Raw genomic sequence first — 72,089 nt, 5'->3', positions numbered from 1 at the left:
TACCCTTTGCGTCATCTCTGTGCGTAATTTCCAGACGTGTGAAGATAATTTTGGTGCTGATAGTTAAATTGAAAACTCTTAAATCCAAGAGGGAACTATAATCCTGTCCGGTTCTGTGACATCGAGACAGTCAATAATAATCAATCAGAAACAGGTAGAAACACATCGTCACCGAGAGTGCCAAAACGCGCGCGGACATCTGGCGCACAGGTTTGTGAGTCTTCAGTGCGAGGATTAGTGATAATCTGTCAGATGTGTGTGTTTGATGTAGTTCCCAGCATCAGTCCGCGGATCAGTCCTGTTCTCTCAGGGTGTCCTCGTGTCCCGGACTCTCCGCTGCTCTCTGCCCGCTGCTCGGCTGTGGAGCCGCTTATAGGGCCGCTGTGTGGTCTGCAGTACCTGATGACTGCCTTTTCAAAAGTCTGCAGGGGTTTAGACCATACCTTCCGGTCAATATTTTCAAAATAAACCCCAGAGAGAGTTGGTCAGGAAAAAGTAGAACTGATGACACAACATGTGAGGATCTGTTGAACGTACAGTGATGAGTTCAGTGAGCTACAGACCGTTTTGTTGTTCAGACCCGAATCTCCATCAGAACACGCGGACCGCAGTGATCCAGTTTAAAACAATATTTATTCCCTCCACAAAGTTCAGATTTAATGCTTTTATTTTGAAGACGACATAACCCAACATCCGGTATTTGTGAGTGTGTGAGTGTGTGAGAGTGTGTGAGAGTGTGTGTGCAGTTTGACGCGCCTCTGTGATGGGACCTGCTCCTGTGACGTGCCACTGGCTCTCAGCCCTCCTCTCATTGGACAGGCGGTTGTTGACGTAGATGAACTGTCAGAATAAATAAGTGTGATGAATAAATCCATAACCATGCCTCTCTTTATGCACACCACTGATACTTCTCTTAGTATCAACTAATAATGGTATGATGCCGTTTTATTGATCAGGTCAAAGGTCAGCGGGTGGAGCCAGTGCCTCATCAATTCAGTGAACAAAGTGTCTGTTCAGCATCACAGACTCTTCAGAAAACACAGTTTCACTTCACACAGAGTTTCGTAATATGATAAAACATGATGATCTGAGGGTCACTCTAGGCTCCTCCCACTGGAAACACAGGACCATACTGACAAAGAAATATAGTTCACAACACTGAAACATATGACTGTTTATATAAACCATTTAAACTGCACAGTCATAGCTGTGTTGTTGGTCGGACAGGTGTGGTGGTGCTTTTGGTCGATCCATCTCTAATAAATACTGCTGAGTTACATAGTCCATCTCTAATAAATACTGCTGAGTTACATAGTCCATCTCTAATAAATACTGCTGAGTTGCATATTCCATCTCTAATAAATACTGCTGAGTCATATAGTCCAGCTCTAATAAATACTGCTGAGTTACATAGTCCATCTCTAATAAATACTAGTGAGTCATATAGTCCATCTCTAATACACACTACTGAGTGATATAGTCCATCTCTAATAAATACTGCTGAGTTACATAGTCCATCTCTAATAAATACTGCTGAGTTACATAGTCTAGCTCTAATAAATACTGCTGAGTTACATAGTCCAGCTCTAATAAATACTGCTGAGTTACATAGCACATCTCTAATAAATACGACTGAGTTACATAGTCCATCTCGAATAAATAATGGTGAGTTACATAGTCCATCTCTAATAAATACTGCTGAGTCATATAGTCCATCTCTAAAAAACACTGCTGAGTCATATAGTCCATCTCTAATACACACTATTGAGTGATATAGTCCATCTCTAATAAATAATGCTGAGTTACATAGTCCATCTCTAATAAATAATGCTGAGTTACATAGTCCATCTCTAACAAATACTGCTGAGTTACGTAGTCCATCTCTAATAAATACTGCTGAGTTACATAGTCCATCTCTAATAAATACTGCCGAGTTACATAGTCCAGCTCTAATAAATACTGCTGAGTTACATAGTCCATCTCTAATGGTTTTGCCTGCGTGGTTTCGCCTGCGTGGTTTCGCCTGCGTGGTTTCACCTGCGTGGTTTCACCAGGATGGTTTCACCCGGATGGTTTCACCTGCGTGGTTTCAGCTGCGTGGTTTCAGCTGCGTGGTTTCACCTGCGTGGTTTCACCCGCAGTCCATGGATGGTTTCACCCGGATGGTTTCACCTGGATGATTTTCACCAGGATGGTTTTCACTTGCGTGGTTTCACCCGGATGGTTTCACCCGGATGGTTTCACCCGGATAGTTTCACCTGTATGGTTTTCACCTGCGTGGTTTCACCTGCGTGGTTTCACCTGCATGGTTTCACCCGGATAGTTTCACCAGGATGGTTTTCACTTGCGTGGTTTCACCCGGATGGTTTCACCCGGATGGTTTCACCCGGATAGTTTCACCCAGATAGTTTCACCTGGATGGTTTTCACTTGCGTGGTTTCACCTGGATGATTTTCACCTGGATAGTTTCACCTGCGTGGTTTCACCTGGATAGTTTCACCTAGATGGTTTTCACTTGTGTGGTTTCACCTGTGTGGTTTCACCTGCGTGGTTTCACCCGGATGGTTTCACCCGGATAGTTTCACCCGGATAGTTTCATCTGGATGGTTTCACCTGGATAGTTTTACCTGTATGGTTTTCACCTGCGTGGTTTCACCTGGATGGTTTCACCTGGATTGTTTTCACCTGGATGGTTTTCACCTGCATGGTGTCACCTGCGTGGTTTCACCTGCGTGGTTTCACCTGCATGGTTTCACCTGGATGGTTTCAGCCGGATGGTTTTACCTGGATGGTTTCACCCGGATAGTTTCACCCGGATAGTTTCACCTGGATGGTTTTCACTTGCGTGGTTTCACCTGGATGGTTTCACCTGGATTATTTCACCTGGATTGTTTTCACCTGCGTGGTTTCACCTGGATGGTTTCACCTGGATGATTTTCACCTGGATGGTTTTCACTTGTGTGGTTTCACCTGGATGGTTTCACCTGGATAGTTTCACCCGGATAGTTTCATCTGGATAGTTTCACCTGGATTGTTTCACCTGGATTGTTTTCACCTGCGTGGTTTCATCTGGATGGTTTCACCTGGATGATTTTCATCTGGATGGTTTTCACTTGCGTGGTTTCACCTGGATGGTTTCACCTGGATAGTTTCACCCGGATAATTTCATCTGGATAGTTTCACCTGGATGGTTTCACCTGGATAGTTTCACCTGTATGGTTTTCACCTGCGTGGTTTCACCTGGATGGTTCCACCTGGAATGTTTCACCTGGATGGTTTCACCTGGATGGTTTTACCTGGATGGTTTCACCCGGATGGTTTCACCTGCGTGGTTTCAGCTGCGTTGTTTCACCTGCGTGGTTTCACCGCAGTCCATGGATGGTTTCACCTGGATGATTTTCACCAGGATGGTTTTCACCTGCGTGGTTTACCCCGGAAGGTTTCACCCGGATAGTTTCACCCGGATAGTTTCACCAGGATGGTTTTCACTTGCGTGGTTTCACCAGGATGGTTTCACCAGGATGGTTTCACCTGGATGGTTTCACCCGGATAGTTTCACCCGTATAGTTTCATCTGGATAGTTTCACCTGGATGGTTTCACCTGGATAGTTTCACCTGTATGGTTTTCACCTGCGTGGTTTCACCTGGATGGTTTCACCTGGATTGTTTCACCTGGATGGTTTCACCTGGATGGTTTCACCTGGATGATTTTCACCTGGATAGTTTCACCTGTGTGGTTGCACCCGGATAGTTTCACCCGGATGGTTTCACCTGGATGGTTTCACCTTGGTTGTTTTCACTTGCGTGGTTTCACCTGGATGGTTTTCACCTGGATGGTTTCACCCGGATAGTTCCACCCGGATAGTTTCACCTGGATGGTTTCACCTGGATAGTTTCACCTGTATGGTTTTCACCTGCGTGGTTTCACCTGGATGGCTTCACTTGGATGGTTTCACCTGCGCGGTTTCACCTGGATAGTTTCACCTGGATGGTTTCACCTGGATAGTTTCACCCGGATGGTTTTACCTGGATGGTTTCACCCGGATGGTTTTACCTGCGTGGTTTCGCCTGCGTGGTTTCACCTGCATGGTTTCACCTGCGTGGTTTCATCTGCGTGGTTTCATCTGCGTGGTTTCACCTGTATGGTTTTCACCTGCGTGGTTTCACTGATGGCATTTGGTGTGTGTGTGCGTGTGTGTTGGTGTGTTTTTCAGTAGTATATGTGAATGAAATACTCCAAATAGATTTAATATTTAAACATCATATAATTGATCCAGATGTGTTTTCATCATTTTTCTAAGTTCTTCACTTGGATGAAGTTTGTTTTAAAGTGGAATATTTCCAGCGCATAATTTTTTTTTATCACAAACATTTGGCAGGGTTTCTTTTGATACGTCGTGTTTATGAATTATTAATATGAAATATATTTGAATTATAAATACACCAACTATAGGGAACCAGGCCAAACATGCAGCCTGCCTCGGGCTACATCTCTCCTCATCGCATATCATTTCCATGTAGGCTCTCTGTCTCCTCCTCCACCTCTCTCTCCCTCCTTTGTGTTTACCCCCCCCCCCCGACCAGCCGCTGTGATCTGAATGGAGGCTGATTCAGGGTGTCAGGCCTTGTCTTAAATGTAATAAATTACCACGGAGCCGGGGAACACTGGATCCCTCCCGACACATCACCAGAGAGGCAGCCTGTGCACCACCATCCTTGACCCCTCCCCCCCACCAAAACCACACACACACACACACACACACACACACACACACACACACACACACACACACACACACACACACACACACACACACACACACACACACACACACACACTCCTGGCCCTCCACTTCCCCACTTCCGCCCCCTTCCCTTACATTGTCAGCCAGCCCTGGTGTAGCTGCTCTGTCACCCGTCATCCTGAGTCCCAGTGAGAATCATTAACATTGTCAGAAGAGGCTGGAAAGGAGGCCAGAACCTGGGTGGGTCGAGTGTCTCTGTGTGTGTGTGTGTGTGTGTGTGTGTGTAGGGGGGGGGGGGCTATATGCAGATAGAAGGAGGCTTGGTGATCATGTATGTAGCAGTGCTGATGATGAAATGTGAATCCAGTTAGTGACCTGATCACATGACATCACTGATAAACCTGGTCTTTAAAACAACATCTTTTTATTGCATCTTATTTTACTGATTGTTTCATCATTTCCACCAGTGATGACGTCATTGCAGTCAGCACAGGAACTTGAAAACATCAGTACAGTACATCCTTCAGAACCAGAACCAAACTGTGAACCAAGTCAGCCCAGAGCCCAGTGACTCCATCTGCAGCTGGTTCCACTGTTCCACCATTCCACTGGTTCCACAGTCCACTATTCCATTGGTTGCACTGTTCCACTGGTTCCACTAGTTCCACTGGTTCCACTGGTTCCACCGGTTCCACTGTTTCCATCGTTCCACTGGTTGCACCACTCTGTGAAGGTCTGTTAGGGTCTGTGCTGGTCTGCGATGGTGCACATCACATGGTAAACATGCAGAAGAATCTTTCTCTGGGTGGATTATTGTAAAACTGTGTGTCCTGTGCTAATATTAAAGTAGATCAGTGAAGCTGCAGATGAGGCTGTGAGTAGTGTGCCAGTGAGCAGAACACAGCGAGTCATGTATTAAAACTAAAGAGAGAAATGAATCGTGACTGAGAAAACTACTGTGTCTGCAGAACGTGTAACGATGTGAACATGAAGGGATGTTCCATCAAGCAGCTCTCTATCATTTCATAGTGACCTGTAAAAAACCTGTATGGAAAAGTCAGACAGGTGCAAACCAACTGGTCCCTTCAGTTGGAGGTAAACTAAGTGACCACACCTCAACTGTCCCTGATAATAAAACTACTGCCAATAGAAATAATGGCACTACAGCAGGAGGAGAGCAAACTGGGATGGATGGTCACTTTAGATAGTTTAACTGTTCACCTCTCTTTCCTCTCAAATCCCTTGTTGTTTTTCAGCCTGTTTCCTCCACTGACCGCTTCCTCCGCTGACCGTTTCTGTTGTGTGATGGTGTTAAAACTGACTCAAACGCAGCACACAGAGCAGATGAATTAATGATAGATTTATTGCCAAAAACAGAACAGATGAACATTCCAGGATATAGTACGGGAACTCTGAGACAAGTCCGGGGTGGCTAAAAGCCAACAAATGTAAAAAAAAAAAAAAAAAGTCAGGGCAGGGACTCAGACAGAGTCCGGAGGGGGAGAGTGTCCCCATAATTCTCAATAGGCCAGAGGGGGACAGGCCGGTGATCGGAGCTGAGGCAGGCTGATCCAAACTGGGTGGTGTGAGTGTCCCCGTGCTCCACACCGAAGTAGCTTGGATGCGGGCAGGGCCGCACAGGTGGCAGGCAGGTGATCTCTGAGGATCGATCCAGGACAGCGGGTCGGGTCAGATGTGTGGTTTCCGAAGGAACAACGCAGGATGGCTTCCACTTTGCAGTTGATCTCTGTGGATCAACACTGGACGGCAGGTAAGTACCACGGTGTATCAGGCTGCCAGGCACACTGGTAGAACTGCAGCAGGCAGGGGGTCAAGACCGAGAATGCAGAGACAAGTAAACAGACTTACTAAGAACTGCAGCATGGTGCCAGGTGATCTAACAGAACTGCCTGACGCAGGTGGAATGTAGACCGGGGTTCATATACGGCCAGGTGGTGATTACTGGAATGAGAACCAGCTGTACCAGCTGAATGAGGTGTGGTAATGGGAGGTGACTGGAGGAGGGCAGTTGGTGAATCCACTCCCTCTAGACACAGACCAACACATAGAACACGTGACAGACAAAAACAAACAGAGGAAGAGACAGGAAACATGAAGGAAAAGGTGATCAGGTGGAACAGAGGGAAAAACACACAGATCCTGACTGTTTCCTCTGCTGATCGTTTCCTCCACTGACTATTTCCTATGCAAACTGTTTACTCTAGTGACTGTTTCCTCTAACTGTTTCCTTCGGTGACTGTTTCCTCCTCTGACTGTTTCCTCTGCACAGCAAATTTCTGGAGTAGAATATCTTGGAGTTAAAGAATGAGTTGGATTTTGGGAGTTTATGTTCTAAATTAGACTACAGCTTGTGTTCAGGGAGACTCTTTGGTGGGGTAACATTTTGGTGTTCATTCGCTGGGTGTTGAGGAGCATGATTCAACACTACTCCTGGTGTTTACTGTGCAGCTCTGTTGTCATATTAGCATTTCCCTGCATGCCTTCGTTATTTCTTCGTAACTTTTGAGAATAAAGCAACCAAATTAAATCTAAGTGATGGGCAGAAATTATAATTAATTTTGTTAAAACATGCTGTTTATTAATATTTCGATGAAGACATAATGATAATTAATTGTTACACACCGCATGTAATCAGACTGCATATAATTGTTAAATATAAATTTATGACAGATATGTTGTTATCTGTTGTTATCAGTCTTACCTGAAACCTTTTTAGTGTGATGAAATTTGAACTTCATGAATGTCAAATAATACACACTTTTAAGTGTTGACGGAAACACTGAAAAACTTCACATTCAAACAAATCAAGGTTAAAGTAAAAATGTACTCTTCATGGGAGCTGAGTTTTAACTCCCAAAGAGTTCAGGTTCAACTCCTGAAAAGTGTTACTTTCACTCTGCTTGAGAGTGTATTCGATGGTCTCACATGTACAAGCAAAAATAATTGATTTTAACTCAGAATTTATTCCAAATAAGTGAATTTGCTGTGTGCTGACTGTTTCCTCCTCTGACTGTTCCCTCCTCTGACTGTTTCCTCCTCTGACTGTTTCCTCTGCTGACTGTTTCCTCCTCTGACCGTTTCCTCCGCTGACCGTTTCCTCCTCTGACCGTTTCCTCCGCTGACCGTTTCCTCCTCTGATTGTTTCCTCTGCTGACTGTTTCCTCTGCTGACTGTTTCCTCTGCTGACTGTTTCCTCCGCTGACTGTTTCCTCCTCTGACCGTTTCCTCCGCTGACTGTTTCCTCCTCTGAATGTTTCCTCTGCTGACTGTTTCCTCTGCTGACTGTTTCCTCCTCTGACTGTTTCCTCTGCTGACTGTTTCCTCCGCTGACTGCTTCCTTATGATGTCTCAGAGAATGCGATCAGGACCTCGACCATGAAATGGTTGTCTGACCTGCAGGACGTAGACGAAGATTACAAGCTATCCAATCGGTGTTGTCCTCCATTTCGGCTATCAGTTACCAATCTGTTACCATTTCTAAAAGCCACTGAACAACAAGGAGCCTCCACACAAGTTTAGTCAAACATCTGGGTGGTACAGGAAGCTGCTTGGTCCTTTCAGTCCTGGTGGTCCTGTTAATACCAGCTGCCATGTGTGAAATGTTCCTCCTGGACATGTTTAATAAGTTCCACCCTGATGATTATGGTTCAAAGGAATATAAAGAAGCCAGAGTGTTTTTTTTTCTCTCTACATCAGAATGATATCTGTGTGCAGACGAACTGTTGTCTGAATGTTGAAGACATGAAGCTGTCTCTGTTTGAAAATAGTGTCCCTCTGCAGTGGGACACCATTTTCTCTGGTTTTCACACAGTTAGTCTGTTAAGATGTTCCATGAAGCACATGATCATCAGTCTCAGGGTTTCACACAGGAGTTGTTGAGCTTTCATCATTTCCATAACCCATAAATCAAAGCTTACTTATTATAAATTTCTCAGCTAATGCAGCCGGTCCATGCCATTACTCTCCTAATCAATCCTCTGCCTGCTGTAAGACCACGTAGTGTCTCCCTGAACACGCTTAGTAACGTCTGTTACATTTAGTTTCAACTAGCTTTAATTAAAAATACAGAATCTTTCATCAGAACAGCTGCAATCACGCCACGTGCATTTTAATAAATAAAGTGTGTGTGTGTGTGTGTGTGTGTGTGTGTGTGTGTGTGTGTGTGTGTGTGTGTGTGTGTGTGTGTGTGTGTGTGTGTGTGTGTGGAGTAGTTCCTACTGATGACGTTGTACACATATGCTCCGCCCACTTCCTCTTTTTGGAAATGACTCCAGTTGGAAAAGATGGTTGTCAGCTTTGATCGTTCCCTCAGCTTCAGTTTGGTTACGAGTCAAAAGGAGCCTCCATCATTATTATACATATATTATACATATTATTAATATATGTTATAAATATGACATATATATGCTCAGTAGATATTCTGACTTTTAGTCCCTTGTTTGAGTCACACTTAAAACCCACTCAGTTATATATTTCTCATAATGAAACTATAATATCTAGTCATGAAATCCTCCCTGTTAAAGGGCCCTATATACGGTAAAAAATATGAATAATAATGATAATAATAATGACAATGATATAGAGATGATAAATCACTTGTATTGTTTGGATATGAATCAGTGGATGGTTTGCACTCAGAGCTCTTCTTACTGTCGTCATTGTCCTCTTTGTGGAATCTGCTTGTGTCTCTTCATGTGCAGCACGGTGTGAGTTTGGATGCAATAAAGTGTGATTATCAAATAAAACGTGACAGAGAACAGAATAAAAATCATCTGTTTGTACATTGTGAACGATAAATCCTTCAGATTGTGTGATTAAGCCGATGAAGGAGTCGGAAGAGAAGAGAAGTCAAACGGTGTGATGAGGTCCGTGTTCAGTGATTACTGTGTTCTGGTCCTATGGGTCAGTGCTCACTGTGTGGGAGCTGAGACAGAGTCAAGACCCACAATGCACCCTGTCTGCATTCTCTTCTAATGATGTGCCTGTCACTGCTGAGTGGTGCACAGAGGTGGCAGACCATACCGGAGCGCCCTCCTTCTGTGTGCATCTGTGTGTGTGTGTGTGTGTGTGTGTGTGTGTGTGTGTGTGTGTATTCATGCGGCGTGTGTGGCAGCATGAGAATGAGACGCCACACACACACACACACACACACACACACACACACACACACACACACACACACACACACACACACACACACACAGTCTGGGCGTCAGTATTAATGAGCCCAGATTTCATTTCCGATGAGCGATTATTTGACTGTTCATTTGGCGAAGATTTATGATGAGGTCCTAAATCTGTAGCCTGCAGCGCTGCTCTGTCTTTAATAATGGAAATGAACACATTAATCACCCTGAAGCAGTCACACACAGACAGAACCAGAACACCATCCAATCTGGATCAGTGACAGAACCAGAACACCATCCAATCCGGATCAGTGAAAGAACTGGACTGACGGCGACAGGGTTGACGACCTCCACAACGGGAAATGGACCGATGTAGCGAGGTGACAGTTTCTTGGATTCCGTGCGGAGGGGAATGTCCCGGGCAGAGAGCCAAACCTGTTGGCCAGGGTGGTAGACAAGGGCGGAAGTGCGCCGACCATCCACCAGGCACTTGTTCAGGTCTGATGTATGACTCAGGGTGGCCTGACTATTCCTCCACATCCTTCTGCACGAACAAGCGGTTAGGAGGTCTACCTCTGGAGTCCAGCTGGGTGCGCAGGGCATCCCTTACAACGAATTCCACTTCTCAGGTGAGGGCCCCTAGCACACAGGAGGGCGGGATTGTGCTGTTGGGAACAGAGTCTTTGTCGTCTGGAGCAAACTGATGGGAGAGTGCGTCGAGTTTGATGTTCTTATGACCGGGACGGTAGGTGATGGTGTAGTTAAAATGGGCGAAAAACAACACAACAATGGGCTTGACGGGATTTGAGACGTTTGGCTGTTTGGATGTACTCCAGGTTCTTGTGGTCTGTCTAGACGACGGAAGGGTGCACCCACCCCTTGAGCCAGTGTCTCCACTCATCCAGGGCTAGTTTGACTGCCAGCAGCTCTCGGTTTCCCACATCATAGTTCCTCTCAGAAAGCACAGGGACTAGCACAAGCTTCGAGTCCAAACCAGAGCGTTGGGACAGACCATCTCGACCCCCGTGCCCGAGGCGTCCATCTCCTCAATGAACTGACGGCTGTCATCGGGTTGGATGAGGATGGGTGCTGAGGGGAACTGTTCCTTGAGGGAACGGAATGCCTGGTCAGCTTCTGGAGTTCATGTGAAAACTATCTTAGAATAGGTGAGTCTGGTGAGGAGGACAGCCGTCTTGCTGTAGTCTCGGAGCTGTTTACGGGTCGAGGGAACTGGCCACTCAGTCACTACCTTGACCTGATCCCTGTCGATGAGGAACCACAGGAACTGAACAGATGAGATGTGGAATTCACACTTCTCGGCTTTCACGAAGACTTGGTTCTCCAGGAAGCTTTGCAAGACTTTGTGGACGTGGTGGCGGTGTTCCTGGAGGCCCGATGAGTAGATCAGGATGTCGTCGAGGTAGATAAAGATAAAGCGATTGAGGAAGTCGCGGAAGACGTCATTGACTAGGGTCTGGAACACTGCAGGAGCATTGGTTAATCCAAAGAGCATTACTAGGTACTCAAAATGTCCCAGAGGAATCTGGACAAGATCGTTGGCATTATGGAGGTCCAACTCTGTGAATATGGTGGCTCCTGCCGGTGGTTTGAAGGCGGATCTGATGAGTGGCAGTGGATATTTGTTTTTGATGGTGATCTGGTTTAATCTTCTTTAGTCTATGGAGGGGCAGAGACTCTTATCCTTCTTTGCCACAAAGAAGAAGTTCGCTGCCAGAGGCGAAGACGAGGGATGAATTATTCCGGTGGCGAGCGAGTCAGAGATATTCCTCTCCATCGATTCACGTTCTGGCTGGGAGAGATTATAGAGCCAACTAGAGGGAAACGAGGCACCGGAGAGCAAATCGATAGGGGCGGTGAGGAGGGAGCGAGAGGGCACGTTCCTTGCTTAATGCCTCTCCTTAGGTCCTGATATTCTTGCGGTACATCAGACAGGCTCGGACCAGAGTCAGGTGTACTAGGAGGTGTTATGTGGTGGGTGTTTTTCCAGGACCCAAATGCAAGCTCACAGACTCGAGGTTTCAAGTTCCAAAAATACAGTCTTTATTGTCCAAAAACAAACAAAAAACAACAAGCCAAAAGGTGGCACTGAGCGTGTCCACTTACTTCCAGTCGGGAGGGCAACTCGACCGACAGCTCCAGGGGGACACAGGTAACAGGGCAGCCGGCAGACCAGCGGAAGGGACGGTGTCAACAATCTTCCGAGCCGGGAGGGCAACTCCACCGACTGGTGATTTTGACGGGGAATATCTGCAGGAGGCACAGAGGCCGGAGGAACGGGAACAGGAACAGGACTGACGGAGAGCTGACGGAGAGCAGACGGAGGACGGACGGAGAGCAGATGGAGGACGGACGGGTGGCTAACAAAAATGCACCGACCACCAGAGTTGTGCAGGGGCAGGGTACATATAGTCCGGGGAGGTGATCAGGGAGATGCAGCACACCTGCAGGTGGTGATCAGGGGTGAGTGGCTGCATCTGCTGGGACCGGTGAGGGGCGTGGCCACGGGAGGTGAGGAGCGTGGCCACAGACAAAGACAGGGGACACAGGGGACACAGGAGGAGAGGTGATCGGGGGCAAAACGGAGGAAAAAACTGGACTCCTGACAGGAGGAGAGTCTACTGGTGGGATAGCCGACCTGAGGCAACAGGAATGATAGGTGAGGCTTCAGCCCGTGATCCTTCCTCCAGCCCAATCGATCTGAGGATTATGTGAGGCGAGCCAGGGATGCTCGAGGACCAGAGGAGTCTGTGGTGTGGGGAAAATGTAGAACTCGAGACTCTGTCTGTGTTTTCCGGACATGAGCAGGGACAGAGAACGGGTGAGTAATCCTGGCCAGGGAGCTGCCATCCAGTGCATTCACCAACAGGGGATGTTCCAGTGCTTCGACAGGAATCCTGTGTTTGAGAAGGAAAGCAGAGTCCAAAAAAAGTTGCTCATCCCCAGAGTCTATGAGCGCTGATAGCAAAAGAGGATCCGATGACAAACATCATGTGGCTGGAAGGAGCAGGTGAGATTGGGGTTGGAGTAGTCTCTGTGAATCGCTTGCCATTAGATAGATAGATAGATAGATAGATAGATAGATAGATAGATAGATAGATAGATAGATAGATAGATAGATAGATAGATAGATAGATAGATAGATAGATAGATAGATAGATAGATAGATAGATAGATAGATAGATAGATAGACAGTTACTTTATTAATCCCACAAGGGCAATTTTTTTCCGCTACAGCAGCATTATAGGTACAGGAAAGCAATAAAACAACAGTAAAAAATATTAAATACAAAAATGCACAGTATATACAATAAAATAGAATAAAATAAAATAGAATAATTAAATTAAATTAAAACTAACTAAACAATAGTGCAAAGATTTAAACAAACAAGAAAACAGACAACCAGCGGTGTTATTGTTGTGTGATGGATTTTGCCAGAGGTGAGTTATTGTACAGTCTTATTGCAGTAGGCAGGAATGATCTCCTGTATCTGTCCTTGTGACAGCGGAGCTGGAGGAGTCTTTTGGAGAAAGTGCTCCTCTGTTCCTGCAGCAGGTGGAGAGGGTGGTCAGGATTATCCAATATGGATAATAGTTTCCTCAGCGTCCTCCTCTCCAACACCTTTTCCAGGCTGTCCAGTTTGCAGTCAATGATGGAGCCGGCCTTCTTAACCAGTTTGTTAAGTTTGTTGGCGTCGCCAGCCCCAATGCTGCTCCCCCAGCAGACCACAGTGAAGTACAGTTCACTGGCCACAATAGACTGGTAGAACGTCTCCAACATATTGCTGCACACATTGAAGGATCGAAGTTTCCTCAAGAAAAAGAGTCGACTCATCCCCTTCTTGTAGACAGCGTTGATGTTGGTCTTCCAACCAACCAAGTACTTGTACTCCTCCACCATGTCCACCTCCTCTCCCAGAACTCTCATCTTATCTCATCTCCACAGTTACTGGTGAGTTCCCCTTTTAGCCGGATGGGACATGACGAGATGAGGTGTCCAGGCTTTCCGCAGTCGAGACGAACGGAGGCGTCGCTCTCTCTTCCCAGGGGAGAGATGAGCCCATTCGAGGTGGATGGGGTCTTCCAGAGAGGTGAATGGAGAGGCCGGAGAGCTAGGAAAAACTGGGCTGCTGTGTCGAGGCAGAACCGGAAACTGTAGGCGGGGGACGGAGGCAGTCTGGTGAGCTGGAGTGTGGGACCTGTATTTTCTCTCCCTCTGACACTTTCGTAGCTGATTATCCAACCTGATTGATAGGGAAATCAGTTCATCAAGCGAATCAGGTTCATCCCAGTTCATCTTTGTTAGTGTTCAAAAGACTGTGCAGGTAAACCCCCATAAGGGCCTCCTCACCCCAACCACCCACTGAGAATTCCACTACACAGGAGGAACCCTGATGGAGGCGAAGGAGGCGTTTGACAGTGTCACGGGCGTAGACCGGATGATCAAAAACTGTCTTCATCTCCTTCACAAAGTACGAGTGGGCAGGAGTGCCGGCCATGCGTCTGCTGAGCATAGCTTCAGCAGACCAGTCGATGGATATATCCCGCATCATGCAACCAATCTGCGCAACTTGGGACCCGATAGACCGCTGAAAGTCCCTCAGCTCCTGAAGCAGTTGGTGGTGCTGCCCCAGGAGGATGCCTTGGCTGGTGATCGCCCTCTGTAGGTGATCTGCAGGAGGTGTAGCTGCTGTGGCTGCTGGGTCCATGAACACAGGAATAGCCCAGGATGGCTGGAAGCCAATAATTGTCTCTACCAACTGGGGATCCTCCCGGAGTCGGGGTAGGCACCACTCATGCTAGAAAGGGGGACAGTCAGCGAGACCCGTCTGGGCAGGTGAGGGTGTCCCCGCAATTCTCAATTGGGCCAAAACAGGTGAGTCCAAGCTGGCTTGGGGCGCGTCCCTGTGCTCCACACCGGGACAGAGTGGGTTCGGGCTGAGCAGGGGGCTGGATACCGGGTGATCTCTGTGGGCTGACACAGGACAGCAGGCAGGGTTGATTGTGTGGCTTCTCATGGACCTATATAGGATTGTCAAGACACGTCAACTGGTGATCTCCGTAATCGACACTGGACAGGCAGGTACGTACCAAAGGGTATCAGGCAGACAGGCACACTGGTAGAACTGCAGCAGGCAGAAGACAGGCCGTGGGTCAGAACCGGGATTGCAGTAACAAGCAAACTGACTTACTGAACTGCAGAGTGATACCAGGTGAAATGATCGGATGGACTGATGCAGGTGGAGTGCAGGACTGGGGTTCATAGGTGGTGATTACTGGAATGAGAACCAGTTATGCTACCTGAATAAGGTGTGGTAGTGGGAGGTGACTGGAGGTGGGCAGTGGATAAATCCACACCCTCCACAGACCAAAACATAGAACACATCAGACAAAAACAAACAGGGGAGAAGACAGCAAACATGAGGAAAAGGTGATCAGGGGAAACAGAGGGAACGACAAAAAGGGACAGGTGGAGATCCTCACAATTTGATGAGAGAAGTTGAATGGGAGTCTTTGGAGCTGGAGGCTTTTTGGGGTCGACCTCTCGTGGCACTCGGTGGTATTGCAGCTTAAGGGACTTCTGCACTTCTACACTTCATTTTTCAGACCTGGAAGCTATGAACACTTTTATATACAGTCTGTGCGGAGGACAGAGACTCCAGGAGGCAAATGGAGGACATACAGGTGCAGCATCACGCTTCATGTCATCATGAACCAACAAGAGGAGTCTCCTGTGTTACTGCAGCGACGTATGACATTGCAGTCTTCATCAAAAGAGAGCAACATGAATGTATTCTGTTGCCGTGAATGTGACAGAATAATGTTCAACACGTCAGGTGAACATGTGGAGTTCCTCTCTGATCAGGTGCGTTTATGTTAGTTGTATGTTACAGACGTGCAGGCTGCAGCAGAAGCCCAACACACATCAGCATGTGTGTGTTCAGACAGACGACCCTCCTGTCAACAGGTACCTGAATCCATTGTTTGCTATGTAGTTACAATGAGGCTCAAAGAGGCAGCAGATCTCAGATATACATGATGATGAAGATGGTTTTATGAAATAATATCTAACTTTGTTTTCTGTCAGTTGTGTTGAGCAGAATAAAACTGATTCATCAATGTTTTATCAGCTTTATATTCTGATCTGGTTGTTATATTTTTTCCTGTTATGAAGGCAGACTGACGTCAGGTGTGTGTACAGATCAATGAGAAGGTATGAATGTAGGTGGTGAACACATGAAATGAATGAATGTATTCAGCTCCTGATGAGTGACTGAGGTTATCTCTTCATGGATCTGGTGGTTCTGTTCTGGAGACCAGCTAAGGTCGACCAATAAGGGCTGACTATAGTAAACATGATGCATTAATAAATAATCAGTAATAATCCACTGAAGTGCTCACAGGATGAGCCTGAGGATGAGGATGAGATGAGCATGAGATGAGGATGACCCTGAGGATTAGCTTGAGGAAGAGGATGAGCCTCAGGATGAGGAAAAGGATGAGAAAGAGGACGAGGAAGAGGGTGATCCTGAGGATGAGCCTGAGGATAAGGATGAGGAAAAGGATGAACCTGAGGATGAGCCTGAGGATGAGGATGAGGAAGAGGATGAGCCTCAGGATGAGGAAAAGGTTGAGGATAGGGATGAGGAAGAGGAAGAGTCTGAGGATGAGCCTGAGGATAAGCCTAAGGATGAGCCTGAGAATGAGGATAATGATGAGGACGAGGATGAAAATGAGGATGCGGCTGAAGATGAGGAAGAAGATGAGGATGGTCGTGTTATCATCTTCACTGAACGTCCATGAAGTGAACACTATATATTTCACACTCATGTGCTCATTGTTTATTTGTTCAACGTAAGAAAACCAAATGAATGAAAACAGTCAGTGTGTTTGAGCTGCGGCTCTCAGAGACCTTCTTCATGTTGGTCCTAGATTTATTCTGATTTTATTTCCAGTTCAGTTCTCATCATATAAATTACACAAAAAATATATAAATAAATCCGAGTCTCTCATTACTTTTGGGTCTTATACTGTCACTAAAGATCTGGTTGGTCATTAACCATTCAAAGCACTGGAGTGTGTGTGTGTGTGTGTGTGTGTGTGTGTGTGTGTGTGTGTGTGTGTGTGTGTGTGTGTGTGTGTGTGTGTGTGTGTGTGTGTGTGTGTGTGTGTGTGTGTGTGTGTGTGTGTGTGTGTGTGTTCCCCTGGGCATTGTGGATAGAAGCTCTCCAGCTCATTATATCTCCTTCAGAGGATTTTAATTGTTAATTCGAACAAAGGAAAGACAGTGACCGTTACTGTGCCACATTGTGTGTGTGTGTGTGTGTGTGTGTGTGTGTGTGTGTGTGTGTGTGTGTGTGTGTGTGTGTGTGTGTTTTATATATATATACTGATTATTTATAAATATATTTATTTATTTATATATTTATACACACACACACACACACACACACACACACACACACACACACACACACACACACACACACACACACACACACACACACACACACATCAGCTGTGAATGTGTTGTTTCGCTGAAGTAGCAGTTCCCTTAAGACCATCTGAATATGACACCATTTAAAATATGAAATATAAAATGCCACAGACAGATGAGTTTTGGAGGAACACTGATATTTCTGACACGTTAATCAAACTGTTAAAGACATGAGCAGTGAATGTCGTTGGCTCAAAGAAACAACTTAACAGCTTCTAATGGTTGTGCAGCCCGTGGCGCAGCGCTGGGCATAAATCCACAGCTATCACAGCCTGACCTCCGACCTGCATTTTAATGGATGGCTGTTCACAGATCCACTGGAGGAAGGACACGCCCCCTGCTGGCTCAGCTGGTCACCAACACTTACAGGTTACATAGATGAACGTCACCATCTACTGGACGGTGGACTAAAATACAGGAAGTCGAGGATCAGACGTTTGAGCAGCTGGAAGAAAGATGATGAGAAACCAGCGTGTGAAATGAAGAGTTTGGATTGAGACTGAGTTAATTTACTGTCTTCTGTTAACATGTGTTAACATAGTTCTGATTATTCATCATGAACATCTTCTGTTAACATGTTCATAGTTCTGATTATTCCTCATGAAGTCAGCCTTACTGATGTGACTACAGAGAGAAAGAAGTCGTTCCTGTTTTACATCCTGGACATTATGTGTTACATGTGAAACAGGAAGCTGTGAGAGGATGAAAATTCTGACTGTGAGTTGGTTTCAGAGATGATCCAACTGACTTTGGACAAAGGCAGTTTTTCAAAGTAGCAAATGACTGCACTCAAGTGAAATCAGTATTGTGTGTGTGTGTGTGTGGGGGGGATTAATGGAATCCAAGTGTCGGAGACTCCTCTACCACACAGGAAGCACTCTTTTTTTATTTTTTATATCCTTATTATTATTTGAAACACGATGCAGTCTTTGTTTTTTGCAAGATTTTAAAATTGTAAGACCTGAGGTCCTGATGACATCATAGCTGCCATCTTACAGAAGGGATGTGCTCTCTTCTCTGAAGCTCACGCCCTCCTTCTGAAGGACTTGGACAGATGGTGTCCATGGCAACCACTCTCATCCCTGATGGAAAGACTTTGGTCCACAGGGTAAGAAAGATAATTCACTCAGAATAAGGTTTATCCTAAGATGTACGTCCCTGTTTCTGAAGAAACGCTGTGGAGAATAAAAATGTAGGAAATACATATTTAAAGTATTTAAATGAATAAAAATAGAATAAATCAGGTAAACTCATTAATTTAAAACAGACCAAAGACAACATATCAAATGCTGAAACTATGAATTTTATTGTTCCATCAAAATAAATGTTTTATATGTATACATATCGAGAGAGAGAGAGAGAGAGAGAGAGAGAGAGAGAGAGAGAGAGAGAGAGACAGGTAGATAGATGGATGAAGGCTAAGGTAAGATCTGTCCTCACAGGTGAAGGTGGACTCCTCTCCACCAGGGGGGAGCATGGAAGAGGCTGCTGAGACCACCAGGTCTTTTTGAGAAGATATAAATGGGAGTAAAAAAGGGGGGGGGGTGTTCCACAATTTCGTGGCAACAGTCTAAAAAGCTCAGTCACCTCAGGTTTTGAAATGGGTTCGAGGGACGGCCAGTCATTTTTATAAGTGCGTTATTGGGTGTGTAGGGAAGGAGGAGATTAGCGATGTCCTCGGGTGTTTGACCGTGGAGAGCTCTAAAAGGTCAGCAGCACTATTTTAAAATGAAAGTGGAACTTTGTGGGAAGCCAGTGAAGTGTGGATAGAATCAGGGCAATGTGTGATCTTCTGTTATGACCAGTTAAAAGGCGAGCAGCTGCATTTTGAACAGTTTGAAGCCAGTTTAAAGAGGCCTGACTCAAACAGATAAAAACAGTCGACAATAGTCCAAAACGAGAAGAAGTAAAAGCATGAATAATCATCTCCATCTCCACCTTCACAATATTTCTTAGTTTTGCTATGTTTCTCAACTGGTAAAAACAAAAGCATATTTGTTGACTGACATGATTATCCATGACTGGTCAAGGATGACTTGAATTTCTTTGGCGCGGTCATGTAACAACCTCATCTGCTGCTTGATGTCAGGAATGACTTCTTCAGGCACGATTATCAGGGCTTGGGTTGTCAGTCATCCAAGTCTCAATGGCGTTCAAGCAGTCATTTACAATGGACAGTTGGTTGCCTCGATCATGTTTAAAAGAGCAATCCAGCTGTATGTCATCAGCATAAACATGATAGGAGATGCTAGAGTTTTGGCTAACGATCTCTGCAAGAGGCAGCATATAAAAGGAGAACAGCATAGGACCCAGAACAGAACCCTGTGGGACACCGCAAGATAACGGTGCTGAGTTTGATATGAAGTGACTCACAGAGACTGAAAAACTCCAATCAGCAAGATAAGAGGTGACCCAACCCAGCGCAGACCCTGAAACACCCACCAGTTGGTTATTGATTAGAATACCGTGATCGATGGTATCAAAAGCAGGGCTTAGGGCAAGAATCACTAGTACTGAGCATTTCCCATCATCTGTAGCCATCAGCATGTCATTCGTCACTCTTAGAAGGTCTGTTTCAATTGAATGCAGTCTACGAAAGTCTGATTGAAAGTAGTCATTTAGCCTGTGTGTTTCTAAAACCTCTGGGAGCTGCTTGGCAACCACATTTTCAAAAGAAGCTTGTCTACAAAAGGTAGTCTGGATAGGGGTCGATAACTTGTGTGGAGGGTGGCGTCCAATTTTTTTTTTTTTCAGCAAGGGCTGAACTATGGCATGTTGGAATTGGCTTGGGAGATGGCCTGTTGAGAGGGACATATTTAAAACAATGTGTCCGATGGAATAAAAAACATTTAAAAATAGTGATGACGGGAGAAGCTCAAGGTGGCCAAAAAGGGCTTAACTTTGTGTAATAATAATTTTGATGTCCTCGAGGGAAACTGGAGAAAAGGAGTGTACGTTTATGGAGTCAGGAACACCAGTTATATGATTATATGATCAGAGATGGCTCCGATGTTACTGACTTTGTCCACAAAGAAATTAAGGAACTTATTGCAGTCACTATGGGAGAATACTGGCACGTGTGGAGGGGTTGGCAGAGACAATGTTGTTTATGTTATCAAAGAGCAGTTTTGAGTTTCCTTTGTTTGACATACAGTGGGTACGGAAAGTATTCAAATCCCTTTACATTTTTCACTCTTTGTTTCATTGCAGCCATTTGCTAAAATCAAAAAAGTTCATTTTATTTCTCATTAATGTACACTCAGCACCCCATCTTGACAGAAAAAAACAGAAATGTAGAAATTTGTGCAAATTTATTAAAAAAGAAAAACTGAAATATCACATGGTCATAAGTATTCAGACCCTTTGCTGTGACACTCATATTTAACTCACATGCTGTCCATTTCTTCTGATCCTCCTTGAGATGGTTCTACTCCTTCATTGGAGTCAAGCTGTGTTTAATTAAACTGATTGGACTTGATTAGGAAAGGCACACACCTGTCTATATAAGACCTTACAGCTCACAGTACATGTCAGAGCAAATGAGAATCATGAGGTCGAAGGAACTGTCCAAGGAGCTCAGAGACAGAATTGTGGCAAGGCACAGATCTGGCCAAGGTTACAAAATAATTTCTGCAGCACTCAAGGTTCCTAAGAGCACAGTGGCCTCCATAATCCTTAAATGGAAGAAGTTTGGGACGACCAGAACTCTTCCTAGACCTGGCCGTCCAGCCAAACTGAGCAATCGTGGGAGAAGAGCCTTGGTGAGAGAGGTAAAGAAGAACCCAAAGATCACTGTGGCTGAGCTCCAGAGATGCAGTAGGGAGATGGGAGAAAGCTCCACAAAGTCAACTATCACTGCAGCCCTCCACCAGTCGGGGCTTTATGGCAGAGTGGCCCGACGGAAGCCTCTCCTCAGTGCAAGACATATGAAAGCCCGCATAGAGTTTGCCAAAAAACACATGAAGGACTCCCAGACTATGAGAAATAAGATTCTCTGGTCTGATGAGACCAAGATTGAACTTTTTGGCGTTAATTCTAAGTGGTATGTGTGGAGAAAACCAGGCACTGCTCATCACCTGCCCAATATAATCCCAACAGTGAAACATGGTGGTGACAGCATCATGCTATGGGGGTGTTTTTCAGCTGCAGGGACAGGACGACTGGTTGCAATTGAAGGAAAGATGAATGCGGCCAAGTACAGAGATATCCTGGAAGAAAACCTCTTCCAGAGTGCTCTGGACCTCAGATTGGGCCGAAGGTTCACCTTCCAACAAGACAATGACCCTAAGCACACAGCTAAAATAACAAAGGAGTGGCTTCGGAACAACTCTGTGACCATTCTTGACTGGCCCAGCCAGAGCCCTGACCTAAACCCAATTGAGCATCTCTGGAGAGACCTGAAAATGGCTGTCCACCAACGTTCACCATCCAACCTGACGGAACTGGAGAGGATCTGCAAGGAAGAATGGCAGAGGATCCCTAAATCCAGGTGTGAAAAGCTTGTTGCATCATTCCCAAGAAGACTCATGGCTGTACTAGCTCAAAAGGGTGCTTCTACTCAATACTGAGCAAAGGGTCTGAATACTTATGACCATGTGATATTTCAGTTTTTCTTTTTTAATAAATTTGCACAAATTTCTACATTTGTTTTTTTCTGTCAAGATGGGGTGCTGAGTGTACATTAATGAGAAATAAAATGAACTTTTTTGATTTTAGCAAATGGCTGCAATGAAACAAAGAGTGAAAAATTTAAAGGGGTCTGAATACTTTCCTGTAATGAGGTTGGCAAAATGAGCAGTCCTGGCATCCCTTATTATTTCATTTAAACCTTTTAAAAACTCTGAGATGCAGACAATGGACCTCTAATTTTGTTGTTTTCCACTAGCGCTGTTTTCCTACATGTGCGCCTAAAATTGCAGATTGATTCATTAATCCAGGGTGAGGGTTTAACAGAGGAGATCTGACTGGATTTAAAGGGAGCCACTTTGTCCAGTATAGAAGAGTACTGCTCATTAAAAGATTGGACCAAGGTCTCTACATTATTACAACTCGACAGTGCCTCTGGAACAAACGGAGCTGCGAAGTTTTCTGCTGTCCTCTGGTTGATGATACGGCTTTGACACTTATGCTTATTGGACAGCAACATTAAAAATAAAACACGTGGTCACTGAGAGGAAAATCTTTCAAGAGATTATCAGTAGTCAGGCCATGTAAGAAGACTAAGTCTAGTGTGAGCACTGCTATTTGTGTGGGAAAAATTAAAAGACTCCGTAATCTTAAAAAAACCCAGATGCAGCTTTTGAGGTGGCATCATCAACGTGGAGGTTAAAATCACAGATAATTCAAACTTTGTCCAACTTAATAACTGAAGAGAAAAATTCAGTAAAATCAAACAGGAAAGGGCCGGCTGGGCCAGGGGGTCGGTAAATTAAAATACACAAGTTGCTATCAGCTCAGCCCTTTCATCAGTAATCATCTCTTCCTCTAGAATCAGACATTTTCCTAAGTGCTGAGCTGTGAGGAGAATCCCTGCTGACACCAGAGAGCTGCTGCCTCACTGATCACGGTACTGACACGTGGCCTAATTAGGTAAATAAGAGGGACCCTGTCACTGTCCTGGTTCCCTGTCTGTCACGCATCAATGATCTACATGTTAAAACAGAGGGGGAGTTAGTGGACCTGCCTTCAGCTGCGGATTTTAACCCTTCAATGTCCTCAAGTAAGACAAAATACCAATACCAGAAAACATAGAAAAGTCTAATCTGATGCTGACTTTAATTTTTTGAACTTTTTGGGTTTGTGGGCTTCAGGTCCACGTTGTTTCTGGTGGTGGTTCACCACGTTTGTTCCAGTGAAGTGAAGCTGGCCAGGATTCTGCCCTGAGACAGATATGCTTGTGTAGCCCTTTTGTTACGTTTAACGATTTAAAAGGTAATGTGGACCAGTATCAGATAGATCTAGGACCGCAGGAGCTCAGGGATTGAACGTCAGTAAGGAGGCAACACAAAGGAACGAACTTTTCAACAACTGTATTAAGAACTTCAGTACATATATTTAAACAACAATTTGCAAAATCCCCCCTTTTGAAAAATAACAAACTAAAATAATAAAGTGCGCACATTTAAAATAATTAAATGTCTCTGGGTCAGTCTGTGATTGTCAGTTAGTGGATTGATAGTTGGGCTCAATCCGTGTTTGTGTCTTCGTCCGTCCTACCACACAGTGACGTGAAGGGAATCCACATCGAACAAAAAGTTTGGAAATTTGTGTTTGGTAGATTATTTCTCTGTTGTAACAATGCTTCTTGGCAATAAATTTTATACCGTTGGAAAGCCTGTTTACTTCCCTTTTAAAAGGCACCCCATTTGTAGGGAACATGCATTTCTGGGATGAGCAGCATAGCTGAGTATGTGTGTTGCGCCCATTAAAAATTTGCCGATAGAGTAACACCTTTTGGTGGAGGCAGTGTGACGGTGTGGGGTGGCATCTCCATCACTGGAAAAACGAGGCTCATCTTCATTGGAGGCAATCTCGATGGAGAGAGATATCGAGATGAGATTCTGCAACCAGTGGCAATCCCATTTCTCCACAGTCTAGGACCGAACTCCATTCTCAAGATGACAACGTTTACCCCCACAGAGCGGGGTTTATCAGAGACTACCTCCAGAATTTGGGAGTAGAGAGAATGGAATGGCCTGCCAACAGTCCTGACCTCAACCCAACTGAACACTTGTTGGATCAGCTTGGGTGTGCTGTTCATGCTAGAGTAACCAAGACAACCACGTTGGCTGACTTGCGACAAATCCTGCTTGATGAGTGGAATGCCATCCCACAGCAGAGTGACCAGGCTGGTGACCAGCATAAGGAGGAGGTACCAGGCTGGTGACCACCATGAGGAGGAGGTGCCAGGCTGGTGACCACCATGAGGAGGAGGTACCAGGCTGGTGACCAGCATGAGGAGGAGGTGCCAGGCTGTGTATGGTTCTTCCACGCTACTGAGGCTCCTGACTGTTTGTTAAATGAATAAATTGTTACTCATCCAATCCACCAAACAAGAGTCAATAACAACAGCAGAATAAGCTGTTTGGCATTGGCAGAGAAGATTTGGCAATTTTTTCATGGGTGCAACCACATACTCAGCTGTGCTGCTCATCCCACAAATGCATGTTCCCTACAAATGGGGTACCGTTTAAAAGGGAAATTAACAGGCTTTCCAATGGTATACAATGTATTGCCAAGAAGCATTGTTACAACAGAGAAATAATCTACCAAACACAAATTTCCAAACTTTTTGTTCTATGTTTAGTTGTCGGTCTGAACTATCCTCTCAAGGACTCATAGGTTGGCTAGCCATCCAGTTAACTAGAATATCTTCTGACGCTGGATGATGCTCTTTCTTGCTATCCGGACTTTCATCAAATCCGTCCTTACAAAAAACCTGACCTATAGACAGGTCACACATTCAAGAACAATTGCATCCACACACACTTAACACAGGTCTCATTTAGCTGCTACACTTAGCATTACCGTCAGCAATTACTAAAATAAGCCTTTGTTCAAATCACACGGTTGTACAACAAAATAAAACTTTAGACTCAAGTTCAGTGCTGTATTAACTGAAAACTCTTAACCTCACAGTTAATGGTCTTCACAGTACAGATCTCTCCACGAGCACAGAATCGCGGTTTCGCAAGCCACTTTTCCCTCGCATCACATGCTAACACCATTAGCATTTGTCTATGGCATCTTAAACTGTAAATGTTAGCATAGCGGCTAACGGACTTCTCCGCCTGTCTCACTCGAGGTTTTCTGCTCCCTTCAACCTCTCACTCACCGCTGATCAAAATGAATTCCTGTATGCTCCGACAGGGCAACAAAACCGAATCCCACAGAACCTCCTGTGTGGTTCTAGCCGTCGAATCTGGCCGAAGCATGAGACAATGTTGCACGTGGAAGCAACAGGTCAGACGCTCAGTAACAGACCCGAGATCAGTTCGAGACGACAGCAGGTTCCACCACAACTGATCGTTTCACTGGCCCATCACAGTGTCAATCAAAGAAGAGGTTTTTTTTTTTAACTCCTTCTATGCGAGCTATTACTTTAAGCATGGGCTACACTTGGAACCACCGATCTGGAAGAGGCTTTGATTATCGCAGAGCGGTGTGAGAATGTCCGGGATGCTCTGCAGAGGCCGTGCGAGTAACCAGACAGTTTGTCCATCCCGTCCATGTCCACTGATGATGCCCTGCAGAGAGCAGCTGACACAGATGTATTTCATGAGGATGGACTTAGCTGCACCTGTGGAGAGATGGGCTGTCAGTCAGAGGGGCCCCGCGTAGCCAGCGTCAGGACGCGTCAGCCCCTCCCAGGCGGCCCGGGGGAAGGAGCCCCAGTCTAGGGTGGTGTACCGAGCGGGAGGAGGAGCCAAGGAGGTACGGCATGCGTTTCATGCCACAGCAACAAGACACTGGCAGCGACCAGAAACGGTCAGTAGGTGGTGTTGAGGTCCTGACACCAGCTGCACCACTTAAAGGCCCTTTACATGCTCTGTTAGAGGGTGGGGGAGGTGCTGCAGTTGTCTTTGCCAGTTCCTCATAGATTCCAGGCTCTTTGTTCCAGGGTTTCTCCTTGTGAGTTACGTTGTGTATGACCTGTGTTTTGACTGTTGGATTTTGCCCCTTTTTGTACCGCTTCCCGGTTGGACTGATACTCTGGTTTTGATTTTCTGGACTGCGATTCTGATGCTGCCTCTGGAACTTGTTTTTGTACTTTTGCCTTTAACCTCTTCAGTGAACCAGTGTTATCTGATCTACTGTGTGTTGAGTCGTGCATTTGAGTCCACTCCTGTGAGTCCCCGTGACAGTACGAACTGGCCAACGGATGGACTCAGCCGACCCGGTCAGAAACGCCTTTGCCTTTGCCAGGCAGGGTTAGGGTTAGGGTTAGGAAGACCTCCTTGTCACCTGCGAAAGAGACATCCAGGAGCTTTTCACCCACAGTGACGACATGCAGACCAGGTGAATAATCTGATCGCTCATCTATCTGAACAGATCCAGCAGCTCACCATGCTGTTGACACCTGCTGCTCCACCACCTCCGTCTCCAGGCACTGCTCCTGCTGCCGCTCCACTTCTGGCCCCCGTGGTGTCTCCTGCTGCCACTTCACCTCCACCTTTATTGATAGTCTGCAGTAAATATTTGATCATACCTCGCCCGGATGAGAGGCTGCCCGGGCCCTGTTCAACCTCTGTCAGTGCGGCAGGAGAGCTGCAGAATAAGCCATCGAATTCCTCACCCTGTCGACTGGGAGCAACTGGAACATTCCCTCTCTATTCAATGCCAACATCCACGGTCTGTTGGACTCCCTCAAGCAACAGCTTGCTCAAGCAACAGCTTCCTCCCGACCTGGATTCATCTCGTTAAACGTCAAAATTGACAACAGGCTTGGAGAGAGAAAGAGAGCCAGGATGTCGTCTTGTCCGCCGACCACCAGGGGCAGCACCTCGACTCCTACTCGGGTCCCTGGGGAAAGGATGGGAAGGAAAAAGTGAGGTTCGACTCGTAACATCGATATACTGTCGCTGCACATTCAATATCTATAATTTTCTTTTTAATTTCAGGTATTGACTTGCTTCTTGTTATTGGGGACTCCCTCTCTTATGTAGAGGTGTTTTCTTATTTGTTACTGACCTTTTGTGCTTTTTCCAATTTTCTACTCCTAGCGATCCAGCAGCTTCCTCCTCACCGACTTCTCCAGCGGTCTCTGCTGTCGCAGAAGAACCCATGCAGCTTGGCAGAGCTTGTCTCTCCCGCAGGAACGCCAGTGACACTTAGTGGATGTGTTTCTACTGTGGTCAACTTGGACAGGTCCGGTAACAGTACACATCTTTGCGTTTGTGTACCTGGATGACATTCTCATTTTCTCTCCAGACTTCCAATCCCACATCTCCCACGTGCAACAAGTTCTTCAGGGTCTCCTGGATCGTCAATTATTTGTCAAAGCTGAAAAGTGTGAATTCCACGCTTCCAACATCTTTCCTGAGTTTCATCGTCGCCGAGGGCAGCATCCAGATGGATCCCCAAAAGGTCAGCGCTATCGCAGATTGGCCCACACTTACCTCTATTAAGGAGCTGCTGTGTTTCCTCAGTTTTGCAAACTTCTACAGAAGATTTATCTGGATTTACAATTCTGTTGCCTCGCCTCTTCACGCTCTTACGTCAGCCTCCATCAAGTTCTCCTGGGTGCCTCAGGCTGAGTGGCGCCCTCCGGAGACTCAAGATCTGCTTCTCATCTGCCCCCATCCTCACTCTGCCGCATCCAAAATTGCAATTTGTCGGAGGTTGAAGCTTGGGATACGGGGGTGGGAGCAGTTCTGTCGCAACGCTCTCCAAAGGACCAGAGGATCCCTCTGCCTTCCTGTCCAATAAATTAGCCCCGGCAGAGAGGAACTATGATGTAGGCAAGCGTAAACTTCTGGCTATCAAGTTGCAGTGGAAGAGTGGTGTCATTAGCTTGAGGGGGTGGAACACCCCTTCTTGGTTTGGACGGATCAAAAGAATCTGAAGTGTTGGTACTCCGCAGAAGGACTGAACTGGGCGTTATTCTTCACCTGTTTAAACTTTTCCCTCTTGCATCGACCTGGTTCTAAGAACACGAAGCCCGACGCTCTGTCCCGTCTTCATAACACTGAAGTTATCCACTGGGCTCCAATCTCTTAACCTGTCCACCTTTTCCATCTTGTTATTTTGGTGCCATTTATAGTTTGTTCCTGTTATTCAGTGATGATTGTTCTTTTCCTACTGTAGATTTTATGTTTTGTGTGTACATTTTTTGTATATGTTTATTGATTAAGAACCGGGGAAGTTTCTAATTGAGGGGGGACATGTGTAACAGACTGTCTCATGTTTATTATGTGGTTTTCGTTAGAAATAGCGTGTCCCCTCAGGGTTGCCGTAAATCTGATGCGAGAGGAAAAATAAAGAAAAGCCGTGGGCTTCCAAAAGTTCCAAAATGTCTTTTAACTTGACGAGGCCTCATAACTTCTTGTTGATGATCTGATGGACTGACCAACACAAAGTACAACAGTAAAGTCCAAAAGCTCAGTGAAGACCTGAGAAAGAAGACTGTAGTTTTATTTCATTTCAGTGAACCTGTAACCACGTGACTATTACCCTCAGGTCACCACGTGCTACGTTACCTGCTACATACACCACGTGCTACGTCACCTGCTACATACACCACGTGCTACGTCACCTGCTACATACACCACATCCACCCACACACTCACCCGCCTCAGTTTATACCAGCTTTCTTGGAGTATTGACTAATCCCTCGTGGTTAGGCTGTCTTACATCTGGCGTGCACGTGAGGTTGTCTGCCTGTTTTTCAGGTGATGCTCGGGCTCGTCACGAGGGGACATGCTTGAGAACTGACTCGGGAAGTGAACGGTGTTGCCTTTCTGTTTTCAGGCTTCGCAGTGCCCTGCAGCCAGTGGAGGGTATTTATATACTGGTGTGCCACTAGGGGTCACTGAGCCTTTGGTATTGGATATATGATCATCTGGTCTTGTGTAGATGAACCACATCTTACTTCCTGCTTTTGCATACTTTGCGAGCGCCCCGGGTCGTGCAGTGTCCTTTTCGTACTGCATATGTTGCAAACCTGCATATTAACCATGATAATGACACAAGAGCATTTGAGACGGTGAATGAAAGTGACCACTGGGGCCACTTAGTGTTCACTTTTAAGTGACTTTTTACTTTGAAGTTCATTATAATCTGCCAAACCTTTTCACGCTCTTCGATGACATCAGAGTTCTATGGTCATTTGGTCATGTGTTGATGAACCACATCTTACTTTCTGCTTTTGCATACGCCCCCCGGGTCGTGCAGTGGCAAAATCATCAGACAGTGAGTAAAAGTGATTTGACAAAAGTGTCTTTTGTCAAGAGTCTGGAGAGCCAACTGAATTAGCTCATAAGGCAAAGGAATGAACATGAAAGTTGGACGGCTCCAGTTTAAAAACAGTAAATGATATGAACAGTATAAATCAAACTCTCCTCTGTCATTTATAATTGAGATGACATCTCTAGGTTAAAAAAATTACAGTAACACAGCATCAAAGAGAGGGAGGTAATGGTAGTTAGTGTCGCGCCACCTGTGGAAGAAATTCCACCAAACTTAGTAAGCTTGCTCAGAAGCCTTATATACACGTGTGTAGTCAGAGGTTAAAATAAAGTGTTGCATTAAAAAATTATCTTATCTTTAATTTTGGACACAATTTTTTCCTCACTTTTGTAACTTTGCTGAAGGATGGTAGAAAACCGTAAGGTGTACTGGCACCAAAATTGCACGGCCATGTCTCCATTGATCAAAGATGTATGAAACCAAATTTGATTAAGATTGGATGACATACGAAATGTAGGGGGCGCTACAAAAATAATATGTTTATTGTAGCACCCTCTAGCGGCCAAATTCAACAAAATTGGGGGTGAGTGTTCAATGGTCTTATGTGCATAGATGTGTAAAAGTTGGTTGCCTTAGAGGGCTCCGTTCAGGAGTAATTTGATGTTGAATCTTGTAAACACAAAAACCCCGCCCACTCAACTTTGGGAACAAGTTAGAGGAAAACGCTACATGATATCGAAAAACTGATTCCATCATTGCTTTTGTGCTGCTCCAGATAGCGTATGTCTTATTGATTGAATGAAATATGGAGAATAGGGAGCGAAATGTTTTTTTTTTTTTAAACATTTAAATTGCCAGAAAAAAATGCAACGTCAAAGAGGTCAGAGCGTGAAAAAGTTTCCTAGGAATCCTGAGAAAAAAAAAAATCATGTTTCTTCTGTGACTCACAGTGTGGAAATATTCAAAAATTTAAAAAGTAAACATTGAATACCTCACCACATGGTGGCGCTATTGGAGGCATTCTATTACAGACTGTGGGGAATCCAATGGGTATTCAAAAGAATACTTCTACCAAGTATGATATCATTTGCTCTAAAATTCGTTGAAATTTAGCAAATAAACACAAAAATAATACAGTTCTTCGATTTCCAAGTCCTTCTACGGGTGGGAAAAGCGCTAGTCATAACACATCACTCCAAGTGGGGTCACATGACATACTTCAATTTGGTGCATGTCATTCCAAAGCTGTATGAATTATTACGCGGTGAAATTTTGGCGGAAGGATAATATATTTGAAGAAAAATAAACGATGGCTGGCCCCGAGCCTGGTGATAGGTGCTCGCTGCTCACACTGAATTAAAGGCACCAGGAGGAATAGAGGAGGAGTCTGTGTCAGAAGGAGAGTCATGGTTCAGGTCACTGGTGGTTTTTGCTGCACTTACTGGATATGTTTCCTGCTCAGCATCGGGGCTCGGTGCCTCGGCAACGACTTCTTCAAGCCTTTCTCTCCATCCAGTTTGACCTTGACACACTGACCTGTAGGCAAAGGTCGTGTTGAGTGACCTCTGTAATAAAAGAAGCACTTTAATATAATTTAATACAATTTTAAGACACATGTAAGGAGAGAAATTTCATTGAGTTTAATTGTGTTATTTCATTTAAACAAGTAATAAATTAGTATTCATTTCTGAACGACAGGAACACATCATGTCCTTTCAGTCGGATCCTGTCAAGACTTATTGATTTCCAAACAGTGGAACTTGAATATTCTTGTAACTTCTCATGTTATTCTATATTTACTGTGATGCAGGCATTACCTTAAATATGTTTCTATTTACAAAATATAGTAGAGTTGGTCAGAAAATAACAGGCTTTCTTTGTTAGTTAAAAAAAAGAGAATTAAAAACAAATCATTGCATTAATTCAATTCATTTCGTTGCATTTTATAAAATGAGGTTTGTAATAAAATCAAGTAGGTTTTTAAAAACCAGTAACAGACGGTTATTCAGCATAGACCGGATGTTTTAAATTCTCCACTTTAACAGCAGCTATCTGCTGCTCATACGGACTCTGAAACACATTTAGCTTGCTGTAATTATTCCACCTCTCCCTTTCCCGCTCCTGGCGGACATCCCTCAGTAAACTCACGTCGTGTCCTGTATTGCGCAGCCGCGCGGCACGTCGGTGCGCCACAGCAGGAGATGCAGCTCTGTGGCGGGGAGTGGTGGATGCTGACAAGGCGCAGTGCAGAGTCGCTGTTCAGTTGCGTCTTCATGTAAATACACAACACACAAATCACTCACAATGTAAACGTGACATTCTTAAATGGAGCGTCGTCTCCCACTGCGCGCGCACACGGTGTTTACTACTCCACTGCAGACGGCGATGCGGAGAGCGGTGGGTGTGCGCTCCTGAAGACGCTGGAGAGAAGAGGAGCTCTCGGTCACTACGGCAGAGCCTCCGTCCGGATGATGATGTGCTTCTACTGCCTGCCGTTCTCCGTCCTCTCCCGGTTAAAGGATAACAACACCCGGAGAGATTGAACCTTTGTTCTCCGACAGCAGCGCCCACACAACGGAGAATCAAGATGAAATTTCCGACTGAGAATCCAAGAAAACCCGGGAGCGTGGACCCTCCACCAGGTGAGACCGTCCATTAGTCTATTATGTTGTGGAGGCTGCGGTGTGTCTGAAGGTTTCACATCGTGCTGCTCTGTTCCCATTAAGATGGTCCTTGTTTTCAGAGGGAAGTCTCCCTCCTGGACCTGGTCTCTCTGGTCTCTCTGGTCCCTCAGGGACTCTTTGAACCAGGCACCTGCACTCTGCAGGATTCATGCTTCTCAGACAGACATGGTGCAGATGTTGCATGCTGAAGTTTACAGACTGTTGCATCTGCATCTTCAGTCTGTCTCCAGACACCAGGGACATGTGTTGATATCTGAAGGATTCAGGGGGAGAGGAGGCTCCTTTGTGTCACTCGGCTGTCAGTCATCTGAAGCTTCAGTGTGCTGCAGTGGAGGTGAAACATTACCTCATCCACACCGAGCATGTGTGTCACGTCCTCCCCAGCATCAGCACCAGCACATGTTCACAGCATGTTCAGGTGGTTCCTGTCTGTTCAGGTGATACAGTTGGTTTCTGTCTGTTCAGGTGATTCTGTTCCGTTTAGGTGGTTCCTGTCTGTTCAGGTGATTCAAGTGGTTCCTGTCTGTTCAAGTAATTCCTGTCTGTTCAGATTGTTCCTGTCTGTCCAGGTGATCACACCTGACGTCTCCACAGGCGAACGGCCCTCTTTCTTTGAAGTGTCAGTGCCAACACATTAATTCTGTGATTTCTGAAGAGCAGCTTTCATCCAAACAGCTGATTACATACATCAAAGCAGTCTGTTGTGTTCCTCTAAGAGTGCCTGGTGTCAGTGAGATGTGGCCTAGCGGTCACGACTCCTCGTCTTACATAACACTGTTTAGTGAACAGATGAAGACGTGTTGGGTTTGGTGAGCTGTCAGTCTCATCAACACTTGGCTGAAGTCCAACAGTCTGCAGCTCTCATCAGCAGCACTCAGCAGTCTGTTGGTCTGTAACACTGACTAACTGAGGTTAAAGCAGGTAACGGTGTCTATTACCTTCACAACAACCGCTGGTCCTCTTCTGTCAGTGTAATCATCATATTCATACATATATGAAGAGGAGCTCAGTCAGGGAGGAGGAACGTTAGAGGTGTTAAAGGGTTAACTCTGCATCTCTCACCTCTCTGTAAAAACTTCACCCACATCAGGAAATCACCAGATCTGGAGTTGAAGACATTAACATGTTATAATGTTGCATATTATAATAATAATAATACCCGTTCCAAGAAGAATGAAGAATGTGGTTGTTTGTGTTGTTGTTGTTGAATCTGGCCGTTTTCCTCAGTTCAATGATTCATCGTTGAAAATGTTAGAAAATAATAAAAGTCCTCGGTGACATCATCAGATGGTTTCTTTTGTTTGAGTTCCCGTCCAGAACCTGAAGATGTTCTGTTGGTCCTTGGACATAAACAGTGATGATGACTCTTGCATTAAAGGGTTAACTTGAACTGAAGGGTTTAGTTTGAGGGACTGGAGATGGATCATGAAATCTACCTGTAGATCTACAGGTCATCATTCAGGTCATCCAGACAGGAGGAGGAGTCAGAATACAGAAGGAGGAGTCAGAGTACAGGAGGTGGGAAGACCTGAGCCATTTCTCAGCCATTTCAGTGGACTGAATGTGAATACATGTTGACACAGGAAACAGGAAACGTGTACCTGGTCAACATCCACATGTTTCCCAGCCAACACTGTCAGGTTGTTGTACAGACATCTGTCAGAGACACAGTCTCTTTTCTCAAACACATATTTCTCACATCATGAGTAGTTTTCTCAGACTTGATTTTTATTTACACTGGATTTTATGAAATCTGAAATGAGAATGATTTATTTGACACTTTTATACCAGTTTGGGCACATCAGTTGTGTTTACTGCAGGAGGTGTTTAAAGAACATCTGTTTAACTGTAAGAGAATGGCAGAAAATACCCCCCCTCACCTCCCATTAAATACATACATACATTCTGTGTTCCCCTCTGAAAGCTAATGAAGTCATATCCTGACTCCAGTATGGAGACCCTGTTAGCATTAATGTTTAGTTTTTCTAAATGCAGCGGTGGGAGAGTCTGATTGGTTGAAAGCTGCTCCAATAGTTAAAAAAAAAATCCCCGGATACCCACTGATACTGTTTGTCACTCCTGATGTCTCCAAATATTAGCCGACCTTTTGGAAATGAAACCAACTGCCTATTTAAAAGCTCATCCGTGCTTGTTCACCTGTTAAATATCAGCGTGCCCATCAACTCTCACACACATCTTTCAGTAACACTGTTCTTCATCTGTCCTGCGTTTCAGTGGCAATCCAGCCCAACTTGGTCCCACCGAAGAAGGTGCAGGCAAGCATGCTTCAGTCCAGCCTGGTGCAGGCTAGTGTGGCCACCATGCAGAACCCGATGGGCTGCGGTCCGTCGCGGCTCTCCGTCTCATCTCGCCCTGCCAGCATGGTGGTCAGCATGGAGGCGGTGGCGGACGGCTCGGCCCCCTTCACCATGATGAAGCTGAAGACGGTGCTGGCGGTGTTCGTGGTGGTGGTGGCCTACCTGGTGGCAGGCGGGTTGGTGTTCCGCGCGCTCGAGCAACCGTTTGAAAATAACCAGAAGATCACCATCACGGCAGAGAAGGCGGCCTTCCTGCAGAAACACCCGTGTGTGTCCCAGGACGAGCTGGAGGCTATCATCAAGGTAAGAATAGCTGCCGGTCGATACTTGAGCCTTTTCCTCAGCCCTCGATGGGCTCCCCAGTGGGGAGTCACGTCTACTGAAACCCGAGCTTCACATTGATCTGATGCCATTGGAGCTCCACACGTACTCCACGGTTTGTTTGCTTTGTGGAACTGGATACAAACCTCACTGAATCATCTAGCACATACAAACCTGTGGATGTTCAAATGAATCCTTAAAACTCCTTGAACTTCTGCTAATCTGAAACTAGTATTTCCCGGCGATTTTTAATATGGATGGAAGGAAATAATACGGCCAGTTCAAGATGATTAATTTAATTTATTTAAGTTTCGGTCTGTTGGTTGGTCAAAGAAAAAGTCTTTGCTGTCATGATGTCACTGTGTGATGGAAATTGTGACGGTATTTTTCACAATTCAAGAATATTATTAATATGATTTGTGAATCACATTAACTCATATTTAAATGGAAATAGACCAAAGACAACATATCAAATATTGAAACTGAGAAATGTTATTGTTTTCTATAAATATATCCTGCATGTCTCTAAAAAGTTGGGACAGGGTCATGTTGCATCACCTCTTCTTTTAACAACACTCTGTAAATGTTTGGGAACTGAGGAGACCAGTTTCTGGAGTTTTGAATGTGAAATGTTGTCCCATAAGAATGGGATAAAGGATTTCAGCTGCTCAACAGTTCAGGTTCTCCTTTGTGGTATTTTTCATGTCATGAAGCTCCAAACGTTACGACCGGCTTGAAGGAGGGACACAACACTGAGTTAGATGCAAAACAAATGTGACATTTTATTACATAACACATAATAAGATTAATGTGAGAATTAAGCTGAAGACCAGGGTCTGGTGCCAGGAAGGTGAGAGAGAGCGTGGGCGGAGCAAGGATGCACTAATATAGGCCAAACCCACACCTTCATGCTGGTACCCTCTGTAGTTCATCAGGGAGCTGCACCTAGAACTCAAAGACATAGAATGCATAAGCACATGCATTCACAGCAGGACATAGAATTAACACCAAATGTTTTCAGTGATTGACAGGTCTTGTCTGTAGGAGGCCAGTTTATCAGCAGACTCTTCTACTACGCAGCCATGCTGTTGGAATACGTTCAGAATGTGGTTGGACGTTGTTCTGCTGAAATAAACAAGACCTTCCCTGAAAGAGACGTCGTCTGGATGGCAGCATATGTTGCTCCAAAACCTGAATATATCATTCAGCATTAATGCTTCCTTCCAGATGTTCAAGCTACCCATGCCATGTGCACTAATGCATCCCTGTACCATCACAGATGCTGGCTTTAGAACTGAACCCTGATAACCAGCTGGATGGTCCCTCTCCTCTTTAACCTGGAGGATGCAGCATCCATGATTTCCAAACAGAATCTCAGATTGTGATTCATCAGACCACAGGACAGTTTTCCACTTCACCTCAGTCCATCTTCAATTATCTCGGTCCAGAGAAGGCGGCAGTGTTTCTGGATCATGTTTTTATCTGGTTTCTTCTTTGCATAGTAGAGTTTTTGTGAGATTTTTTTTTTTTTTTTAATTATTTTTTTTTATACCCAATCATGTTTCTGATCTGTTGCCAGGTAACCTAATTAGTTATCAGATGTTCCACTGGGTGTTTTTTTTTTGTTTTTGTTTTTTTTTGCGTTACACAGCTTTTCCAGTCTTTTGTTGACCCTGTCCAGATTATTTTGAGATGTGTGGCTGCCATCAAATTCAAAATAAGCATATATTTTTCATAAAACAATAACATTTCTGTTTCAACATTTGATATGTTGTCTTTGGTCGATTTTCAATTGAATTAGAGTTTATGTGATTTGCAGGGCATCATCTGTTTTTAATGAAAATTTTACACAGGGTTCCAACATTTTTGGAAACAGGGTTGTAAAATGATGCACAAACTGGGTTTCTCTGTATAATATTGCTGTAAGGACGTTAATGTATTAAGTGCCATGAAATAACCTATGTTGTGATTTGGCGCTATATAAATAAAGTTGAATTGAATTGAATTGAATTGGAGGCCTCCTTCTGTTTGGGCTTTAAAGAGGGTGTCTGTAATCTGTTATGAAGTCATTTAAAAATGTCAGTAAAGTGGCTTTCTAGTTTCTGCTATGAGCAGCTTTACAGAGCAGGAAGTGACCGTGGTAATCTTTCAACTTGTTTTTGGCAGATCTGATCTCAATGTGAGTCAGAACACCTTCATTCAATTGTAGTTGAAATGTGTTTTGCTTGTGGTTAAACCTGAACACTTAAAAGTCTAAAGAGGAAAACAAAGAGTTCAGGAGGTTTTGTAAAATGACAAGGCTCCCTGACAGCCTCAGGCTCACTGGCTGAAACCTTCATCCAACAGAAAAGCAACTGTGGGATTGTTTTACCTGGAGTTGCCCTGTAGCAGCAGTTTACAAGGCCTACAGTATAAATCCTCGCAGTTTGATGGAGAGCTACTGAGAAGTCCTTTAGTGAGGTGTCATGTGGTGTGTGGCCGCTGCCACTGGTTGTTGCTGTTCGAGTTCTCTGATTTATAATCTGGGTGCTTGTAATGTTGGCTCTGCCCTTCAGTGACACTCTTTAGGTCCTGGTTAAGGCACCCTGTGGTGACGTGAAATGACACACATTATGTCTCTCTTTCACTGGAAATGTGAGCTGACTTCATGTCCGGGGGGCCGTTGTCTCATAACAGATGCAGCATTCTTATTATGGAAAAGGGGGCGTGGCATTAAGAACAGAACAGCTCTGGTTTAGTATGAGATATAGTCTGGTGATGATGATGATGATGGTGATGATGATGATGATGATTATAGTGACGATGATGATGATGAGGATTGTGATTGTGATGGTGATGGTGATGATGATGATGATGATGATGAGGATTTGATGATGATGATGATGGTTGTGATGATGATGATGACAATGAAGACGATGATGATGATGGTGATGATGATGATGATGATGATGATGATGATGGTGATGATGATGATGATGATGATATTGATAATGATGACGATGATGATGGCGATGGTGATGATGATGATGATGATAATGATGATGATGATACATTGTTGTCAGACAATTCAGAATCTTTTTCCTGTATCACAGTAGCTAAATAGAGAAATATGAAGACTGGAACGCTGTAGTGATTTGATGTTTCTGTCCTCTTGTCCCACTGAAAACTCTCCAACATGGGACAGTCCTGATCAGGTTTATTATTTCTCATTATCTGCTAACTTAACTAGGACCAGGCACAAACCAGATGGAGCCCCGTCGTCCCCTGGCAGGTGTTTCCAGGGATGCACACATTAAAACATAATTTCGATCCAAGACAGACGCCACAAGCTGCCGACCAGAGAACATCAGCACAGTCAGACACTTGCGTGTCTAAAAGACGTGTCAATTGGTGGAGCTCCATGTTCGTTCAGGCAGACACCGAGTCGGTCACCAGCCTCATTCCTTCTGCCTCCGCTCCGGGCTCTCGGCACCGCTCTACGATCCGCTATGGAACCGCTGCACAGTTTAACTTGTCGGTTTGACGTGAATGACAGCGGACATACCGGACATACAGCAGACAAACTCCACAACTGACAACTGCTGTTTGTATCTTCTCCTGAACACAACTTCAATCTAGTTTGATGAGTGATCTGAAAAGTAAGTGGAAATAAACAAAAGCAGGAAACAAAAGTGGACCTAGAGACACAGGTTTTATTCTGCATTTCTGCAGTGGGAAAATACTGCAAAAAAAAAAAAACTCGACCTGCCATTAAAAAGGTGCATGTAGGTGATAGTTATTCACATGAGGCGTCCCTCTCCTTTCAAAAACCCTCTGGCAGGATTTGATTATGACGCATTCCATTTGAGGAAATGGTGTTAAATTAAAGTTTGAACAAACTACTGCAGAGCAGCGCTGGATGATTAAAGCTGGACAACATGAATTTAAACTTTGAGGCCAGATCTCATAAACGGTTCTTAATTTGACTCCTGCTGCAGCACTTTCGCCGACACCAGGTGACATCATCATCTCCACAGCCAAAATGCTCACAGCCACTTTTGTGGTAGCAGCCAGTTGTTTGGCCTGGACCATTATTGACCTTCAGCAGTGAAACCCGGTATGATAATGGAGCGGATAATGCAGAGCGGCCGCTGCAGCTGAATCTGGGAAAGCTGCTGTGGATCGGCGCCAGTTCCATTTTCACCACCTCACACGTTCAGTGGTGCGAACGGAAACACATAAACCCAGAGGCCGTACGGTAAAGCCACCCACCTCTGTAATTAACAGATGCCACTAGTGGTAGTGAGTGCTGTTACTGCATGCCTTAGTTCTGACAGCTCATACAGACAAGGCCATTCATCTTGTTTCAGTGAAAAAGGGAAAGAGGTAAAACCAGGAAGCCGTGAGGTTTCGGATTGATTCCCATTGGAAGGACCAGCTGTGGAAGGAGCTGCACACTGCAGCTGCTGAGGACTCCCTGCTGGGAGCGGTGATGCTGCCACATCACAAGCACGTAAACACCTGCCGGGCTGCTTCCATTTAACAGATGGACAGACGCCATGTTTGGCTGCTGTGTGAGCGTTGCGGTGCGGCAGTGTTTTAGTGTCTCTGTGTCGCCAACACAACGTTTATCTCAAGCTTCGGTTTGCTGTGACGTCTGAGGTCTAATAAACACCACCGCTGATATAAAAATACACGTTTTAGCTCAGAGGTTCAATCAAGTCTGCAGGTCTTGAAAGCTTCTGGAAATGCGTTCATTATTCATTCCAGTGGTGACGCCAACAACAACAACAGGATTTCTTACTTAAGTTATGAATAGGAAGGCTGTCGGTATTTTTGGAACACATTAGTTTCTATATGTTGTCCAACCACATCCAAGGACCAACCTGTTTTCAGTGTTGCGGCCACACTGTAACTTCTTTCTGTCTTGATTGTCTTGACATGATGAAACATGAAACAAGTGATGATGGTGCACACAGGTCTTCATATGTTTACACAGAGACATACATGATACATGTATTAACCGGATACAAATAATACATATACTAACCCTCCCTCCACCGCCCTCCACCTCCCTTCACCTCCCTCCACTTTCATTCACCTGCCTTCACCTCCCTTCTCCCCCCTCCACGTCCATCCACCTACCTTCACCTCCCTCCACCTACTTTCACATACCTCCACCTTCCCCTCCCCTCCCCTCCCCTCCCTTTACCTCCCTTCTCCTCCCTCCACCTCCCTCCAACCCCCTTCACCTCCCTTCACCTCCTTTCACCTCATTCTACCTCCCTTCCCGTCCCCTCCCCTCGCTTTACCTCCCTTCTCCTCCCTCCACCTCCTTTCATATACCTCCACCTTCCTCCCCCTACCTTTTCCTTCCTCCTTCTCTCTTCAACTCCCTCCACCTCCCTTCACCTTCCTTCTCCTGCCTCCACTTCTCTTCACCTCCCTTCACCTCCCTTTTCCTTCCTTCAACTCCCTCCACCTGTTACACCCACCATCCTGCTTTTTTTGTTCCTATAAGAGTTCCTGTGGTTAAAAATATTTTTATGTTCCTAGAAGAGTTCCTGTGATTGAAAAGGTTATTATGTTGCTAGAAGAGTTCCTGTGGTTGAAAAGCATCAGAGACTTAAGTCCATCCCTGGAATTGGAAAGAGCTTTGTGAGCCCTGCTGTGATTAATGTTCACTGGTTCCCTTGAGACTATAGTAAGTAATGAATTTGTTGTATTATTAATTCTGGTTATATTGTCTTGACACCTTCACAACAGGGTGAGTCTTTATCTTTGAAAATCTATATTTACATTAAATGCTGATGTAAAGCTGACTCGTGGTGGTGGTTTTGCTGAATTTTCCTTTCTTTAATGTGTGCTGCCGGTGATAACAGAATGATGGCTGGGTTCAGTGCACAGGTCCAGTGGAGTATAGAACCTGTGCTTGGGCAAAAATGCTGATAGATTAACTTGGAAATAGCATTAGGGGTGGTGTGGAAATCGGCTCTGTAGATGTCTAGATGTGAATCCAAAGTTATTCAGGGCTCTGAAAATGTATTAACTTAAACTGGTGCACCAAGCATTTAGCAGGTCTGGGTGCAGACATTTTCCTTTACAAATTTTATAAACATATTTTCTGAGTATTTGACTAAAGTGAACTATCCTGCTGAAGCTTCTTTTTTTCGCACATGGAAACACAAAAGGGCAACAAACCTCTGCGAGCATGTCAGATTGACATAATTCTGCTTTCTGTTTGACATTTATGAACCTTTGAGAAACTTATAATTTTCAAGTGCAGGGCAGGAAAATAATGTCACTGATTTATTAGCAACTTTCCTAAAATACATTATCCTAACTGCCCAGTGACCTGGTGACTGCTGTGAATAAAGCAGCTGACAACTAGGCAACATCCTAGTGACAGCATGGAGAGAGCAGCTGACGGAAGGGAATAGACCTCAACTATGGGCTGACACCTCACAATAGCTGCAGGAAGGTCTGCAAGCAGTCCCACTGCACCCAACCAAACTACGTCTACAGACAATAGAACGATATCCCGAGAGTCTGCAGGTGTGGAGGAAGACTCCCAGGCAGAGTGTATATCAAGCAAAGACAAGGGCTCAGTGGGGGACGGAAGAGAACTGCAGGTGTTGTTGTGGTTGGCAGAAGATGAGTACAGCCAAGGGGGCTTGAAATACATGAAAGGAAGAAAAAGTTCTTGTCAGAAGGGGTTTTTGCTTTGAAAAATGACAGAAGCAATAAATGAATGAGCAAATATTTGATGATTAATTTACTGTTGTTCAACTAATCGAATAATTCTTTCAATTCTGTTTTTACCAGAAACCAAATAAACGGCCTCTACGGTGCTGATTGAGTTTGTATATGAAGAGCAAGCTTAACGTCAAGGAAACATTAACAGTACTGTCACTACGCTCAGTGCGATGTCATCTTTTCCAGCTCTTAACCTGAAACATCTTTGCAATATTTTTCAGAGCCTAATTATGGAAATAGTGTTATACTCGTGACTTTTCACTTGTTTGAAAGATCATTGCAGCATTTTGATATATCTCATGATGTTTCTTTAATGCTAAGGTTCATCCTTTTTATATATATTATACACTTTCACACACTGAGTTATACACACACTGAGTTATAGATAGATAGATAGATAGATAGATAGATAGATAGATAGATAGATAGATAGATAGATAGACAGATAGATAGACAGATAGACAGATAGATAGATAGATAGATAGATAGACAGACAGACAGACAGACAGACAGACAGATAGACAGATAGACAGATAGACAGATAGATAGATAGATACCGTATTTTTCGGACTATAAGGCACACTTAAAATCCTTAAATTTTCTCAAAAATTGACAGTGCGCCTTATAATCCAGCGCGCCTTATGTATGGTTACTTGTTGTGCTTATTGATCGATTTTATGTGGTACAATGCGCTCAAAAATCTGTCGAAATGTGTAAGTACGACTTTGGTAAGCAACAAAGCCGCTCCGCTCAATGGATATTTGGAGCATTACGGTACGCTGTGTTACTACCTGATCGGCCCCGTAACAGGAATGTAATGTCTAAACTAAAAGTGCATTCATGTAAGGCAGCCCGCGCCCGGAGTATGCGTTAGCTACAATAAACCAATCAGAGAACAGTATTTAGTACACTTACCCCCTCCACTTTTTATACGTAATACTTACTGTGCTTCAACATTATATTACAGTACATTTACCGGACTGTGTTGTTTTGCTTAATGCGCCTTATAATCCGGTGTGGTTTATGTGTGAACATAGACACGTTAATTCACAGTGCGCCTTTTAATCCGGTGCGCCTTGTAGTCCAAAAAATACAGTAGACAGACAGATAGAAATTCTTCCGTTACAGTAGCATGGAAGACACAGAAAAAGCAATACAAATTTCAGAATAGAAATAGAGGTAGTAAAAGTATTAAAAAAAATTAAAATGCACAGTATATACAAATAAAATAGAATAAAAATAGATTAAACGTAATAATTAAACTTAATACACACTGTGAGTAATACACACTGTATTTCCCTCAACAGTTTATTCTATTTTACTGGCGGTGAAATGCAGATAAAACATGCTGTGATGGAACAAAGACCACAGAGCTAAGGTCTGCGACAAACTGAACTTTAGATGAGCGTTTGACTGTGGATGAGCCGGATCAGTTGTGTCCTTGTGTGTTTGCCCTTCAGCTGGCCACACAGCTATCTGTCTCACCCTGAGAGGGGCTCATTACACTGAGACTCCATCTGCCAGGATGGACCCTCACAGAGCAGACTGGCACTGTGTGTGATGCCTGATATCAGCACCATCTCCGTGACCTCATCCTGCACCTCGGCTGTGCTCAGGCACCTGTGGAGAAACAGTCAGTATTATGTAACAAGATGAACAGCGTGATGGTTAGGAGAAGTCTGAAGAAAAGGTTTTTTTTGCAGGCCCCTGAGAGGTGTTGCTGCAGCCCTGCAGACGGATGATGACACATCGTCTATTCAACCAATCTATAACTAAGTTTCCAAAAAAGCTGTGAAATGTTGAAATATAAACAGAAAGGGATGATTTTTAAATCATATGAATCCACATTTAATTACAAATAGACCAAAAACAACATATCAGATGTTGAAACTGAGAGATTTTATCGTTTATATTAAAAGTATCTGCTCTTTTTAATTTGATGGGGGCACCGCTACAATATGGAATTCTACAGGGGTCTGTTCTTGGACCCGAACTGTTTTCTATTTACATTTATCTATTCTACAATTATCACACAAGTCATTTTTTTATGATTAAAGAAGGTTGCATTCAGTTAATCATTTTGTTTGTTTATTCTGATGGTCAAATTCAATTATTTTACACGTTTCCGATATTGTAGGTTCTGTGGTCTCTAAAAGGTAACTTGGGTTAATTAAGTTAAAATTACACATAAAGGTGCAACAATTAAAAAGCACTGTCACCTGCTCATCGGGTTTAGTAATCTACCAGCTGCGCAAATAACCTTACGTCATTTAATTCATGATTGTAAAATAAATTATTCACACTCAAACTCCCGATGCAGTTAATTTATTAACACCACAACATCAGTTTATTAACACCACAACATCAGTTAATTTATTAACACCACAACATCAGTTTATTTATTAACAACACAACATCAGTTTACTAACACCACAACATCAGTTTATTTATTAACAACATCAGTTTATTTATTAACACCACAACATCAGTTTATTTATTAACAACATCAGTTTATTTATTAACATCACAAGATCAGTTTAATTATTAACACAGCAACATCAGTGCCGTTTGGAGCACATTACTCTTCATCATTATTGTTAATAAATTAGTTGCTTTGGGAGCTTTAAGTTTGAATAATTTACTTCTGCTCACTGCTCAACATGGTTCCAGCTCCTGATTTCACTCTATCGATGAGTATTCTTTGATCACTTTGATATTTAATTAATGTCAGGGTTTATAAGAAGCAGGTTTTTGTCATCTATTATTGAACCTCTTCCTCCACTGGGCAGCGGTTCTCATAATACCAGTGAAGAGTTATTTATAATATTAGTTACCTCTTCAAAGCTGATTAACAACATCAGACATACATGTCTGGAGGTTCAGGCTCTAATCTCTGAGTACTATAAATCGGCCTCCATGGGAACCATCTCATAAACTTGCAACAGCAGGGGGACATCAATCTTAAGAAACCAACTTGTTCCTGTCATTTTAATTATCACACTCCTTAAAGCACAGACGGAGGAAGAGGAGTGGCAGCCATCTTCCTGTCAAGCTCATCAATCAATCTGAGAGTGAAAATGAGACATAACTTATCTGAAAGTCAGACTCTTCGTCTCTCACACCTGAACTGGAAACACAGAAACAGTTCTGTTGTTGTTGTTGTTCATCTCCCAGCGGCTCCTGACTCACATTTTCTAACTCTCTGTTGATCTGATTCAGTGCTGAGTACACATACAGTGATTATAGTGCCTTTAACATTCCTGTCAATGTGGATATTGACTCAGCTCAGGATTAAAAGCCTCAGCTCTCCATTTTCTTTAATTCACTTCATGTCACATTTTATAAATAGATACAATACAATGCAATATTTAATCAATCTGACCATCATGTTCCCCAACCCAGCATCACACCGAGGACTGACTGTCGCGCTGCAGCTGTTGAACTGCAGGATGATGTGACAGGTGGCAGATTCAGGAAAGTTTTGCTACTTTTCCCCCTGTGTGAGCTTTCAAATAGTTTTTGTGACTGAAAGTGCTGCAGTGAACATGTAGTCTGGACTACAGAGCGCAGTGTGTGGAAGCAGAGCGGTAGAAACAGAGTGGAAACAGAACAGTGGAAACAGGTGGAAACAGCGGTGAAAGAAGAGCGGTAGAAACAGAGCGGTGGAATCAGAGTGGTAGAAACACAGCGGTAGAAACAGAGTGGTAGAAACAGAGATGGAAATAGTGCAATAGAAACAGTGTTAGAAAGAGAGCGGTAGAAACAGCGGTAGAAACAGAGCGGTGGAAACAGGTGGAAACAGGTGGAAACAGCAGTGGAAACAGAGTGGTAGAAACACAGCGGTAGAAACAGCGGTAGAAACACAGCGGTAGAAACAGAGGTGGAAATAGTGCAATAGAAACAGTGTTAGAAACAGAGCGGTGGAAACAGGTGGAAACAGTGCAATAGAAACAGAGTGCAATAGAAACAGTGTTAGAAACAGAACGGTGACTGTTCTGTCTCTGCAGCAGCAACAAGTTGCCACTCACTGCATTTTCTTTTACAACTCTACTGCTGTCACCACCAAACAACATGAACAGACTATCCTCCACCGCCATGTTTGTTTTAGAATAATTCCTCTCCCTGGTTTTTGTCTCCATTTTTGCAGCAAAGAACCACAGATCATCAACTCATTGATCTGCATCAACATTCACGGTACTTTGCATTGATCATTTCTGTGTAGAGGGCACATCATTCTGATCTACAGTATATACATAGTTCATCAACATACTACAGTACTTCAATCACTGTGTTCAAAAGTGTTTTTTGTTGTTAGTTGTCAGAGTTGTAGGCAACTTGTGTAGCTTGTAGGTCAATACTACTGCATCCCATACAGGAGTTTTCTAATCAGAAATTAGCTCAATTGCTTATCGATTTATGTGTTTTTCCTGCAAATTAATCAACAGATTGAGCGGCACAGCAAACCCGGCAGCCAGAAACTCAACTCGCCTGCAGGAATCAGCTAGAATCCATCAACACCAATAATTTACAATCTGAATGTTGAACAATAATAACATCACCATGGAGTTAAATCGAAAACCACTGTACCCACTTGTGCAGCCTAAGCCAGCTGCCTGTCACTCCCGAGAAATTTGTACTGAGCCACAGAATTTAATTACACTCATGAATGAAAGCACAGGCAGCACAGCAGCAGATACATACTCAGAGTGCAGCATGATGGCAATAAGTTGAAGTCTGTTGAAGTGTTTCCTGACAGAGCGATCGTGGTCAAAGCAAACAGAAAAACTGGGTTTCTGTTCTGCAGCAGAGGACGCTCAGCATCTTGTGACACATTGCTCCTTAGTAAAGTCATTCTGAAGCAGATGCACACGTGCTGGATGTGCTTATGATATGTTAGTAATAGTAAACAATATTTACAACTAAACATCATTAGCAGCGATAGCTACAGCACCATCACCTTCATTTTACCTTTTTTGGGGATTGAAAGACTCCAAAGGACAGTGAGATGAAGTTTTTCTTATGTGCCTCTGTCTTTGCTTGTCTTCCAGCACTCTGTGGAGGCTGTGAATGCTGGAGTGAATCCCATCGGTGATACCTCCTACAACTCGAGCCACTGGGATCTGGGTAGTGCCTTCTTCTTTGCTGGAACTGTCATCACAACCATAGGTACTGAGACTGAATAGGTGAATATATTTCAATCGAGGGGATGTATTATATATTGCCTCATCTTTTATGTATGTAGAGATTTTTGAAGAAAAAAATGTATTTGTCCCAACAGTAATTGCACAACCCTGTTTCCAAACAGGTTGGGATGCTGCATAAAATGTAAATAAGAACAGCATGTGATGAGTTGCAAATCATGCAAACTCATATTTCATTAAAAACAGACCAAAGTCAACATATCAAGTGTTAAAACTGAGAAATGTTGTTGTTTTATGTAAACAATATGCTCATTTTGAATTTGATGGCAGTAAGGGGTCTCTAAAATGTTGGGACAAGGTCACTGTGCTGCATCACCTCTTCTTTTAACAACACTCTGTAAACGTTTGCAAGTCAATGTAAGCATTGCAGCGATGAACTGTGTTCACAGACAATGGTTTTCACAAGTGTTCCTGAGCCCTGTTTTCAGCCTTGTCCCTTGTGTTCAGAGATTTGGGCGGCACGGTGGTGCAGTGGTTAGCACTGTCGCCTCACAGCAAAAAGGTTCTGGGTTCGAATCCGGTCCTGGGCCTTTCTGTGCGGAGTTTGCATGTTCTCCCTGTGCTTGCGTGGGTTCTCTCCGGGTTCTCCGGCTTCCTCCCATCATCCAAAAACATGCACTTCAGGTCAGGTTACCTGGTGCCGCGGTCGTGGCAGCCTGCTGCAGCATCTCCCCCCTGAGAGCCCCCCTGCTGTAGTGAAGAAATTTCCCCTCGGGGATTAATAAAGTGTATAAAATCAAAATCAAATTTCTCCAGATTCTCTGAATCTTTTAATGATATTATGAACCGTAGATGATGAAATCCACTAATTCTTTGTAGTTTTACGTTGAGGAACATTATTCTTAGATTGTTGCACTATTTTCCCACACAGTCTTTCACAGAGTGGTGAACCTCTCCCCATCTTCACTGCTGAGAGACTCTGCCTCTCTGAAATGATCTTTTTATATCCAATCATGTTTCTGATTTGTTGCCAGGTAACATAATTAGTTGTCAAATGTTCCACGAGGTGTTTTTTTTTTTTTTTTTTTTTTTTATCTTTACACAACTTTTCCAGTCTTTTGTTGACACTGTCCAAAGTTTTTTTTCAAACTTTGTTGCTGCCATCAAATTCAAAATGAGGATATATTTTACATAAAAATATGAAATTTCTCAGTTTCAACATTTGATATGTTGTCTTTGGTCTATTTTCAATTGAATTTGAGTTTACATGATTAGCAATTCATCACATTCTGTTTTTATTTGTATTTTAACCAGAGTCCCGGCTTTTTTGGAAACAGGCTTGTACAATTGTGTGCAAAGGTTTGGGCAGCTCTGGGCAAGTTATATTTTCCTTAGATATTTTAAGTGAAAAGGAGTAAATCCAGGAAATAGACATTTCCCCCAAGGTGCAGATCCTCTAAGCATGGGGGGGAAAAAATGCTACGTTTAGCTTGTGGCACGGAAAACTTTGTGCAAATAAAGGTAAGAATGATTTCCACTCAATATCAGCAAATATCTGAATGCAAATGTCCTGAACATCATAAAATATCTGTGAAAGATATATCTCAGAACTTTAAGTCATAAAATAGTGATGTAAAAAGCATTTGCAAGCTGTGCCAAAGGGAATTTGTAATTCAATTCAAATCACTTTTATTATTGACAAAACATAGTGAACATTATCAAAGGAAACCCAACAATTCAACAATTTCCACATGAGAAAGAGCTGGAAGGAAAAAGTTCTCTAATGAACAGAAAGAAACCTCCAACGGAACCAGACTCAGAGGTAGGAGGCCATTGGACTTGACCAGTTGGGATACGGGGAGAGGAGGAGAAAGAAGAACAACATAGAGACACGACAACCAATAAACAGTTGTCAGGTTGGAGGAGCCAGTAACCACAGATCAGAAACATGCGGCCGCAGAAACACCTGCAGAATGCATTGAATGAAAGACAGCGAAGAAGAGAGGAGCTCAGTGAATCATGAGCTCAGCAGCTAGCAGCCCTAACAGATGGTGCAGGTCACCTCAGCCAGGATGATCTAAGCTAAGGAAAGTTTTCAGCCTAATCTTTAAAGGAGATACCATTTTCCGTTCAAGTTAATTTATATAGCAGCAATTCATTATTTTTTATACACGTTAATGCTGGTACCGAGGTGTCTGGGTACTAGCTGCGGGGTCTCTCATACCTTTTATCAGCAGAACATGTCAGGATGGGGGTGGGCAGCGGTCATAGTCAGAGATTTCAGGTGGTTCCATACGTGGCTTCTTGGTTCATCCAGCTCTTGTCTCTTTGTCGCAGCCAAAGCCAAATGTTTCCCTCCTCTGCCTCTGCAGAGGTCTTATAGGGCTTTCTTCACCTTTGCCAAAATGAACTGTGTCCCTCAGGAAGCGCCTGGTTGAGAGGTCTCACAAAGCCAACTTCCACTGAGTAGGTTGATGTTCTCAGCCTTACAGCATACCGCTACTGTTTCTGGACTAGCAAGACTCAATTGATCAGTCTGAGATTAACCTGGGGTTTTACAGAGCTGCTGGATTACTAAACCAGATCAAGAGATGAAAACACTTTTGAATTGTTTCCTCATTATGTGTCGTTTAATTACAATTAATTCATAGTTAACCTGAATGTCTTTTATGTATTATGGCTATAACGCCCTGATTGTTTCCTGCTGTGTTCAGTTATCCCCTGACCTCTGACCTCATGTGTATAAAGTCTACACGCTCCTCCCTCCTTTTTTCAGATCGTCCTCGTTGTTCCCTCTGAGCTGCTTGTCTGTGCTCTTTCCTGTGTCGTGTAACTTTTTTTATGTGTGACCTGTGTTTTTCTGTTGTGGACTTTGTTTTCCTTTCACTGTTTACTGGGGTGAATGATTTGACATTTGTGAGTTTCAGGACAATCCCTGTAGCAACTGTAACTAGTAAAGGAGTCAAACTTTACTTTTTGTTTTAGTCATGTCCAAACCCCTGAAAATGTGACAAACTGACTGATTCTAGTTCAATAGATTCAGCTCTCATTTTTATATGATTAACTGAATCAGAAGGTTGCATTAAAAAAAATTGAGTTTTAATTATTAATGTAAGTGGGATTAAATCGTAGAACATCCACCAAACTGTCTGTCTCTGCTCTCTGAAGCCTCTAAAGTAGCTCTCTCCACATGTTCAACGACACACACCCCTTCGTCCCGCTCTGTCCATCTTGGCAAAGACGGGTTCAACTCGGTCCTACAAAAATTGCAAATTGGCACACGCTGCGGGTACAAAACCTAGGATACGTAATGCATTGAAGCAGATCCTGACATGCTGCTGTAAGTCCATCAGTGTAACAGTGTCCGCTGGATGTTTGTGTTGGTTTCATGGAAAGTCTCCTTGTTCTCCAGGATACGGGAACATCGCACCGAGTACCGAGGGAGGGAAGATTTTTTGCATTCTTTATGCCATTTTTGGGATTCCACTGTTTGGGTTCCTCCTCGCAGGCGTCGGTGACCAGCTCGGTACCATATTTGTCAAAAGCATTGCCAAGGTGGAGAAAATGTTCCGGGTGAGTAGAAGTGTAAAATTTCATGACTCAGCTTTGTGGAGATGGTGGTGAACTGAACATTTGTAATGTGGGCCCCTGGTTTAACATTTGGACTCTGACACCCAGTAATATTAAGTCCAATGAGACACTCAGAGCACAATTTGTTCAGATGCCTGAAGGCCAGTGACGTTTCTATTTTCATTTTGAATTGACAGCTGCTGACAGCTTTGTACCCAAACTGGAACATCTTTAGGCCACCATCACGTTTTTCGGCTTCAGTTATTTAAGGGATGCAGAGCTGTGCTCTCAGATCAGTGTTTCATACTATTTACTGCTTAAAACCTGCTTCCAACATGCCTGTCAGTCAATGAATTACATGAAGCAGTGCCAGGTCAGTACCTTACCATTCCCACATTTTGTGACACACTCGTATTTATTTTTTAGAGCGCTTAAAAACATGGGACGGTCATCAAAGGAGTTGACCAACATAAGGAAGGTGTATATTGTAAAAGGAGGACACAACTCCCTCTTGTGAGACTTCCTGCACAGTCCTGCTGGGCTCCTGCTGAGTGCTGGAGGCTTTCACACAGGAATATACAATTACAAACATGGCTCTTGGTCAGTGGCTTTGGTCCACATTAGTATCAGGAGTATGGTCAGCTTGTTTCTGGTCTCTGGGATGCTGCTGCTTCAGGTTTGCAGTTCCATGCTTAAACTGCAGGTGAAGTAAGATGGACTGCACGTCCTACACAGCTGACATTTACAATGTTGTGTAATAATCTAGATTTCAATGTGCTGATTTTACACTATAAGTCCACTGCTGCCTTTTATTTATTTGATGTGTTTATTAAATTGTGGGATGTCCTTGGTATGTTCTTTCTTATTTTTATCTACTTTTTGTTTTGATTTTATCTAATAGTTCATCACTGCTGTTCTGTGGGTCACCAAATGTATTTCATTGTAAGCCTACAATGACAATAAATTGTCTTATTTATTTACTTATTATAATATGGCTTATACAATGTATACACTATATTTGTGCATGTGTGTGTTTTTCTTTCACAGAATAAACACAACCAGATCAGTCAGACCAAAATCCGTGTGGCCTCCACCCTCCTCTTCATCCTGGCTGGCTGCATCCTCTTCGTTACCATCCCAGCTGTGATCTTCAAACACATCGAGGGCTGGACAGCTCTGGAGTCCACATATTTTGTTGTCATTACTCTGACAACAGTTGGAATAGGTGACTATGTGGCAGGTGAGCTCATATCTTTGAAAGAGCACAAAGCTGTGATTACACCAACACTGTCGATCACACACTGTGATGGGGGACATATTTCAGTGAAACACGTGCTCTTAGAGTTTCTGCATTTTGGAAAAATGTACTTTTTTATTTGTCCTACTGTTTCCAGAAAAACTTGGGATGCTGTGTAAAATGTAAATAAACACAATGTAATAATGTAATTTCATGTAAACTTATAATTAATTGAAAATAGACCAAAGACAACATATCAAATGTTGAAACTGAGAAATGTTGTTGTTTTATAAAAAAAAATAGCTGCTCATTTTGAATTTGATGGCTGCAACACATCTCTAAAAAATTGGAACAAAGTCATGACTACCACTGTGCTGAATCACCTCTTTTTTAAAAAACAAAAAACAAAACACTGTAAACATTTGGGAACACTTTCAAAACTCTGGTTCTTTTTTGTCTTGATGGCAGCATATGTTGCTCCAAAACCTGAATATATCATTGAGCATTAATGTTTCCTTCCAGATGTTCAAGCTACCCATGCCATGGGCACTAATGCATCCCTGTACCATCACAGATGCTGGCTTTTGAACTGAGTGCTGATAACAAGCTGGATGGTCCCTCTTCTCTTTAACCTGGAGGATGCAGCATCCATGATTTCCAAACAGAATCTCAGATGGTGATCCATCAGACCTCAGGACAGTTTTCCACTTCACCTCAGTCCATCTTCAATGATCTCGGGTCCAGAGAAGGCGGCGGTGTTTCTGAATCATGTTTATATCTGGTTTCTTCTTTGAAGAGTTTTAACCTGCATTTGTGGATGCAGCTCTTTTAAAACATAATCATGTTACTGATCTGTTGCCAGTTAATGTAGTTCAGTCAAGACACTGTGTCAAGTTTAACCATTTATTAAAGACATGCATACATTTATTTGACTCGACGAGTGATGCTCTAGAACGGTCTGAGCAAGCATGACACAGACCAATTCTGAGATCACAACCCCTCCCCCCTTCCCTTTTTTTTAAGCATTACACAACTTTTTTATAACGTGTCGTGCCATCAAATTCAAAATAAGCACATATTTTCATTTCAAAATTTGATGTTTTTAATCTCTTCAAATATGGGTTTACATGATTTGCAAATCATATTCTGTTTTTAATTTACATCTTACGAAGTGTCTCAACTCTTTTTTGCGAGTGGGTTTGTAGTTATTGGTTGTTTCTTTTATATAACTTGTGAGTATAAAGTTGGATTGTAGCAGATAGATAAAAGAATTAGTGATCAGTGAAGCGTGTAGCAAGTAAACAGTCACAGTAAAACCAGATATCGACTTCAGTTTGAATGTTTTTTCATTAGCTGCACTAAAGATCAGTTTAGAAATAGCTTAATGATGAGCTGATTGAGATCATCACATATAACGAAATGATCATGTTTTGGTATCCGGCCCCTTAATTTCTGCCAGTGATTCAAATCTGTGATCAGGGCTACTTTTGGCTATAATGGATTTTTGCATTAATGCGATCAATTGCTTTACTATTTCTATTTAATTGGCTGGCTATCTGGTTCTCTCACCAACAAAGTGCCAAAAAAAAAATCCAAAACATTTACTATATCCAGACATACTGTATATAGTACTTATACTAAGATCAATATCCTTATATTACTGACGATGAATGAGACAGCTGATGTCAAGCAGCTGACATGAGCAGTAATGAGTTTCTACAGCTCATCACAGACCTATTTTAGTTCCCATCCTTCCTGGATCTAAATAACTGTGGGGCTCAAAGTAACCTAAGTCCAATAAATCGATGCTTTAAAGAAGAGACAGTCTGTGACTGTGATAAAGAATACATCGGCCGCTGGTTCTTGAAAAATAAGTACTATAAATGCTTTTTGAAATTAATGACACATATTGTATGCACAAAAACAAAGTGCGGTCTCTTACAACTGAAAGTGTGTTAACAACTAATTTAACACATACTTGTCACTATAACATCACATTTCCTATAAACCCAGGTTTATTTTCCATTATTTTTTATTGTTTGTTTTGGTGGGGGGGGGTTACATTTTTTTTTTCCCATCAGCCAGCATGTGGTTCGTTAAAATGATGAGAGGATAACGAGCTGCTGATGGTAAATTGGTTAATTGTTGATAATGCAAGTTCATTTTTTGAAAGGCTTGTTTTGTGCCCAGATACATTCTGCAGAGCTTCTATTAACAATATTCTTTGTTGCAGAAAAATCTTGGAATTTTTTTAAAAAATTGCAAACTGCTGCAACTATTGTGGAGATTGTTTGAATTTGCGTAAACTATCGCGAACGCAAGATTCAAGATTGTGATTTCCTGGACAGACTGAGTAATACTATTTTTTTATGCCTTCTTGAACTAACACAAAGTCTGATTCACTCTGAAACAAATGAAAGCTCTGTACAGATAGAGTAAGGTTCAGACGATACATCCTCAGGAGTTCACAAACATCCGCAGCAATCTAAAAGGAGGCTTGTTCTTTATATTTCTTGTACTATATGTACAACAGTACTGCTGGGAGGTCAACATTATGGATAGCAATTGTTCTCCAGGGAAGATTTTTTTACCACATGTATGACTCATGAAGAATTATACACTTACTTGCATTGCCATCTCCTCACGTGAAAAAAAAAAGTCACCAATTAAAGTTAGTTCCAAAGTTGGTGTTTTTATATCTGGATTGCCACAACTACAAACCTTAGTTTTTCTTCGCAAAATATGTAAATCATTGTCTGCACACAAGTAATGTTAACTCTACAGTTTGTGCATGATGGAGTTCAGATAGAGTTGTCATTGTTCACTGGCTGAACTCAGGCTTGTTCTCACTCTGTCTCATTTGGTGATATTCCCAGTGAACAGATGGTTGGCATGATGGTTGAATCTCTTACTGGAATATTGTGACATTCACTAAATATAAAAAAGCAGTCGTCGTTTATTGTTCACTTCCAGGCCCGTGTTGGCAGTTGACTGAACTTCTCCATCTTCTCTCTCAAAGATGGACATGCTGCAAAGTGACATTTCCATGTTCATTCCTGTCTTGTTTTCTGATCAGGGGGAGACAGGAAGATCGAGTACCGGAAGTGGTACAGACCACTGGTGTGGTTCTGGATCCTGGGTGGTCTGGCCTACTTCGCTGCAGTACTGAACATGATTGGTGACTGGCTGAGGGTGCTGTCCAAAAAGACAAAAGAAGAGGTATGCTACTGAAGGAATAATTAATGGTGATTTGGTTAAGATACTGATTTTCAGATCAAACCCTTGAGCTGGGTTGCACAAAGCCTCTGTTGATTTGAGGAAAATGAGAAGCTGTGAAATTTTAAATTTGATGCCAGAACATGTTTCAAAAATGGAGGTTACCCCCTGATGTCAGTTCATCACAGGACCAACTCAGAAAGACAGACAGAATACAGACAACCAGACTCTTATTGACACTGACGGCTAATTTAGAATTACCAATTAACTCGCAAAGACCTCCACCTCGATTGGGTATGAACATAATTTATTGATTATGGTACGGTGGTATGCGTTGGAGCTGAGCAAGACATGCGGTTTGGGGAAAGCTCAGCTGAGAATCCACTGCAGCTCTCAGGCCTTGCAGATCCCCAAGGTACTTATAAGAATCACGGAGGGAATAGAAAAATAGAAGGACAAGAGGGAGGGTTTGTGGGTCACCAACAACGGGAGCAGTGCACGTACACCAGTAGCAGACAGATGTGACGGATAGGCAGGTATTTGTAGGCACATGGCCGAAAGGGGAGTGTTTGAGGTGTGGTCCTGCTCTTTAAATTCAGATAAACTTTATCTCCAATTAACTAGCAAGGACCTCCACCTCGATTGGGTATGAACATAATTTATTGATTATGGTACGGTGGTATGCGTTGGAGCTGAGCAAGACATGTGGTTTGGAGAAGGCTCAGCTGAGAATCCACTGCGGCTCTCGGGCCCTGCAGATCCCCAAAAAGCCTTCAGAGAAAGCAGTAATGACCAATCCATGCGCAGCTCCTGGAGCCATGACGAGTGAGGAGCAGCTTGGAAGCCAATCTGAACATGGCTCAGGATGACCCAGAACGAATTGATTGATTCAGCCTTTCACAGGACACGGAAGAAGGAGCAAGAGCATTGGTTCCTGGGCACGCGGAAAGTAGCTTACAGGAAGGGTGGAAACGTAGCAGTGGAATACATCGAAGGCGTGAAAAAGGTCGAGAACATGTTCAACTCGGGCATGAAAAGTGAACAAGTAACGGCCACGCGAGACAACGCACGGACAACGTGAAGGCGAGGGAGCCTCCTCTTTGCCATTGGTGTCGACGACGGGGAGGTCGCCAGAATGGATCATGGATCATGGCCCCTACTCCCATGAAAGGAAGCGATGATGGTTCTGTTACGTCAGGGTATGATGGAGGGAGTTTTGGAAAAACTGCTTTAATAAGATGGCTATTTGGCAGAGAAAACCCGCCACCATGAGGACCCCCAAAGATTGGCAGAAGAAACGGCAGCCGTTTGGAACCGAAACTCGGCCGGGTGGTACGGTTAATCGCAGAGGTGACACCGTTCCAGTTGGCAACGAGATGTAGGGATGGAGATGACACAAATGAGAGCGAGTGGCGGAAAGGAACGCCCAAAGCTAACCTCGTTTTCACGCGATATGGGTTCCATGAAAAGATACAAAAGGACTGTGAAATTTTCAACCAGTTTGTGACTGAGCTAGAGCTGCAAGTAAAAGACTGCAACTACCCTAATGGGGATGAGATGATTAGAGACCAGATGTTTTCGGCACAAGCTCTCCAAGAGTCCGGGAGAACTACTCCGTCACCTTCCAGATTTGACGCTCAAGAAAGCAATTGACATTGCACGCTCACGAGTCATCGCAACAGCAGCTAAAGGCGATGGGTTGCTTTGCTGCTAATATAGCGAGTCAGTCTGTCAATGCAGGTAGCAGGCAGCCATTCAGTTCTAAAACAAAGATACCACGGTCGCAAGATAACTGGCGGGAACGATAGCAGCGGTGCCATGCGCAGCAAGGAGTGTGGAGCATGTGGAAGAGAGCAGTTGCACGGACAAACAACAACGGTTTAGCGTCAACGGTTTGTGAAGTTGGGCTTTGCCCGTGAGTTTTGAAGTTAGAAGTAGTTCGGCTAACTTATCTCGTAATCGGAGTGGTGGTAATGGTCCCTCTTTCTGATGGGACTTTTGCCGTTTGGAAAGTTTTTTGGTTTTTTTTCAGCATGGCCGGTGGTGTGGATACGGCTGGAGGTGCTCGGAGACTCCCTTTACTACAGGAGAGTGCTTGAGCAGGTGAAGGAGTGGAACTACTTGTGCCGGTGACTTTACAAATGGATGTTATTCCTCGGGCGAATCACGGATGGAGGACGGCAGAGGTGGGGTTTTTTCTGGAACTTCTCCCGACAGCAATTGGACTGGTGACTGCCTTAGCTTGGTCCTTGGTGGAGGCGGAGTTGGTGGGTTTGCTGGACGGTGTGAGGACCATCTGCTGGGTGAAGAGGACGTTGGAGGATAAGGTTGATGATGAGGCCAATCCCGCAGGTAAAATGAGCGAGCGGCGTGGTGATCCTTCGGGAGCTGCGCACGTACACCAGTACCAGACAGATGTACCGGATAGGCAGGTATTTGTAGGCACAAGGCCGGAAGGGGAGTGTTTGAGGTGTGGTCCTGCTCCTTAAATTCAGATAAACTTTACCTCCAATTAACCTCACATGCGTATCTTTGTATGTTGGGAGGAAGCTGGAGCACTCAGAAACAAAACGTACAGGGAGAAAATGTAAACACAACAAGGCCCCACCCACAAAAATAGTATCCTTAGTGACTTGTTTATTGAGAAAAATTATCCAATGTTACATATCTGTGAGAGGTAAAAGTATCTGAACCTTTGCTTTCAGTTTCTGCTGCGACCTCCTTGTGCATCAATAACTGAAAATAAATGTTTCCGATAACTGTTGATCAGTCTCGCACATCAGCTTGGAGGAATTCCAGGTGTTTGTTTCCTCACATAGATAGAACTGATTAAAATACACAATATAAACAACTATTGACAGCATTAAAAAGTAAAGACTTTACTTTATCAGACTGATTTAATACAATAATGCACACAGGCCTGAGAACTATCTGATGAATAGCAAGACAAAGAGCAAAAACTCGAGAGAACTTTAAGTGTGACAGACCAGGGATGAGTGTTGCCACAGTTGATGAAATTTACGTTGGTTTACAGGCTCAGAAAGTTTCATGGATTACTCGTGGTTTGTCATTTATCTGGAGAAGGACTGTTTCACTGTGCTGCAGCATTACTTTTGAAAAAGTATACATACACTGATACACTTGGAATAACTGTCTTTGTCCAGGTTGGAGAGATCAAGGCTCACGCAGCGGAGTGGAAAGCGAACGTGCGAGCAGAGTTCCGGGAGACGCGTCGGCGAATGAGTGTTGAGGTCCACGACAAGCTGCAGCGGGCCGCCACAATCCGGAGCATGGAGAGACGGCAACTGGGCCTGGACCAGCGCGCCGTGTCCCTGGACATGCTCTCTCCAGAGCGCCGTGCCATGTTCAACAGCCTAGACACCAACAACTACAAGACCTCTTCCCAGGAAAGCATCGACACCAAGCTAAACAATCTTCGGCTGCGGGGGGCTGAGCAGTGCGACCGAGGCTCTGACCACCAGACCACATCCGAGGACAACATTTTTAACCGCCTGGGATCCGTCACCAAGCTGGCCAAGCGCAACAGGAATCGTGACCTGAAGAAGAACATCCCAGACGAGGCTCGCCGGCCTCACAGTGAGGCCTACGGCTGCAGCACACCTACTTTCGACTGCAGCACGCCAACTGCAGATGAAGGAAAACGGAAGGACGAAGGAGAGGATGAGAATGAAGACAAGGAGTGCAACACCAGCTTGTCTGAATTTCCACTGTTTGTGGAAGCTTGCAAGCCACACAATGGGTTCCTTCCAGAGCAAACCAAAGAGAGCGAGAGTGAGAAAAAACTTGATCCAAAAGAGTTGCATATTGAGATGGACCCTTAGACTGTGTGTACAAACGAAGGTTGAGTTACCACCATTAGTGCCTTAAGTCTTCCTTACTCCTGTGTGTGCTTGAGCAGGGACAGCACCTGTCCCTTTGTGCTGGGGTTGCAGCGGTATACTGTGGTATTAAAATTGAGGGTACTCATACCGTGCACAAGTTCTTATTACTGGGATCAACAATCAACAGAGATGCTCGCCTCGAGGACGGATATCCAGTTATCCAGTTAACTTGAATGCATAAAAAAAAACTTGATTGTTTAAACGTCAATCAGAAAATGCGCTATTGAAATAATTTCCCACATCTCAGCTCCCAATTGACAGCAGTGTGTGAGTTTAATGTACAGACGGCACCAGCTGAGCTGAACACACCTCCAATGAACTGTCAACTTTTTAAAGCCTTTCTGATGACACTTCAAACAACGTGATACCGTCTTACCATGATATTTTCTCAGACGGTTGTCACTCATACCGTTGCAACCCTACTTTGTGCTATATACTGTAATGTTCACATATTCACTGTGCCCTATGGATCGGATGGAAAAACATTGTGTTGCATCAATGCAAGACCTTTGTAGGGTGTCTGCAGTGTTGCTGTGCCCAGTGATAATCACATCAAAGCAAAAGTCGTAAGCTAATAGGTTTTTAAAGCAGAACTCCATTCGTGTAGTTTTACTGTTGGCCATTATTTCTCTCAGTTTTGATGTTGCAGCACTCGACTATTTAGATCCAAGTTTCTCGTCGAGGGGATTTGAGTTGGAATCTCCCTCTGGAAGTGTAGCTTACACTGAATTCCTCCTGCTTCACGTTTAGTATACTGTTCATTACATCAACCAGCAGCAATGAACGTTCGTGCTTGACTCACAATTTTTAGGACAGCTTCTGTACAACGAGCTCAGATCCTGAACACACAAGGAAAACACACCATGCCACAGATCACATAATAAACCTGTCAGTGTTACAGCTGCGTAGCCATGAGAGTCTGCACTGACCTTCTATGAGCAGCCTAAATTTATAAACATCAGCGACATGCAGACAAACATAAAGGTGTGAAAAGAAGTGTGTGCATGTTCACATCCAGTTTGAAATATATCTGGTCATTCACACGTGGATGTATGTTTGTATGGAGTTGAAATGAAATTTTGAAACGCGCACTAGTCCACACACTGGTGCTCATACCTCATACCTACTAACATCATCCGACATTTTTCTGTCTTGTCAGTATTGTTTTTATAGAACATGATCCAGTATGAACAACTTAACGATGATGTCACTGGTCCCTCACTGATGCCGGTGTGGCAGAGTTCCTCCTCGCTCTTGTCTGACTGTGGACTTTGTTCATGATGAAGTCTAGATGTTCTGTGTTTCTTTCCTTGTCAAACGTTGTTGTACTGATGTCGACACTATTATCATAACTGACAGAAATAATGGCTCAGACATTTTCAGATTGATGGTAACGAAATCTAAAATAATCTTTTGACAAAGAACGTGAGTTGTTAGATCTGTGAATCTTAAAGCTGTGAACAGTCTGATGCACCCCGGTGTGAGATGGAGGACTCTGTAGCAGCATTACAGTGCAGATAAAGATCATTCTGCAAACGGAAAAAATTACTCACGAAACAGGATGTGACATGATGTCGTCCTCTTCCTCTTGCACACGAACTGTCACGTTTAATGGATGACAATGAGATGATTGGAAATATCTTAAATAGGGTCTGACGGGTGCACATGGACCTCTGACTTGGTGCTGTGAGCCCAAATGTGACTCACGTCAGAACACAAGTAATAAATAAAAAAACTGATCCATCTTTTGTCTATCCCCACTTTGTCCCTCATGCTCACTTTAACAGCTGCGGCTGATCTAAAATCATCAATTAAGCTTGCAAGCATGTCTTTAGATTTTGTGAGGAAGTAGGCTGAGGTGCAAACCTGAACCTTGCTGCTGTGAGGGGGGCCGTGCTGACCACTGCACCACCGTGCCACTCCAAAAATACTGATGAACACAATCCAGAATGCTGCTGTGGAAGTATAAAATAGTAACACGTGGAGGGAAAGCTTGATTTAAATGTAACACTTTCACTACATGCTTGTTGTCATGCTGGTGTTCATGTTGCCTATTGAAACTAAATTCTTGAAATGTGCATTGAAATGTGAATGAAAAAAGATTTACATGCCACATGTTGTTTGTGCATGGTCCCAACCTCAGCCGGTGTCTCACATTATCACCTCTTTGAACAGTATCTCAGGGCTTGTTGTCCTCATGTTTGTTGTTGACATTGTCTGACAAGTGCTGCATTCACACTTTGTGAGGATGAGGGGTCAGTGACTGCCACTGTACTCCGAAGGTTAGGAACAACAGAATGGAAGAGAAGCCATAATCAAAAGGAGGGTCTGTTTCATAATGAGAAGGGAACAGCAATGAAGGGAGGGGATAAGGTCTGAGATTAGAGACACTGCTGTTACTGTCACAGTGCATCGTGTACTCTTTGTTGTGCTTGACTCAAACACATCCACAGACGCTCACAAGTGACATGAAGTTGGATTAGCTCTCCCGAGAGACATTTGGGAGTTTGGAAAACCTGAAAAAAAAATAAAAAAATGGATGAAGCTGAATTGGGATACGCCACCACCACGGCCAGCACGTTTCATAGGCTGAGACACCTGTCAATCAAGTAAACCTGCTCCAAAATATACTTCTCAAGAAGCCTTAATATCTCCTTTGATGGATTCTCAAACTCATCCAAATGACACGCAGAAGAAGGGAAACGAGCTCCGGAGAACCAAACTTAATATTAAAAACAATTTTATTCCTTTGGACAAGTTGGGACACTTTGAATGGAATTCTATGCAGTTGGAGATGTTTGGAGCCAGCACCTGCTGGCCGTCACTGGTACTACATCTTCAGGCACTTGTGCAGCTTTTACCCATGGTGCTAGCTGCTGGAGTGTACAACGTTATTCCCATAAACCACAATACATTTCCATACTCGTGTAACACTGAGGGAAAACCTCACATACAAGACAACACAAGGTCACAGCCTTCTATATATCGGTGGAAAGTGGATGAAATGCTAGAAAGCTTTTATTTTGAAACAAAGGCTTTTGATTTGAAATGGTACCAGGGAGTTTCCACATTTGGCCAGGCAGGTAACTTTATCACTCAGTCACTCACTCACTCACTCACTCACTCACTCACTCACTCACTCAGTGACAGACATAGTTCATAGGACTGGCCCTTGCAGTTGTGGTCCAGGCAAAAAAAATTGCGGCTGACTATATTACAGTGATATTGTGATGCTTACATTATGTTTTTCACATCCACTCCACAGCATCATGTTAATGTATTCACGTTATACATATACTGATCACATCACAAAGCGAAGCTCTCGGGTTAGTGTGAATGCAGCAAAAGCAAGGACCACGTGTTTTAAAAAAATGCTTCCAAGAAATAAAAAAAATTTAAAGCTTAAAAAGAAAACAAAGACATGGAAATAAAAAAGGCATGCTATATTGCAAAACTATATTATGATGTATATGGTGTTGATTGTATTCAGCCTCATGCTTCAGAGGATGACGCTTACCATGGCATTTTGTTATTTTTACTGTCTATGTTTGGACGCACAAGCAGCACCTGCTCTGTATTTGGACGTTGCTCACATTATCTCTCATGCAACCATTACGTTCAATGTAGTGATTGCCTTTTGGAAATAAAGATCACTGAAAGAAGTGCTATTTTTGAGTGTGCAGCCATTAATTTCAAGGTCCTCGTGGTGGTTTTGAGTCTCATGTACCTCCTGTCTTTCACAGCTGCTATCTGTGGTTTTTATCAGAGCGGAAAGCAGGTGGATCGGTTTCACGGTCATTGCTGTGACCTCCCCCGACGGGAAATTTTCCAGTAATTTTAGCTGTTCTTTCCTGTGTCCACCTCTGAAAATGTCTGGGAGAATATTCACAGAAATCTAACACCTTCATTCACACTTCCTGACTCTTTCTAACTTTAAAAGCTCATTGGTTGAATCTATCTATCATCTCCATGCACCTTGGTAATTCCCCAACAGACTGTAGCCAGACGTTTTTTCATCAGTGTCACCTCTGGTATGAGCCAATGCAGAAGTGGTGCAACACCCTGTGTAATTTTTATGTACCAAGTACAATAACTCCAGTCGTCAGTTACTCTTTTACACAGACTTGCCGTTTTACTAACTGATTTGTCTCGTCTGATTTCATAAAAACATATGTGGGTGTCGTCTGCATAGCGATGGAAGTTTATGACGTGTTACTTTACAGAATCGCCTACGGCAGTGGTCTCCAACCCCAAAGTGAAGCATGTATATAGAGTGTGAAAAGTATTGGGCCAAGCACAGAACCGAGGTTTTGTGTTCCTGGAAGGAGCTTTATTGACATAAAAAAAATTGGAATCAATCTACTATATATGGTTTGAATCAACCCATTGCAGTTTCTTTCATTCTTGTAACATGTTCCAATCTCTGTCATAATTTTACAACAAAGTGCCAAATTAATTCAGAATAACACAGACAATGTCAACTGACTCAATATCTGCCATACATCTCACTGACACTATGAATGCTATGTTCATACACCAAAGTAGAAACCTCCAAAAACAAAGTAGGAACCACTGAAAACAAAACCTCAGTAACACGGTGACAGTGTTCAGTATCTCACTGTTATCAAGTGTTCACCTCCCTTTGCCTCCCTCTGCCTCCCTCCACCTCCTTTTATCTCCCTTCACCTCCTTCCCCTACCTCCAACTCCCTTCACCTCCCTCCGCCTCCCTCCGCCTGCTCCACCTGTTTCTACCAAAGTAGAAACCTCCAAAAACAAAGTAGGAACCACTGAAAACAAAACCTCAGTAACACGGTGACAGTGTTCAGTATCTAGGTAGACATGTGCCTACATACTTTGATATGATATCTTTGCCCAACGCCACACGATGAATGCTAACCACATAAAACCGTGTGATCAATCGTATCAAAAGCAGCACTGAGGTCCAGAAGACAAGTCCATTATCTGAGGCTATTAGAAGATGGTTAGTAACTTTCACCAGTGCTGTTTCTGTGCTATGATGAACTCTAAAGCCTGACTGAAAATCTTCAAACAGACCATTTCTTTGTAAATGATCAAAAAGTTGATTTGCAACAACTTTTTCAAGGATTTTAGAAAAATTCCAGGTTGGAAATCGGTCTGTAGTTTCCTAAAACAGCTTTTTTAAATAAAGGTGTAACTATAACAGTTTTAAAAGCCACATAGCTGTTTGAGATAGATGAACTGATTTGATCTAATAAGGAAGTTCTAATGAAGGGTAAGACATCAATGAGCAGTCTTGTCGGGATGAGGTCTAAGAGAGGTTGATAGTTTAAATGAAATAAATATTTCAGTTAAATTTTTTTATAGATCAGGTCCCACGGTTGCTTCCGGGGCTGCTCTCCTCAGCAACACATCAGTGACAGTGGCAGGAAGGGTCTGCCCGATTCTTTCACTAATGGTAGAAATGTTATTAGTGAAGAAGTTGATGAATTGAATTGAATTGAATTGAATTGAATTGAATTGAATTGAATTGAATTGAATTGAATTGAATTGAATTGAATTGAATTGAATTGAATTGAATTGAATTGAATTGAATTGAATTGAATTGAAGAAGTTGATAAAATCATTACTGCTGAGAGCTGAAGGAATAGACTGCTCAACAGAGCTGTGTTTTCCTCTATTAATGATTAATAATATGCGGTTCTGGCCTTATGAAGAACTTTTTTTTTTATATAGTATTAGACTAACCTTCCAGGCCAGGTGAAATTCTTCTAAATTAGTGGAACGCCATTTCCTTTCCAGTTTGTGCATTGCCTGCTTAACAGAGCGTAATTATGAGTTGTACCAAGGAGACGCCTCCTCTGGTTCATGACCCTCTTCTTCAGAGGGGCGACATCATCTAGAGTTGTAGCAGAGATACTGCAGTGTTTTCTACCAGATGATCCACTTGTGTGGTACTAAAGTGGACATAGCTGTCTTCCACTGCTTTAACACACGGCATCGAAGAAGATAAAGAAGTAATCACTTTCTTTAAACTTGGACACAGCATGATCAGACAGACATCTACTGTAATGGGATTTATTTCCACATGCTGTGTTGTCCATTATTGTAAATTCAAATGTTATTAAAAAAAAAAAAAAAGGTCTGTTAAAAGAGGGTTAAATGTTCAGTATCTCTGTCACATGACAGAACCAGATGGAGGGTGTGGTTACCACAGTGAGTGGGTTTATTTACATTCTGAGAAAAGCCTATAGAGTCTAATAATGAGCTGAAAGTAGAACTGAGGCTGTCGTTGTCCATGTCAACATGAAAGTTAAAGTCACCCACTATCATCACTTTATCTGAACTCAGCACTAAATCTGATAAAAAGTCAGAGAATTCAGTTAGAAAGTATGAGTCAGGAGCAGCTGGGAGATCAACAGCGACGACGACGACAACAACAACAACAACAACAGAACTGTTTCTGTGTTTCCAATTCAGGTGTGAGAGACGACGAGTCTGACTTTCAGAGGAGTGATAACTTTCAGGTTGATTAATAGGCTTGATTAGGAGATTGCTGCCACTCGTCCTCCTCCTCCTCTTCCTCTTCCTTTTCCTCTTCCTCCTCCTCTTCCTCTTCCTCGTCCTCATCCTCTTGGAGGAGGAGGTCCTCCACCTCTTCAGCCAGAATCTGATAATTGATATGACTGGGAGGAGTTGATTCATTAAGACTGATGATACTGTTGATACTGTTCCTGCTGCAGCCAAAAAAGAAAACAATTTGATGATCAGCTATCAAATTATTATTTTTTTGGGGGGGAGGGGTTACAGCTCTAACGAAACTGCAGACAAAACTACCACAATACTGTTGTTTAATAGAAGCCAGCAGTGTGTTTAATGTGTGCCTTAAAAAAACACGTTCATTTCTGGGTAAAATGATTAAAGCTGCAAATATGTTGGCAAGTGATGCAGTCAGATGCTTCAGTTATTTCCGGTAAGTGCAGAGAGTCAGAGTTCAATTTGAAACAAAACCACTCTGTTTAAATTGAAGTACTGATTGAGACTGAACACAGAGGAGACTGAGGGAGTGATACCAGGAATAAACTGAACAAACAAAAGGCAGATATAAACTATGACATTTCTACACTTGAACTATTTCCCCATTTAGTCATGTGGGTGAATGTTGAAGACCACAAGTGATTGTGTTGTGTTGTACGAGAGGTGACATCCAAATTTAAACAGTCTGTACCTACTGCTGCTTTTCTTCATCCCTGCAGGCATCAACTGTCCATATAAATAAAAGACAACTTCTCTGACACTTTTCAGTGGAAAATCTGCTCCAATAAACTCCACCTCATCTCACTGACTTTCTCTGTTGGAGTGTTATGTTGCACTCTGTTTACCAAGTGCATGCTGGGATATGTTAAAGTCCACCAAGACAGAGACATAGAGACAAAGAAGAGTCTGCATTTTGGCATTTGTCTTTTCTGATGCACATGGCGTGTTAAAAACACAACAACAATATGCTGTTTTAATCCCATCAGATGATCAAGGAGGAACCTTCACATAGTTTACAGTGTGAGTGGAGGAGACAGTTTAAAGATGGTTTTAGCCTTGAGAAAACTGAGACACAGAGGGGGTGAGGGAGGGGCTACTACCGTGTTACCGCTGCTGCTGCTGTTTAAAGAACTCGTCGTGATGTTGTCCATTCTGCTGCTTCGGCAGATTCTTCCAGAAAGATGCTGGAACTGGGGAACAGAGTGGTATTGATCCAGTCAGCTCTGTATGCACGTTCCCGGTGAGACTGAAATACTGCACGTCTACCAGCAGCCTGCAGCAGCTCACAGTCGCTTGTGGAGATCAGCCAGACATACGCATATTGTAACTATGGAAACGAGAGCCTTTGGGTCTGCTCGTGTCCAACACGAGTGAAACGCTGCGTCAACCTTCGGACAGCGTGTCTGCTGCACAACTGTCACTCCAAATATCGAAATCTTTCAGCTTATGATAGATAGAAAAAACAGAGACTGACTTTAGGTTTAGGTTTAGATGTTGTTTATGTACATGTAGATTTGATGTTATGATTCAAGAGCAAGAGGCACACAGTAAAATAAATGTAGAAAAATAAGTCTGCGCATTTATGTTAGTTTGAGAGCAAATTAATTTCCTTTATTAGTTTTGGAAAAGCATTAAATCTTATTGTTTGCATTTCAAATTGAGTTGTATTGTCTTGACGTGTATTATGTAGGCTTGACCACATGAGGGCAGTATCTTCACATACTGGAAGAGGAAGTTGAGAGGTTACAGTTTCTCTTCATTGTTCAGATGTACTGAACGAAACGAGAACCTTAAATTACATTTCATTACATTTCATTTAGCTGACGCTTTTATCCAAAGCGAATTACAATAAGTGCATTTCAACCATAAGGGTACAAACCCAGAACAACAGGAATACAATTTCTTCAAGAAAGCCAAACTACAAAGTGCTATCAGTAAGTGCCATTTTAAGTGCTACTAAAGTTCTACTGTTCAAGGTAAAGTCTGAAGAGGTGTGTTTTTAGTTTGCGGCGGAAGATGTACAGAGCTTCTGCTGTCCTGATGTTGGTGGGGAGCTCATTCCACCATTTAGGAGCCAGGACAGCAAACAGTCATGATTTTGTAGAGTGTTTAGCTCAGTGAGGAGCAACAAGCTGATTGGTAGAAGCAGAGTGGAGGGAGCGGGCTGGGATGTAAGGTTAGACCATGTCCTGGATGTAGACTGGACCCGATCTGTTCACAGCACTGTACGCAAGTACCAATGTTTTGAAACGGATGCGGGCAGCTACTGGTAACCAGTGAAGGGAGCGGAGGAGGAGAGGAGGAGGAAGAGGAGGAGGAGCGGAGTAGTGTGAGTGAAAGCGTAGTGTGAGTGAAAGCGGAGTAGTGTGAGTAAATGCTCCTTTCACGAACACCTACATCTTAAGCAGATAGGATTTGTGTTTCACTTCTAAATGTGCAACAACAGAAGTTACAATTTATTTATGATGAGAACAATGTTTTGTGTCCTATTAAAGCAAATTGAACAACTTAACCATCAGTATGATGTACCTTTATACCAAGAGCATAATCGCATGTATGTATGCACATGTATGTTGTATGCAACAGAGTAACATCGTCAAGTAATATGTTACAGTAACTGAGAAAACATGTAACGAAGTTACAATTATTATTCGAAATATTGATGAGTACAAAGGGGATTCATCCAAATATGTTCTTTTTGGTAAAAAGTTTATATTTAGAATACGAGATTCATTCTGCTGTTTTGTATCTTTTTGATGAGTAGAAATGTCTTCTGTGTCCATCTGGACAGACTGTAAACCATCCATGTTGGGTTTGTTTGCATTTTGTGGGGCGGTGGGACAACCACGTTTAATACGTCACTGGTTTTGCTATGAACTGTGGATAATTCCATCAGGAACCGTCTGCAGAAATCTGGATTTATGGAAAGCGTGCTTGAAGATGCTGTAAAGCAAATTCCATGATTTGCTTCTGAGTACATTATATACGTGTGAAATGAGTCGCTGAAAGCATGTGCAAAGCTAGAAAACTTTGTCACACTGAAATGTGGAGTTAGACCGTTAAACAGTTTCTCACCCATTTTCAGCTCAGGTTTTGTTTAGGCGGAGCTAAAACCCAACCTAATTACCTCACAACAACCTATCTACATCAGATCACAGCCAGTTTATATAACCTTCTGCATGGCTCCTCCTTTCACACGGTGGAACGCTATAAAAGCCTGCAGCTCATTTGCATAAGAGGTCATCCGACTGGACTTCAGTTCTACTCCTGCCGTAGTCAGATTGTTATTGTACATCAGCTAGCTGCTACAGGATGTCTCCCTCCACCCGCAAGTGCATCTTTCCTGGATACAAGAACCTCCAACTTGCATCACTATTTCAATTTCCTACTGAGGAAGAAAGGAAAAAGAGGTGGATTGATTTTGTCAAGAGCCACACTGATGGAGAGCTTCGCATCAACAACAACAGCCGCCTGTGCAGGGACCATTTCACGGCGGATAGTTTCACCAACTTCCACCGGAGACGGATGGAGTTCACGGACACACCACTCCTCCTGCAGCGCAGAGCCGAACCGAGCTTCACCCTCACGGCCGTTCATCTCTTAGTCGCATCGGCACCGTCCGCTGCCGCTGCCGCCAGAAGCGGTGGACGCCGCCGCCACCGACCGTGTCCACTGGCGACCGTGTCCCCCGCTGCCCCCAGCAGTTCACCACTCAGCGCAAGTTCTGTGTGCTTGTTATAATTATACTAGATAACTTTTCCACGGTAACTCTGCTATATTTGGCCCGCGTTGCAAATCGCTAACGTGACTTTACTCGGTGTAGACTAACTTTATTTTCATGAAATGGGAGCTAATGTGCTAATTAGCTTCTATTGAGCTCGTAGCCGAGCAGAGTTCAGAGAAAAATGCTCCGATAACCGCGGATTTTTTTATGTGTCTGAATAAGTCTCCGATAAGGAACTATAATATATGTAACTGTATTTTACATGTCGGGATGATGGTAAACATGGACCAGAGGAGATCTAGTCCTCACGATTAATGAGGGTTGTTGTTTTTGTACTCCGGTGTAACGTTACAATCAGCGACCCTCTCGGTTACATGTACCGGTACCGGTCCGGATAAACGAGCCCAACTACATGTGCAGGAGGCTGCAGAGAGCAGGTGGAGGAGGAGGTGGAGGTGGAGGGACATCAGTGAAAGAGACAGACTGTCGGCTCGACCTGAGCAGGTTCAAAGTTTGAATTGACATGTGATGTAATGAATTGACGTGATGTAATGAATTGATGTGATGTAATGATTTGATTTTGATTTTGATTTTATACACTTTATTAATCCCCGAGGGGAAATTTCTTCACTACAGCAGGGGGGCTCTCAGGGGGGAGATGCTGCAGCAGGCTGCCACTAGCGCAGCGCCAGGTAACCTGACCTGAGGTGCATGTTTTTGGATGATGGGAGGAAGCCGGAGAACCCGGAGAGAACCCACGCAAGCACAGGGAGAACATGCAAACTCCGCACAGAAAGGCCCAGGACTGGATTCGAACCCTGAACCTTTTTTTTTTGCTGTGAGGTGACAGTGCTAACCACTGCACCACCGTGCCGCCCAAAATAAGGTCCGCTTCACGAATTTGCGTGTCATCCTTGCGCAGGGGCCATGCTAATCTTCTCTGTATCGTTCCAATTTTAGTATGTGTGAAGGCCGAAGCCTCACAATAGACATGTGATATAATGAATTGAAGTGTGATATAATGAATTGACATGTGATGTAATGAATAGACATGTGATCTAATGAATAAACATGTGATGTAATGATTAGACATGTGATATAATGAATTGACATGTGATATAATGAATTGACGTGTGATGTAATGAATAGACATGTGATATAATGAATTGACGTGTGATATAATGAATTGACATGTGATGTAATGAATTGACATGTGATGTAATGAATTGACGTGATGTAATGAATTGACGTGATGTAATGAATAGACACGTGATGTAATGAATAGACGTGATGTAATGCAGCGTTGTGGATGTTGCAGTCGTTACAGAACTAAATCAACTCCTCTGCTCTTATTATCTCCACTGATGCAGGTGCATTAGAAGTAGTTGGAGACTCACTGTCTGCTGTCCAGTTTTACTCCTGTGTTACAGATCAGGGGGACAAGCTGGATTTGATTGCATCTGTATGTTTCACTCATTGGACAAATCAATTCTAATTCTATTCTGTTTTCCCAAAGCAGGCTGCTCCAACCACCAGAGACAGAGTACCAGTGTGACATCATGCATAAAGTCACAGAGAGGTTGGATGTCAGACGGACCGCTTAGTGGGGAAAAGAACTGCAGCCACAGGACTGTCATACAGAACACTGAATACCTTCCAGCGAGTGGGCGGAGCTTCAGCTCCTTCAGGCCCTCGCCACTCAGAGCAGAGAAGACTGATGATTTTCTCACTATTTCAAAGCCTAATTTAACAAACTTGTCTGTGTTTTTTTTCATTCAAATTTGGATGAGTAGTTAACAACCCATACTTCTGTGGTGTGATGGACTTAAAACTCATTTTCATTTCTACTTTACAGCATCTTTAAAGGGCTCAAAAGGTCTCCAGAGAGGCCTTAATGGACTGATGATCTGACAGCTGGACAGTCCTAAACCCTGGAGGATTTACCGGGGACGCCTCAAAGTTTGTAAGGGGAATTCTAATCTCTCTTATGAGCATCACAACTTTTTTTTAAGAATAGTATAACTTCCTTCAGTTTAATCTTAGAAGTGCTGTCCATACTGTTGAAGTGTTGAACAGCTCACCTTCTGAATCTTGCATACTCAAACAGAAGAATGTCAGACACAATGGAAATCTTTATAAATCACTTTGGAATTTATGATCAGCACTTGACAGTAATTATTTGGCATGGATTACATAAACAAATTGTAAAGATTATGAACATGATGTTTTTTCAGGGCATCAGCAAAGAAAAGACAAAGGCATTTAGACAGGGCAAAGAACAGGATGACACAGAAACAGCCTTGTGCACATCTTAAAGGTAGAATTAGTATTTTTTTAATATCATCTACAGGTTGCTGAATGAAGGAAATCTGTAATCTACCTGCAAGCCATTAATGTAAATTAGGGCTGGGCATATGGATAAAACTAATATCAAGATATATTAGACTAACAACTAAATTGTAAATACAAGATATTTACACAATTACATTTTTGATAAATAATAATCAGTAATGTGAAAATAATGACTAAATAAAGGTCTGATAAATTGAGAAAATGTTATCACTACAGTAATGCAGCCTTTAGAACCAGGAAAAGACAACACTTTATGCCATATAACGATATTTCAGAGTGTAAAAAAAATATTTATAATATCAAAATGTTACCTGCCTAAATGTAGTCGGAGATTATGGTCCAAAACAGCTGCCCATAAGACTCTCCAGAGTGCCTTGGTGTCTTACTTGTTAATCATAACTCCCAAATGTATTAAATATATATGATAAGATCAACCGTCTTCGATACTCATGATAAACACATGACTTATGCCACTGCTGAATCTTTTCATCGTGTCCTATTATTATTTATTTTATTTATTTTCGAACACTTTTCAAGTTTCTCAGTACTTATCCGCCGTGTTTCATTGAGTCTGTTCATGGAGGTAAAGCTCACACTCAGGTAGGTGATGTCTTTGGACCAAGGGTTCAGAGTTTTTCTGAACACCTCATTTGCCCTTTTCCGGAAATGAATCCCCACGATGACAAACAGGAAAGGGTTAACAGCACTGTTGGTGTACGCCAGATATGTGGACAGCTGTATGCCAATGTCCAGGACATGACCCCAGAGGCATCCAGGTGTGACGTGGAAGTAATCCAGAGTGTCGAGAAACCGCATTACCTGGTGAGGAGTCCAGCAGAGTAGGAAGACTGCCAACACTGCCAGGACCAGGTGGGTGGGCTTCCTCTCTGCCCTCACCCCGGAGAGTCCCTGGGCTCCCTGCTCGTTCAGTGCTGCCACAATGTGACAGGTGCAATAAGCCACCACCAGGACAGGAATTAGAAAGCCTAACAAGTTCCTGGTGATGTTGTGGTACAGCCTCCATGCTGGGTGGGGGTAGTACAAAATGCAGGCAGT

The 72,089-nt window shown here is 43.5% G+C and overlaps 3 protein-coding genes and 1 non-coding gene across 4 annotated transcripts in view; 1 reads left to right on the top strand and 3 right to left on the bottom strand.

Annotated features, from left to right (window-relative positions):
* Positions 1 to 206, bottom strand: part of meis2b (Meis homeobox 2b) — a 26,775-nt gene extending 26,569 nt beyond the window's left edge. Inside the window, exon 1 of the mRNA XM_069687381.1 lies at positions 4 to 206. Coding sequence (XP_069543482.1) covers positions 4 to 15 — 12 coding nt within the window. The 5' untranslated portion in view covers positions 16 to 206. The remainder of the gene's footprint in view (positions 1 to 3) is intronic.
* Positions 207 to 31,546: 31,340 nt separating this feature from the next.
* Positions 31,547 to 62,099, top strand: kcnk10a (potassium channel, subfamily K, member 10a). Its single transcript, XM_069687378.1, has 8 exons — positions 31,547 to 31,590; positions 31,695 to 31,957; positions 34,235 to 34,620; positions 46,422 to 46,539; positions 49,927 to 50,087; positions 51,132 to 51,324; positions 54,398 to 54,540; positions 57,702 to 62,099. Exons 2-8 carry the CDS (start codon positions 31,903 to 31,905, stop codon positions 58,377 to 58,379), a joined length of 1,734 nt encoding a protein of 577 aa, XP_069543479.1. The 5' UTR covers positions 31,547 to 31,590; positions 31,695 to 31,902; the 3' UTR covers positions 58,380 to 62,099.
* Positions 62,100 to 69,558: 7,459 nt separating this feature from the next.
* LOC138614140 (U6 spliceosomal RNA) lies at positions 69,559 to 69,665 on the bottom strand. Its single transcript, XR_011310230.1, has one exon. It is a non-coding gene; the product is annotated as a U6 spliceosomal RNA (small nuclear RNA).
* Positions 69,666 to 71,199: 1,534 nt separating this feature from the next.
* LOC138614138 (B2 bradykinin receptor) overlaps positions 71,200 to 72,089 on the bottom strand; it is a 2,227-nt gene continuing 1,337 nt past the window's right edge. Inside the window, exon 2 of the mRNA XM_069687380.1 lies at positions 71,200 to 72,089. This exon is cut by the window's right edge and continues 546 nt beyond it. Within this exon, the coding sequence (XP_069543481.1) occupies positions 71,520 to 72,089 (570 nt within the window). The 3' untranslated portion in view covers positions 71,200 to 71,519.

This window comes from Brachyistius frenatus, unplaced genomic scaffold, assembly GCF_029030835.1.
Source record: "Brachyistius frenatus isolate BFR_SWC_R1_liver_20210118 unplaced genomic scaffold, ASM2903083v1 Contig_457, whole genome shotgun sequence".
Classification (NCBI taxonomy): Eukaryota; Metazoa; Chordata; class Actinopteri; family Embiotocidae; genus Brachyistius; species Brachyistius frenatus.
The sequence above is the reverse complement of the archived record's forward strand: the minus strand, read 5'-3'. Positions and strand labels throughout refer to the sequence as shown.

Excerpts from the sequence above, each read along its gene's own strand:
- kcnk10a (XM_069687378.1), top strand. The coding sequence starts at position 31,903 with ATGAAATTTCCGACTGAGAATCCAAGAAAACCCGGGAGCGTGGACCCT. Across the intron at positions 31,958-34,234 it reads GAGCGTGGACCCTCCACCAG|TGGCAATCCAGCCCAACTTG; the intron begins GTGAGACCGTCC and ends CCTGCGTTTCAG. Across the intron at positions 50,088-51,131 it reads AGGTGGAGAAAATGTTCCGG|AATAAACACAACCAGATCAG; the intron begins GTGAGTAGAAGT and ends TTTCTTTCACAG.